Source organism: Chrysemys picta, chromosome 5 (genome assembly GCF_011386835.1).
Source record: "Chrysemys picta bellii isolate R12L10 chromosome 5, ASM1138683v2, whole genome shotgun sequence".
NCBI lineage: Eukaryota > Metazoa > Chordata > Testudines > Emydidae > Chrysemys > Chrysemys picta.
Window position 1 is genome coordinate 69,221,503 of NC_088795.1, and position 72,089 is coordinate 69,293,591.

Genomic DNA, 72,089 nt, shown 5'->3' on the forward strand with positions numbered 1-72,089 from the left:
TGCTGCCTTTCTGCTTTCCTCTCCTGGGCTTTCATGTCTACTTTGCCCACTTTTGGTGTTCACTCTCTTTGTCTATCTGTTCTTTCTTCAGCCTGGCCAGGTCTGGCTTTATAGATGCTTCACTAGTCCTCATATTTGTGCTTTACCATTTCTATTTCCTTTACCTGAAATAAGCAAACAAAAAACCAGTTACCCTTCTTTGAAAATTCCCATCCACCACACCTGAGACTCACTTAAAACTGTTGCCCCAGTATTTAAAGGGTAAATCTCATTTAAAACTGTGTATAAATCCTGCTGATTATGCCACAATGACATTTCAGGGTGTAATCCAGACCACTGAGGGGCCCTGTCACCCCTGCTCTGTAGTCTTGAGTGCCTCACAATGCTTCGCTGTTGTAGATCCCAACCTGGGTTCCTCACAAATAGCCAAACAGCATGCAGGTCAAACCCTGAGTGTCTGTAGATAGCAACAGTCCTGGTCCAGTAATTTTGACCCCAGCAGCCAGTCAGCCATACTCTGATGTCCAGCAGCCTTGGTTACCACATTCAGTGTGACCCAAACACAGTCCCAGTTCTGGATTCCCTACACCAAATGCATATTCTGTACTGCACTGTCCAACCCTCTCTTGGACAGTTCAGATAACAAAGGTTCATTGTCCTTGTAAGAGAACAATATACAACAACTTGCCACCTTAAATGGAGTTACCCACAGAGTTCATAACACTAGCTTAATTTTCATTAAAGAACAAAAAAAAAATTAACTACAAAGAGAGATTTTAAGTGAGCACTGTACAAAAATTAAGGCATTAAATTCAGAAATGATTATAAGAAAAATAAAGATAAAACAAATCTTAGTACTGAACTTAACAGACTAGACTTGGTTTAAGGTGAAGTTTTCACCATAGGTTGCTAGAATCATTTCTGACCAAGTTTCAGGTCAGGACCTGCCCCCAAAGTCCATAGGCTGTTTCTTTTGTCATCTTAGGGCTTGTCTACACAGGCAAGTTTTGTTGCCAAAAACTGCCTTTGGCAACAAAACAGCAAGAGCGTACATACTACAATGGGACTTTTGTCGTGCAAAACGCCCAGTTTTGGCGACAAAAAACTTCCACCCCTACGAGAGACTTTTGTCTTTTCTCCTCCCTTTATTGTCAACAAAGAGCCAGTGTAGACACTACTGATTGTTTTGTTGACAGAACTGGCTTCCGCCAGAATCCCACAATGCCTGCCCTGATTGCTCTGCTCAGTGTTTTGATCTCAGCTAACCTGCAGCATGCACCCCTCTCCTTTCAAAGCTCCAGGAAGTATCTGTGTGCTGCTTTGTTTGGGGAACAAACAAAAAGCAAATAATTGGAATGCTCCTGTTCTGCCCTGCGCTAGGAACACAGCAGCAGGCAGACTGCTGCTGCAGGGGGCGGGGGACAGACTGCTGTGCTGCTTTGCCATTCCTCAACATGGAGAGCTCACAGAGCTACTCATGATGCTGCTCTCGGCAGCTGAGGGGGCTGTGGAAGAACTCAGAGAGAATCCCAAGATGCTCAGCAATCAGCTCTTCCTTCCCACAACACTGCACTGTGGGATACATACCCACAGTGCATTGCTCACCCTGTCGATGTAGTGTCCCCAATGTGGACATGAGCTGTCGACAGAGAGGGCAAGTGTGAACACCCTTTGGCGATTTTTGTTTTGTCGACTTTTGGGTGTCGACATAAGTTTTGTCAACAAAACTTGGTAGTGTAGACAAGCCCTGAGATGGAAAAGAGAGATGGTTAGGGAGATCCCACTTAGAGTGTTTTTGCTCCTCACTTTTAAAGTTCAGTCACCCTTTAAAATGCATTTTCCTGAGAGTGAGCCCTAGATGAAGTTCTTTCCACTGAGAGCAGGGAGACATAGAGTCTGGTGGGGGAGAGGTTTCATACTGTTATTTGCTAAGATCAGATCTGTTTGTTCCTGTCCCCCTTCCTTGCCAAAGCATCTCCACTCAGCTTTGACTACATCGGCTGGGCATCAACTTGGACTTTGTCTTGGAGAAACAGGTTTATCCACTTCCCAGACTTGTCTGGTAAACACATTTCAGTCATGATTTCAGCTTATGTTTATAAGTTTAATTATAATATTGCTACATACATTTCACCCTGATATTATTGACCAATGAGTTATTAGTTTTCAAATGATGCCTTACAATGCATATCTTGTACAAAGATTATTACAATAGTGTGTAGGGAGTGAGTATAGCAGTGTATTCCGTCACACACCCCAACACTGACTATGATGCTTGCTAAAGGAAACTGCTATACTTCTCAGTTTTATATTTATGTATATATGACAGTAAGATAAATCATATTTGTATAATTAATTTGTTATTTGAACCACAAACACATTCCTAGTAATACTAGAAAGACATATGCAGACCAAATAATGTCTGGACATGCACCCATATTGTGTGCCAAAACACCTAGTGCTTACAGGATGCAATTTTGCTCTGTTATGTCAGTGTAAATCCACTAAATTTGGTGGAATTGACTGGTGTAACTAAGAACAGAATTTAGTCCTCTTCCTTCAAAGTGATTTAGAAACAATAACTAATTAATCCTCCCAACAATTCTGTGTGGCAGATAATTATATAGGCTGTTTCTGGCTACTGAATACTTCTATTCAAAACATTTCCAAAAATTTCCTTGGGGGATGGAGCAGTGGGATTATTAGGATGTTATCTTGATTAAATAATTCCAAAATGTATTCATTACTTGTGTTTTTTAATTTGGATGAGAGGACACAGGCACTCATATGTCACCAGCTTAGTTGATGGGATGAGGCTGTTTTAGCTATGCCTGTTGACCTGTTGGGTATTCAGAAAGATAGGAGTCAAGAACAGCTCTTCACCCTGGGGTCTTCTGCAGATTAATAGCAGCAGACTTGAATATTTGTTTCCTCGTGTGATATTTTGTGCAGTCATCTGAACTAGAATGTCATGAACATCAGACATTTAGTATTACCCATCCATATTCTGTAGTCATTGTAGAATGCTGGTATGACTACAGTAAAGGGTGCCCTCATTATTATACAGAATTGACCACAAAATCCATTATTCTAGATACACCGGAAGAAGGAAACTCAGTCTAAAGGTTAATGAAAGAGTAATTAAGTAACTACTTGATTATTCATGAATGCTCTCTTTGTCGGAGTTAATATAAAGCTCAAAGTGAACCTTTATACAAATAGAGAGGAAGGAGGACATTGCCTTCTTCTAAGAGTTCAATTTTGCAGCAGATTTCCTAGGAGGCTGCAGAAGTGGCTGAATCAAATCTGTAACAGACTTCGTTTGGCCTGTATCAGCTTTAGTAGTTTGCAGAATGGACTTCAGCTATTTCAATTTTTACTCGAGTCAGGAGAAACTAGGGGGGAACTAAACAGTTGTTTGTGTGGATATTTGCCAGCATATTTCCCTGAGATTAGAGGAAGTCCAATCCTATTGGTTGTGAAAGACTGAATGTTTGAATGTGCTTATAATCAAATCATGAAATGGCTCTTTGTGTTAGAATGTTTATAATAGGCTTGATAGCGATTTAATAAAAATCAAAATAGGACATTTTACTTCTGAAATAAGAAAATTCACACATTGACTTGAACAGAAATAACAAAAGATGTGAATTAAAACTGAATTAGTTATTCTAGTGCAAGCTTGTATATAGTCCAGCCCTTAGAGTGGGTGAAATTATTCACTGATCATCTGAGACCTCAGTAAGAGAAGATGCGTGATTCTTGGGAAAGCCCACGAGAAGTCTCTTCTAGCTGAATCACAATTAGGGTTTAAGACTAGGGCTGTGTGAGCCCTGCAGTTGGGTTAGCTGGGGCTACTAATAAACTAACCCCTGCAGGTTCAAATGCAAACTTAAACCTCTGAAGGTTTTCAAAGGGGCCTACCTCTTGCCCCAGCAATTCATTTTTACATTGGATGTCATTAAAGAGAGTATCCTGCAGCTTGCTGGACATAGTTGGGCAAGGGAGGCTGCTGCCCATCTGTGATAAAAAATACATTTTATGTTCACCAAACTTCCATTAATATGGCCTGTAATGCATGGATCCTTGATTGAGCCTAGGTCTGTGCTACTGTAATACAAATAATAAATAGCAATAATAATAATAATAATAGTAAGTTTGACTGGGTATTAGGTTGTTATGAATATTTTGCCCAAATCTACCTGTAATGCAAATCTGAAGAAGCCTGATATTCCACCCACTAGAGGGCAACAGTACACAAACATACCGACTAGTGCACAACACTTGGTTCACAGAGGAATACAGGTGGTGAAGACTTGCCTGTTACTCATGGTTTTTGTTACCATATAGTGGTTGCGTTCATGATCCTAAACACTGGGGGTTAGTGTTTAAGCAATATTCATAGAATTGTAGGACTGGAAGGAACCTTGAGAGGTCGTCTAGTCTAGTTCCCTACACTCATGGCAGGACTAAGTATTATCTAGACCAGTGCTTCTCAAAGTCGGTCTGCTGCTTGTTCAGGGAAAGCCCCTGGCGGTCCGGGCCGGTTTGTTTACTTGCCGCGTCCACAGGTTCGGCTGATCATGGCTCCCACTGGCCATGGTTTGCCACTCCAGGCTAATGGGGGCTGCGGGAAGGGCGGCCAGCACATCCCTCGGCCCGCGCTGCTTCCCGCAGCTCCCATTGGCTGGCAGTGGCAAACCGCGGCCAGTGGGAGCCGCGATCAGCCGAACCTGCGGACGCGGCAGGTAAACAAACTGGCCCGGACCACCAGGGGCTTTCCCTGAACAAGCAGCGGCCCAACTTTGAGAAGCACTGATCTAGACCATCCCTGACAGGTGTTTGTTCAAAATCTTAAAAATCTCCAACAATGTAGATTCCACAACCTCCCTAGACAATTTATTCCAGTGCTTAATCAGCCTGACAGGAAGTTTTTCCTAATGACAATCGAAACTGCCTTTTCTGCAATTTAAGCCTATTGCTTCTTGACCTATCTGCAGAGGTTAACAAGAAGAATTTTTCTGCCTCCTCCTTGTAACATTTTATATATGTGAAAGCTGTTATCATATCCCCTCTCAGCCTTCTCTTCTGCACACTAAATGAACCCAGTTTTTTCAATCTTCCCTCAAAAGTAATGTTTTCTAGATCTCTAATCATTTTGGTTGCTCTTTTCTGGACTTTCTCCAATTTGTCCACACCTTTCCTGAAATATGGCACCCAGAACTGGACACAACACTCCAGTTGAGGCCTAATCAGCAAGGAGTAGAACGGAAGAATTACTTCTTGTGTCTTGCTTATAACATTTCTGTTAATACATCCCAGAATGATGTTTGGTTTTTTTGCAACAGTGATACACTGTTGCCTCATATTTATCTTGGTGATCCACAATGATCCCTTTCTGCAGTACTTCTTCCTAAGCAGTCATTCCCCATTTTGTCAGTGTGCAACTGATTGTTCCTTCCTAAGTGGAGTACTTTGTCCTTATTGAATTTCATCCTGTTTACTTCAGACCATTGAATTTTAATCCTAACTTCCAAAGCATTTTTGTAGCCCTCCCAGCTTGGTATTGTCTGTAAACTTTATAAAAGTACTTTTTATGCCATTATGTAAATCATTGATGAAGATATGGAACAGAACTGATCCCGGTGGAACCCCACTCCAGCTTTACTGTTGTGCAAGAGGTCCTGCTAGAAATACTCATCACTGTTAAAAACAGTGTCCTTTGAGCAAAATGTTAAACTTTGGTCCCTTCTGTCTCTCCCTTGTGGCTGTCTCTGGGAGGAGAGGTCAGGAATTCCTGTGGCAGATCAGAAACAGATAACTCCTGAATCACAGTCAACATTCCCTCTCATTAAAATTATTAATGTCCAAGGCTATGTGATAGTACCTAACAGGGGTTGCATTTGCCTACATACGCCACTGTACTACCTTTACCTTCCACATTACTTGATACAGCAGAGTACTTTGAGATACTTTGCTATGAAAGGAGTTACAGTATATAAGGCATATTCCATTATTAATCGTTGGCCGTGCTGGATTCCTGAAAGCAGTTTTTGTTATGAATTAAACATTGTCATATTTTTTCAACATGGCTAGTGTCACTATTACACTCACTTACCAGTGTTCACTTTATAGTTTAGCTATTTTTTCCCCTAGAATATTTTTTCACCCTAGAATATTTTCCCACACACTGTTAAATACACACGATTATAATCGTTTGACGTCAAACGTCATGTCATATTATGAACTGAGATGAAGAGTTTCCTTTATTCTTGTTTTGAAATTAATATATTTTCTCTGCAATTATTGTAAATCTCTATCTCATCCCTCTGATGTGCATTTGAAGATAGTAATTTAATCTGGCCATTTAAAAAAAAAAGAATAAAAGGGGCATTTCTTAATGGATTCTCCCTAGCTCTAGGGTTAAACTACTTAATTAAAATTTGATAAATTCCTAGGATCATAGACTAAAACAGCTGAGGAATGATGAACAATGCATTCCTTTTCATGATTGATTTGTAATATGGGCTTAGAAGTGAAGTTTAATTCAGCTTTATAGGTCAGGACAGTGGGGGTGAGTTTATATAGTTTACAATTACTGTTTGCTTTTAGGGACAACTTAGTGATGAACAGCCCTGATGACTGCAATAAGATTATTAATTTCTGTTCATTTCTGCAAAGGTAGTTTTCTCCCCAGGAATAACTTCCCCAAAGATTGGGTAAAAGGAGAGAGAAAAATAGAAATAGTTTGACTCAAGAGTGAATTTCTATGGCTAGATGACCAGTTAGCTGTGCTTCTCTGTAAGTAAATTTGTCTCATCATGATTCGGTGTAGCGAGGGGCCCCAGAACAAAGAACCTTTACAAAGTGTAGAAAAATCCTTAAGAGTTTTTTGGGAAAACATTTGCAGGTCCCTCTAATAGAAAATACAAAGAATGAGAAATAAATTCTGATCTCAGACCAGTCGGACATCAGTGTCAATCTACAGACTTTGTGCAAATTACTCCTGATTTACATTTGTGTGAGATCAGAAACAGGATTTGAATTATTAAGTTGTTTGTTTATATTACTATTACGGTAGCAACCAAAGTATCTATTCAATATCAAAGACACCCTCCAGCCCCCAGGAGCTTACAATCTAAGGGCCTGATCCAGTTCTCTTGGTTGTCAATGTGAAGATTCATTTGTATTAGTGGGAGTTGAATCACTGCCTAGCTAGAGAAAAAATGCTACAGATAGCTGTTGAATTCAATGGAGGGAAGTAGCGGACAAGCAGAGGTGAAAACACAATAGGGGCACATTTTATCCACCTGTACAATTAGCCATTATCACTAAGCAGGTTATGGTGGAAGTGCAGTAGGGGCAAAAGGCAACATTCCAACAGTGTTATTTGAGCAATCAAATCTGGAAGTTAAAGTGTCCTCATCTGAAACTTGGACCCACAGTGTGTTCATGTTATAGAGAGATGTTCTTTTGCGGGTGAACAGGAATGTTCATATTTGCACTGACATCTGGTACCATGGGGTCTGTGTCACTCAGTAGTAGCTGCTGTTGTACTATGAACAAAAGAGATTCATGTAACAGAATGGATTTTTTTTCAACAATGTTTTGAATTTTAAGAACTTCTGCATGCTAGAATCTTTCTTTAGTTACCCTCACTGTGGATTTAAAGGTAGCTTCTCTGCTGCACTTAGTTGAGCATAGACCAGAGGGCGGAGGAGGAATATTAGGAAACTGTTTACACTGTTTATTCTCTACCTGTCCTAGAGAAGGCTTGAGAAGCTCCAAGTCTATTGTACCAGCAGACAGCAGTTCCTAAGGGACAGTCTACTAGCTGCCACATCCCTTCCCTCTCATCTCCTTTTGCTGTGGGAGGATGAAGTGGGCCAGAGGATGTCAAGGTCTGTCTTTCTTTTTTCAATTAACATTTGTGCAGGAATTTGGTTAGCATAATAATTATATTTGAAGTAGGGATCTGTATCTTGAAAGTACAACACATTATGGCTTAGATTAATGTCCCCCTTACATTTCACAATAACACTTCCTGCATATATGGTGAGGTGGGTATGATTACTCCCCTAATTATGTCTGATTGTGCCAATAGCATGCAGCAGGATGTAGGCCATACAATGATTAATTTTAGGATGATGAAACACTCTGCCTTCCTGAATCTGTTTTGCATATAAAAAAGTCTCCACAGTGCCTGTTTCATGATATGGCATCCTCCCATACAGCACTGTATGCCCAAGATTACCATCACTTTGCCAGAGGGGTTGGAATACTTGTAGTGTGGTAACAAATCATCAATGTTAATGATGGCACACTGGGAGTGCAGTAACAAATCATTTACATTAATGGATTACCCTGTGCTACATGAGCAAATCTTTACATTAAATGACTCCATTTTTCTTGAAAATGTTTTTTAAAAAATACAGACATAATGGAGCCAGGGTGCTTAATCATCCAGGATGGCTAAAGCAGCATGACAAATAAATTAGAGGGGCATGCTTTGATGTGGTAATCTAATCTGAACAATGGCTCTTCATGATGTGAAGTCTCCAGTTTAAAATTCTGCAGGGTAGCTTTATTGGGAGGTGGATGGTAGGGGATAGTTTCCAATTGTTAAGCGACTTGGCATTCATTGGACATTCTTCTGCCAGAGGAGAAACAAATGTCTGCTGTCAAATCATGCAGAAATGAAAGGAAACATAAGATACAAAGACTTTTTGGCATCTATCACTCTTTTTAAAAAATTCATCCCTTATTTTCTCTTTGCTATATAGTGCATATTTGTTTCATTATATGACCTAGAACTATTTTGGCCAGAGGTTTTCTTTATTAGGAACTTTTAGAAAAGTTGTTTCCTTGAATTGTCTATTCTTTTCAAATAGCTCTGAAAATTTCTTTCACATCTAGGTTATGACCAGTGAAAGAGTCACAGTGAATGGTTTCAAAAGGTATTTCTTTCCGTCTTTCTCCTGTGTCTTTACTCTATGCTGTAATAAAGCAATTTAAGCACACGCTGAAGTCCATCCCTATGAAGCAAAACACTTATGCAAGTGCTTAACTTCAGACATGTGTTTTCCTGAAAAGAATGTACTGCTGAAGTGTGTGTGGGTTGTGGAGTGGGGAGGGGGTTAGTAGCTAAGTATTTTTACATCTGAAGGCTAGAAATAGCACTAGGAAATATTCAGTAAGGACCATCATCCATGGTTTAGTAAGTGGATTAGATGACAGAGTGTATATGATGTAATACAATCTACATAAAATGGAAGTTTACATAGTACAGTTTTTTCCTTCTCAGAATGATGATGTGGGGAAGAAAACTACAGGAACACATGACAAATTGTATAGATCTGGTTGAATAATAAAAAGTGATTTAAAATATTTTCATAAATAGAAGCAAAATGTTTGCTTCACTCCTATTTGTGGGGTCATATTTTCCATATTTAGTTGCTGCTACATATATGTGTAAATGTCCAAAATTATCATGAGTTTTAGCACGCGTGAGAAATTCATACCAGAAATGCATTGTTTGCTATTTGGTAGGGAGCGGAAACAAATATTGTGTAATTTAGCTGACCAGTCACATATAATTAATTACAAATACCAGATAGCCTGTGCTTAATTTATGTCAGGTCTTGCCAGGCTAGGCATGGCAGTTCATAGCCCCAGCACCTCTGCACTTGCTGCATCAGTTATGAATGTAAAAAATAGCTTGAGCCCTGGCATCTAATTGCTTGAGCCCTGGCTCCTTTTTCATTACAAATTAAACACTGCAAATAGCTGAAGTGTATTGTTGGGGTATGTTCCTGCATCCTCACTGACTTCAATGGTAGTATTCCTATCAATTCAGAAGGTGCAGGATCAAATCCTTGGTGAACAAAGGAGAATCTGAAATTTGTTCACATAAACTAGTTGATGACTGCTTGGGGATAACAAACAAAATTTAATATTCACAGAAATTGGGATCTGTTTGTGAATGGAAAATAACTGAGGTTACAATAAATAGTATTCATGATTAATATTCTTTGCAAACAATAATTTGACCAGCTCTAATCACATCACAAACTGGCCTTTTCACCATACCATTCCCTTCTGTTCATATTTCAGTAAATGAACACCTTCAGCTTGATACTTTCTTCAGCTCCACTTTCACGACCTAATTAATATATATATTTAACTTTGTCCACAATATTGAATGCATGTGTGTTTGTGCATGAATTGTACCACATATACATGTGTATATATTGAGTAGCTGGGGCTAAAGGTGCTCACTCAGGATTCACATAGAAGTGGTAGTTTGCTTACACAAAACTGAAGTTTTGCATACACAATGAACTCAAACATTGCAGATACAATTAAGGAGGCTGACTGAAAATGTTTCTCTTATTGTAAGCACCAGCTAATGAGTAGAAATGATTTATTGTTTAAATAACAGAAGTGAGATTTTCACACGGTTTGATTCCCTGGTTTCAGTAGTAAAACATGACAAAGTCACAGTTATCCAGGAGTGAACAGTATTTCCAGTCCATGATTATTTCACAAATGATGACCATGACCAAGGACTAACTGACTCTGAAAATAATTTAGTGGGAAACCATTACCATAATTGTTCCGGACATAATGTAGCAGTTCCATATAATTAATACAGACAGATCCTTTCTCCATAATTTCTCAGCTTTAATACTGGAAGATTAAATACTGAAAGAAGTATAGATGTGGCACAAGTATATCTTTCTAACAAATGTTTCAGACTTGTAAGTCTTTTTATTACTTTGCCAAGCTTCTGCCAAGCATTTACTCACATCTCATCTGTGCAACTGTATGAAAATATGTACACTATTTCTTTCAATCTGTAGCAGTAAGCCAGGCAGTAGATATTGGGTAAGGTCCTAGGCTGAAGCCCCACCATGTGTGTGTGAGAATGTGTATGTGAAAGAGAGATGTTCTCAGGTTGCTTTTCTTATTCCAATAAACTTTACTGTTCTGTGTTAGAAGAAAGTGACTGTAATTCTTTACCATTGTCATATGACACATATCAGAACTGAAAAATGAAACATTGATAATGGCAAATGACTGCTGTTTTCGCTGGGATTCCCTGGGCAGCCCATCTGAACACAATGCCCAAGGATTCATGATTATTTATTGTTCATTTTAATACTGAGTTGCCTATTCCAGGCTCTAGGTTTCTTACAAACCTAATATTGACAACATTAAAAAGGTTTCTTCTCCCTACAGGAGGCTTCTTTACTTCTCTGAGGGAAGACATCAGGGTCCTGATACTGTATCGATTGAAATCAAGGCACACAGAATCAGCCACAGGTATTCAAGGCTCAGTCAGGTGCATGGTAAAAACTAGTTTATGGAAATTTGAGAGTAATGCTTTAGATAAGCACCATACATTACTGTCCATCTTAGAAAGACTGGGGTGACCTGCTGCCTCCCTGCAATTGTATTGTCCCTATTTCATCAAGAAGGATAGAATGCACTAAATACATGTAGCTAAAGGCTTGTTTTTGTTGTTATATAATGCGGCGGGAGTTCTACTGTAGGAGGTATCTATTGAAATGGCCCGGTTTGTAAAATCACTATGGATATTTATTCCATTTTAACAGGGATTTTTCAAATGATAATTAGACAAGGCAGCCAGAACTATAGTGTGTGACCCATTGGCAGCATGACCTACTCACATACCCATAACTTAGATTGTCAGTGAGTCAGCTATGTGCCATATCACGTCTGTAGCCTAATAATGAAAAAGTCAGCCAAACAATAAGAACACATGATTGATCATCTGTGATCTTTTCACTGTCACCTTGAACACAAATTAATCATGATTATTCATGGTACAATTGACCTAATGCAGGGCATAAATTGTCAGATTAAGTCATTACCATCCGATGTGACAGTAACTAACATTAAACTTCAGCTTTACAACAATAAGCAGAAATTACACAAATGAAATTTTACATCCATATATTTATTTGTTTGCATCCATGTCCTTATTAGTGGTGACTTACCTAGTACATTTTTATTTGTCATTCACCTGTTCAGATGGACAGGCTAGAAAACAGTACATATCCAGTTTCTTCAAGGCCTCATCATTATTCTGTCTATAATATCATGAAGCCATTGAATTCTGACACTTGCAAAGTTAACTATGTGAACAATGAAAATACAATTCCTAATATAGGAAAATAAATGATGACTCTTTATTTCAGTGTTTGTGCCAGACCATTGCACCTTACTGTAAAACAGACAAACTATAAAAGCTAGTGGATCATGTAATTAGAGCTGAAAAAATTGAACATACTTAAATGCCCTTGTTCAGTTGAATAGTTCAGCAATGAAGACAATATAGGTAGTAATTGTACAGAATGCAGTGAATTCTGAATTCTGTGTAGTGCTAAAACAAATGATTCAAATAACAAGGGTTGTGAGAGACATTTTAACACAGTATATGAGCTGCTAAATTCACAGAAAATAGCCTTAAGAACTAGTAGATTATAACGCTAATACAAAGCTTTAGAATCTGTTATGCAGAGCGATAGCTAAGTACAGTACCTATTGTTTCATCCTAAAAAAAGATCTTTGTAGCCAAGAATCACTGACTGTTGCCACAAAATCATCCTATGAGAAGAACTCTATATTAACCGGATGGAAATGCAGATATCCATGACAAATTATTAGAATACTTGAGGTGTTTAGTAGGATTCCATTATCAGTGATCCATGTTGGACATTTTACACAACAAATTGCAAATATGTTTCCTGGCCTTTACAAAAAAAATGCATCTAGTTATCTGCAGGAAAAAGGAAATATTCTTCTTTTCATGTTCTGTTTCTATGATCAAGATCTTACCAGGGAAATGCTAACATCCAATATTTATTCTCTCTGCACTACATATTATATTGAGATTTTAAATAATGAATACAACATATATAAATTACAAGCTTTAGAAAGCTTGAATGAAGTTGTGAGCAGCACAAACCACCTGCAGTTCTTCATTAACAATAGCTGATGGAAATATAAAAGCACCTTTTACTCTCCTTTAAGGGCAACTGAATGAAGCCATCCAAGATTGTTAGCTGTCACATACAGTAAAGTTCTCTCCTTCCCAAAATGACTATCTTCTAGAGATGAAACAAGATTGGGATCTTGAATCTGAGTTCCTCAGAATTTATGTGAGTTTCTGGATCTAAATGGGCCCCAATGGTTTTTGTTTCAAAACAGATCCCAAATGGGAGGAGGGCTATTTCCAAGTTCTAGTGTAGAGGTAGCCACCATTTCTTGAGAATGGCCATTATTACAAGAGGTCAGAACAATAGGTCAGAAATCTCACTTAAAACAGGTGATCTCATATGACTGCAATTTCCAGATTTTGTCTTCATCAAATATGAATGCAATCCTGGGTCCTGGTTTGGCATCAAACTTGAACCTTAGCCTAAACCCAATCCATATCCAATCTCCAACTCATTGGCCAATCCTGTCTTCCGTATATATATGTCTAACTGTTTTTAAAGGTTATATTTATCTGGCCTCTAGTTGCTACCACAATACAAATTATGAATAAAAATAATAAAAACAGGTCTGAGCCACAATCTGACATACTTTGAAATTATTTGAAGCTCCTGGAGAATGCTCTGGTGACTCAAGTATATCTTTTATGAGAAAAGAATCTATTGAACATTTTCATGGAAACTACAAACAAATTACATCTGGCAGCTGTTGTTTTCTGTGGCACTTAATATTGAACCACACTCAGCCTGAGTTGACACTAGTGCAGGGTTTACACTGGGTTTATTTTTCTTGGTGAATAACATTAGTGCAGGATCCTAGCAGGGAAAAGTCCACTGGAGGAAATTATAGGGTTAGAAAGCAACTGCAATCTTCTCTTCAGGTGAGCCAGGGGAAGCCAATCTATATCGGCCAGTAACGATTTATAGGCAGAGCAACTGGGGGATATACTGACTCAGTGCATTCCTTCATCAGCCTCTGTTATGGCAGACACAGCTACTTGAATTGGCTCATTAGCACTACAGAAAGTAATTTTCCCTCTGTTGATATTCACCCCTTCTTGTCTACTGTTGAGAATAGGCCACTTCCAGCTTGATTGACTTGGCCTCGTTAGCACTGACCCCCCCACTTGGTAAGGCAATGCCCATTTTTTCATGTGCTTGTAATATATATACTGCTTACTGTATTTTTCACTCCATGCATCTAATGAAGTGGGTCTTAGCCCACGAAAGCTTATGCCCAAATAAATTTGTTAGTCTCTAAGGTGCCACAAGCACTCCTTGTTGTTTTTACAACTACTAATGAAATAAATGGGAAAAAATCCCATTGTCTTAGAGGGAAGTGGATCAGGTTCCTAGTGGGGTTTCTGTTGGTCTCTGGAAGAAAATTAAAGCTACTTTTCTTTGGGATGAATCCTCCCTAGAGTGCAAAGGGTCATCCTGGGGCAGGAAGGTGTAATTAGCAATACTTTGTACTACCACTAGTGCATCCAATCCATTGCTTTATGCTTGCTGGAACAGGGCTAGGACTGTGAGAGGGAGTAGAAAACAAAGTCTGGATCTGTGCTTTGCTGCAGAAAGAAGGAAGCAAACAAGGGACCAGCACATTGACTTGTAATTCAGATAATAAGGAAAGTAACTGCTGTCTATTTCATAGAACAGAGAAAATTAGCATAACAAGAAAAGATTGGTTTCTAAGAATGGAGAGTAAATTATATATATAAAGCATTGACGTGAACCCTCTCCAACTTCATTGCGTTTAAGCCCAGAAGAAATAGCAATTGCAAAATGGGAGTTATCTTTTAAAATCTGTCCCTAAGACTCCTGCTTTGAAATCAGATTCTCACATAAAAAACGGTGGCATTTACTCCAACAAGTAGCTTCAGGCATGAAATTGCACCCACAAAACTGAACAAGACTTTTCATTATCATGACCTTTATGTTTCAAAGCTTCCGAGAGAGCATTAGAGTGGAGAATAGAAAATAATCAAAACTAAAAAGTACTTTAGTGTCAATTTGCATATGCATTTGATGAAGAACAGACCTTCTGAGAGATTTGCATGTTTTTGTTTTGATTACCTTACTTATGTGCTTTGTCTCATTTGTTGAGCCTTCTAGAACTGCTTTTGGAGCACAAGCAGGCAAAGTATATATTTTTTTCTAGTTTCCTGGTAATGGCCATGATTTAAGTAACTGGAATGAAACTGCTCACATTCAAAATATATAATGGACAGAATATAAAGCTAATAGCCAATATCATCTGCCAAAATTATTCCTTTGCAGGGCATACGTAAGTTGTCAAGTTGTTGAAGCACTGAAACTAGTAATAACAGTTGAAGCATAAAAATTATAACATCCAGCCTTTCATTTCCAATCTGATTTTATGAAAGAGGCATCTTTCACTGCCATTAAATCATGTTAGATCATAATCTTTAGGGCCAATTTAATTCAAATTTGAGTGCATTAAGACAGACAACTTCAGAAGTTGTACATGGCAAGTGTTGTTTAGTGAACTAACAAACAGAACATTAATAGAGAAGTTCATCTTCAGCAACACAACTAATGGGGAAGATTTCCATTTTATGATCCAGTGGCACTTAGACACATGATGATAGGCACCTCAGAAATACCTCAGCCAGCCAGCCAGATATAGGGGGCCAGATCCTGATTCAGCTACACTGGTGTAAATCCACAGTAATTTTATTTACATAAATACACTGTTGTCACTGAGATCCATAAAACCATCTTCTGGTAGGCTCACTGTCACCGTGCATCGGTGGGTCACAGCTAAGAATGCCAAATTCAGGACAAACTGATGAGAAATGGGACAGACTCACCCCCAAACTGATGGTTATTCTATCATTAGATTGTACCAAGCCAGTAACAAAAGTGAGCTTCTGTCTCACCACACTGGTCAACAAAAAGTGAAAACTGCAGTCTCCTTAGGCATTCCAGCCCTTGGCTCACCACCCAGCCATTGGACTTTATGATGAATGGTTACTGAAAACCAATTTCAGCAGATATAGGGTCCTTCCAATCCCAAGGGATCAGCCACTTATCTGGGTCATACATTGACCTGGCTCTTACCTAATAAATACGCTGATGACAATCCTTTAGTAACTAAAAACTAAAGGTTTAATAATAAAAGAAAAGAAGAAGAGAGATATTAATGATTAATAGCTCATACACATAGAAATGATTTTTCACTGTTCACAGATCAAGATCATATCAGTGATGGAATAAACTGCTCGCTTGCAAAAGTCACTCTGAAAATTACCCTAGCATATCGGGGGTCATGACTTCTTGTTCAAAGCTTCCTTGTTAGAAATACAGTCCAGAGAAACGAAGCAGGAAATGAAGAGCAGATGGAGATGTTTCAGGGGTCTTTTATATCCTCTGCCATGTGCATGAAATGTTACTGTCTCAAACAAAGCTCACAGCTTCTGTTTGTGGAAAGGTTTCAGAGTAGCAGCCGTGTTAGTCTGTATCCGCAAAAAGAAGAACAGGAGGACTTGTGGCACCTTAGAGACTAACAAATTTATTAGAGCATAAGCTTTCGTGGACTATTTCGGAAGAAGTGGGCTGTAGTCCACGGAAGCTTATGCTCTAATAAATTTGTTAGTCTCTAAGGTGCCACAAGTCCTCCTGTTCTTCTGTTTGTGGAAAGTTACTGGCCCAAGATGAATTCCAGGGTCACCTGAGCATATCACATATCCTTACATGCTTTGATGACTCACAGGGGGTGGCCAATGGCCCCTGGAATTCTGAGGGAGCCACAGGAACAGCTATCTAGGCAGGAGGAGTTTCTTCTATGGCCCATTGTGAGAGTTAAGTGTTCCTAATGGGCCATCAAGGACATGGGTAGCTATCGGGCTTTGATGTAAATCTTATCTGGTGGGTGTTACCCAGGAATACAACACATATATAAGATGCAAATCCATGGCCAATATTCATAACCTTAGATACAAAGATGATACATGCATATACACAGGATAATCATACTGAGCAAATCATAACTTTCCCATTAACACCTTACATGACATACTTTGTACAAGATTTGTTGCAATTGCATAGCAGTGGTAATAGCAATGCCATAAATAGCCATATTCAATCATACAGCATCACACTCATTCAACATGAAAACTAGTTGTATCATGTATCTATTGTATGTTTCTCCTGATAATCAGTTTCTAATGGAAGAATGACCTGCTGCTTATTCCAGTTTAGGTGAATATTGTCAAATAATCTGTCTGATTACATCAATTAGCTTCAGATAGCTAGAATGAAATACATAAATAGCTTTGCATCCAAAGAAGTGGGCTGTAGTCCACGAAAGCTTATGCTCTAATAAATTTGTTAGTCTCTAAGGTGCCACAAGTCCTCCTGTTCTTCTTTTTGCGGATACAGACTAACACGGCTGCTACTCTGAAACTTTGCAAACCTTGTTACTTGCTAGCAGGTGGTCATTCAGGTGGACAAGGCTATCAATTTGTGCCTGGAGTGCCTGTGCTCATTTTTGGCAAGCTCTAACTTTTAAATAAGGTGATATTATTTAGCCTTATTATTTTAACAGAGGAGAACAGTCTATGATCAATAAAGGGAGAGTTTAACCTTATTCATTTATTCTTTACTCATAAAATATAGTACAGTACAATTTTTCAGCCTTTTTGTAACACTGCTCCAAGGAATGGTGAAAATGGAAAGAAGTAAAACACTGTAAAACTAGTAGTGAGATTATTTATTGTCACAAGAATATATTATTGCCTGTAAAAAGAACAGGAGTACTTGTGGCACCTTAGAGACTAACAAATTTATTAGAGCATAAGCTTTCGTGGACTACAGCCCACTTCTTCTCCTGTTCTTTTTGCGGATACAGACTAACACGGCTGCTACTCTGAAACCTATTATTGCCTGTGCCTCTTTAAAAGTGGCTACAAATAGCAGTGTGTGGGAGGTGGTCATTCTCTTTATACAGATGTTATGCCACTAACAATCTATCATGACCCTATGATTGAACGCGCCTTAGTATAATGTACAGCTGCCCACATGCAAATATATCATCTCTGAAATGGCAGAAAATAACACTGAAATTAATGTTCCTTTTGTAATTACCTATCAGGTAAACATGTTTATGGAAAATTTCTTGGCAAAAATCCAGCATAGAATTGGAGACAGAGGGTTTAAGAAGTGCAGATTGCCTTCTGCAGGTTTTCTGCCCTGGGGAGAATTTCATCCCCAAATGATCAAAATAAAGAATGAGTGTGTGCGTGTGTGTATGTTTGTGTGTGTGTTTTTAAAAAACTAAAATGACTTGGTTCTAGAGGTTTTGATCAAATTATTGAATTAAGTGGAGGGAGCTGAATTACACAGGGCTATCTTTACAGAATGTTATGTACCTCCAAATATGCGTGTCTGCTGACTGCAAACAGACCAAAATACCACATCCCATATTATTTGTATGTGAGCATCAGCAATGTCATGTTTTCTGATGTCATTTCCAGAATTACAGTTTTCAGCAGATCTCGCTTTCCAGGCAAGAGGTTATATCCACAGAAACTGTAGCTTGATGGTGAGTAGAATGTCACTCAAAAGGCAGTGCTACTGTTAAATCATAGTTGGAATCATGTCAGGATCCACAAGAGGGGTTAATGTTGCATATCAATGCCCAACACTTTCTAATTGTTTGCTTTTTTCCTTTAATCTAGAATAATAGAATCATAGAATCATTTACTTCATTTACATTTATTTTCAGCTCAATGAACACAACACTTTTTCTCCCCTTCTTTTTGAAGGGTTATTGCTGAAAGACACTAACAAAAATCTGCTGCTGTCTATTGTTTGAGCTTTCTGGAATATAAGAGCAGAAGCAATTGATACTTGGGATTGTTGTGCTGGAAATCTAAGCTCTACAGCAGTTGTAGTGTTTATTTTAGCTAATGAAAGTTGACACAGTTTATGGGGAATTATTTAGCAGGGAATAAGATCTGTACAGCTCCTCTGTAACACCTACCCTTGTCAACTCTTCTTAGCAGGTCTCATTTCAAAACTTATTAAATATAATCAGAGTTTTCTGTACTAAGTAATTAAGGATGGATGAATCTGTTTCAGAAAGTAAGCAGCTCAAAGCTTTTCCCAACCTATGAACCAAACCTAAATATTTTTTTCCCAGTTCTGTTAAGTCTCTTCCCCTTTCTCCTAGTGTGGCTTTATATTTCTCTTTCCCTTCTCACTGCAGCCCTCCAATAGCCTTTTAACTGTCCTGGCTTCCCCACAAATCTCTAAAAGATCCTGGATAATTTTATTAAAGTGCCTACAGGCTGGTATACACATAGTTTTTGTACTGCTAACTACATGGTTTAGAAACTGATATAGTTAAAGCAGTACAACCATATAATGTGGAGGCAGTTATGCCAATATGAAGGTGTTATACCAATGTAGCTTCTTATGGAAATTAAGACCAGCTATAAATGACTTTCATTGCTTTTGAAAACTTTACCCTCTAGTTATTTCACTCCAACCAATAACTCTCTAATAAGCCCTTGTTCTTTTCCTCAGCCTTTTCCCTTCCAATATATTCCTATTTCCTCAAATCCCTAACCTTTTAAGTTATTATTGCAAGGCCCAAAAACTCCATTGGCCTCTTTGCTGGTCTCCAGTTGCTACTATATTAAAGTATTGCTGCTCACTGGGCACAGAATCATGACATGTGAAATCTGAAGTTAATGGCAACAGTATTTTCAGTGGTAAGGTTGCAAGGAGAAGGGCAGCCATTTTACAGCATGGAATGAGAGTTCTAGGATCACTAGAGAAGCCTACTGAAATGTTTTGAATTGAGGAAAGAGAAGTGGAGCCAAAAAGTTATTGGAAGATTTAAAGTAGAAAAGGATGGAGGATTTAAAAGGTTTTCATAAGCTTTAGATAAGCATCTGAGCTTGTGGATGTTTATCCAAACAAAATTTTAATTTTTTTCCAGCTTTTCTATCCCATATACATAAAGAATATAATATCATGCATTTCATTAGTATTTTCCATCTAAGAGTCTCAAAACACGTTATAAGCATTAATGAGTTAAGGATCACAAACCCCTGAGCGGTAGGAGGGTGTTGTTATCCTAATTTTACAGGGGGGAATCCAAGGCCATGCAATCATTCAGGAGCACAGCCAGAAAAATAACCCAGCTCCACTGACACCCCCTACTCCTGTAGCTTTTCCCTCTAGAACATGCTTCCTCTCCACATGATGGAGTGGCGTGCTCAGAAGATTTTACTTCAAAAAATTTTGGATGTTTTGTTTGCTCTTGACTGAGAGAACCTCAGGTGAGTTATGCAGATTTTCCTGAACCAGGGACAGAATAAATGGTTAGCAGAAGCATACCGTAATGGCCATATTTAGTTTATGCCACTTATTGTTTCAACGGTTGTCCTTTCTTTAGTTTCTCTTTGCTATTTTCCATCTGAAGTACATTAGTTACTATGGAAACCATGATGTCACTGGTATGGGATGAAGCTTAGCAATGTCCATAAGTGCAATAATAAGTCAATTTTTGGAATGGTTTGAAATGTGTAACATAGTATGGGAAATACAAGTGTTTATGTGGTGGAAGTTTTGGAACACAATGTAAAGATTGCTTGAAAATATGAAAATAAAGATCCTCATTTTCATCAAGAAAAGGAAAAACTGATCGTGGTCGCCTACTTTGTTCCATATGTTATAAAATGCTTACTCAGTATCAACTCAGAAAACAAGGGGCCAAATTCATTCCTGTTGCCAAAAGGAATTGCACCAGAAATGAATTTGGCCCAAGTTCCAATTTGCATAGTTCCCATTATATTAGGCCACAACACAGAGCAAAGCCTGAAGCTACATATCAGATTGGTTTGCCGTTGTGAGTGAGAAAACATTTGATTTTTATGGCCTCATGCCAAAGGATACTTTGGTCTTGAATATAGCCATGCTTCCACAACAATTGCTCTAGAAAATGTATTCCAATAGCTTCCTCTCTGGTGGCACAGCTGGTTGGTTTGAGAGTGAATGGAGCCTGCTGCCTTCCAGAAGCTATCCTCAATTTCAACACCAACAGTTGCACTGAAAATTATAAATGAAGAGAGAGTGATTTCCTAGATCTCCATGGCTCATTAAATGGACAGGATTGAACAGGGTGAGTTCCCAGAGGAAAGACTTCCACGTGACATTTGCTACTGAACAAGTGGCATGTCAGTTGTCACTGGAAGACTTTTAGGTTTGAAAATCTGGCAGTGAATTTGCTAGCTTGTCAGCAGCAGCTGCATATGCACTCATGTTTCGGAAAACAGACGTCTCTGAAGAAGGAAAAAGAGAAGAGGCAGACCAGTAGGAGAAGTGATGAAACAGAGAAAATGTTATGACTGGAAATGGGTCCATGCCTCAAAATGTTGAACTAGAGTTTTTGGGGGAGAAAAAATATCTTCCATAATTTGAGGGGAAGGTCTGTGTATCTAGGATTGTAGTTGGCCCATTATAGAGATGGGGATGGACCTGGTTCTGGGTTCCAGTGCTAGGTTCCATTGCTGTCATACCTCAAGATCTGGAGGTGTTCAGATCCAGGGTTTGGGCCACGAAATTGTCCAATAAACAAGTTTAGAGTGTGGTTGATATTCTACTTCAATAAAATTTACTTTCTGTATTTTTACAATATTTGAGAAAATAATTATAGCTACATTGTGACTTTTTGGTGAAATTCCTAAATGGGAAGATCCAAACAATGGTGATGATGATTTGATGAGGAAAGTCCCACCTATTTGATTGTACTTGGGTGGAGTTTAGCTGCAGTTTTTCTGGGGTTGTGGTGGTGGTTGCTATATGTTTTGTTTTGGTTGAATTGTCATTTTAAATCATTTTAAAGGTGTAAAGCATAGCAGATGAGTGCCTTTTTAAAATCTCATCATTCACAATAAATAAATAAAGGTTTCAAAGATGTGCCCTGGTAAAAATAGGGGTTTGGAATATGTTCAGCCAGCAAATGATAAGGCAAACCACTGGAAAACAAAGTGACGTAGAAGGAGAGGGACAAGACTTTGGGAGGTTAATGAATGGGTCATTTTGAAGAGAAAATTTCCCTAGCTTTTTTCCATTTCCTACCCCATTCTCTACTGCCATCTAAGCCAAAACCCCTTTGAGGAAAAAAAAGGCCTGATCCAAAGCCAATGGAAAGTCCTCCTTTGTTTCCCTGGCTGAATTGTCTGTTTAACAGACTATTCAGAGACATGAAAAGCCTGATTTGGGTCCTGTTACACTCCCACATAGATATCCTTTCACCCTTTGCACATAGATTGGCACATGGTCAATATTTGAAATGTGCTTTGGGTCTTCTTCAGTAAATTATTATAACCACCATTTAGTTGCATTCTTCTGTTGCCATAGCACAGATGCATGCAATAAATGCATATACTTTGATTATGTGTTTTACCTTTCTCTCAGGCCCTTCCTATGATGATTGTGAACTCTTTGGGGCAGGACGCTGCTTGCACATTGTGTATGTGAGCAGCACCTAGCACATCACGGGCACTGCCAGAATGCAAATAATAGTGAGAAATACAGAAAAATTTCAGATCACAATATTTGGTCATATCCTTCATTTTCTTGAAAGGTCAAATTCTGCTTGCTGATATGCACGTATAATTGACATTGAAGTAGATAGTGTGTTCCAGAGAGAATTTAGTCCAGGGTTCTCAGAACAGCCATAACAGTCATATTGCACATACTGTATCTATAAACATTACAATTAGCGCTGTATACAAAATACTACATATAATCAAGAGGCTATGTTACAGTTGCTACTGGGAGCCATAATGTGATTTTCCTTTATTTTGTGCATATGAAATTTTGACCTTAATAGTGCATGTAATTTTTGATTGTCTTCGTTTTTTTCATATAAGAAAAATATACATGCATATAAGTACACACACACACACACACACAAATACTTTTAGTAATCTCATGTTTATTAGTGGTGACATGTGAGTGATTCCTAATGAATAACCATTTCAATGAATGTAGGCCAAAAATCTTACTGCGGATAGGTAGACGTATTTCAAAGGTTCATCCTCTTCTCTTCTAGAAGTCAAATATGGGCTTAGGTGCCTAACTTTAGCCCCTGCATTTGTAGACCATAGGATTATTTTTGCTAGCTATTATATCCTACTAATCCAGCCAGCAATATCAATTAATGTTTCTTTTTCTGAAATTAATCCATTTTATTCTTATATTTTATTAGTATTAATTCCTTGGAATTTAGGATGTGTTGAGGCATGTGTTTCCTAATAATAAGTTTTGCTGAAATGCTGAAATTCAAGAAGTTTACCGGGCCTGTAAGATCTGGTAAGATCTGCTATATAGCAAAAAGTATAATCAGTTATGAATATGTCACCATAAAAGCTGGCAACCTTTGGCACAGATAAGAATGGTCCCTGAACTTTGGGGAACCGAAGGGAGGAACTATCCACATCACATCACAGGTTTATCCGGCATCTACAACCAGGGCTGGCGCAACCCATTAGGCGACTTAGGCCTAGGGCGCTGTAATTTGGGGGACGGCGACCGCGGCGGTATTTCCAAGCCGGGACCTTATGCCACCTCTGTGGGGGGGAGCGACATTTTGGGGTGGGATCCTCGGCGGAAAAGCTGGCGGCACTCCTGTCTACAACTGGTTGGTAACCGCAGAGTACACCACAACTTGGAGGTCATCGAGAGCCTAGGTTGGCAGTTTTGGAGTGAGATAATACTTATTAATATATTTAGAAAGTAAGTGTCATAATCCACTAACCTATATGAGAAGGGTAAATTTCTTAGGGTACGGAAATAAAATTTGGGTATGGTAGGTTAGGCGTGAATTACATAGGTCAGGATCCTATAAAATACCTTGTAAGAGAGCTCTTCTGGGTTCTAGGCTCTTCTAACTCCTGAAGCTTTGGTTTCTTGGAGTGTTTTTATACTCTAGAGCAGGGCCGGCTCTGGCTTTTTTGCCGCCCCAGGCAAAAAAGCCTCCGGCCGCCCCCCCCCAGCGCGGCAGGGGAGGGCGGCCAGAGCGCCGGGGGGAGGGCGGCGAGTCCCGGTCGGGGCTCCGCTCTCCCCGGCGACCAGAGCACCGGGGGGATGGCGGCGAGTCCCGGCCGGGGCTCCGCTCTCCCCGGCGGCCGGAGCCGGAGCACTGCACCACGCTGCCCCCCTCCAGGTGCCGCCCCAAGCACAAGCTTGGTGGGCTGGTGCCTGGAGCCGGCCCTGCTGTAGAGACTATCCTATCTTCTATCATGCTATTAGCTTAGCTTGTGCAGTATAGTATAACTACTCAACATTCCTAACCATTGGGGAAGCCAGCACCATTGCGTAATCGGGCATGCCAGGAGTGAGGCTGGTCCTTCACTTCCTATTACTGGGTCCTCAAGGAAGAGTGAGTATGTCAGGGTAAGGTACTTATAATAGAAATGTTATCACCAGGAGTTTTGGAATTCTTTTACTGTTTTACAGTTATAAGTTTCATTGCATTTCTTATTTTTATGTTAATTTCAATAAAAGTTTTATCCATTTGGTATTGTCCTCAGTGTACGTGTTCTTGCCAAGCACCCCGAGAGTCCTCTCCTGATATAGAACTCTCTGAGTTCTTGAACTCTGTAGTCTGAATTGGACAAGAACCTATAAATCTTCTGGTTGGATGCAATCAGTGGCGATCCATAACAACTAACCCATCAAATTCAGGTCAACACATTTGCAAAGTTATACCATCATTTCTTTTTCTGCCTGTGGATATTCTGTAAGATTTCATCATGATTTGTTATTCTAAAGTATATGACAAACTTTTTAAACACTGTGGATTAATCATGAAGAGGTTTCTCTCAGTAGTCAGTATTCGAACTGTGTTGGATAGCTGTGATTTGTCTGATATTATTTCATTCTACAATTTGATGAATGTGCGAACATGTCCAGTGAAAAACTCATTTTTTATGAATACCCATGTATGCAGCTTTGAACTTTGCTTTCCAGTTATGCAAGGAAAAGAAAAGGAACCAAGTATTGGTATACAGTCAAAAGTTCACTTTTGGGGGAAGTGGCTGGGGATTCATCAGATGTAAAATACCAGACTTAATTCACAAACAGAATGAATTTTCTATTCCCAGAGGAAATTCCAAATATAAACTCATTATGTCTTGTTAAAGAGAAATTGCAGGACTTGTCATTTATATGACGAACTTTGTCCTGATAGCTGTTTCCAGGCTTTTAACAATTAACACTCTGAACTTGAGTCTTTGCTTCATTTGTATAAAATGCATTTATAATAATAGTTTATTTGCATTTAATTTGGGAGGTTACTATTTGATGTCCTGGAAGGTGACACAGTTCTGTTTTCCATGCTGTTTATCACTTTCAAGTATATTAGCTTCAGATGTTCATCTGTCTGTGGGTTATATTCAGTTTGTTCTTTTTGTAGACATATACACAATGCAACCCCATTAAGCACCAGAGTGCAGAGGTTTTATTTGTTTTTTGTTTTTGTTTTGTTTTTATGACACACTGTATGTATTAGGGAAATGTTAAAAATAAAACTGATGTGAAATGAGTATTAACCACAGCCACAAAAGTGGGACATTAATAACACGTTTATAGATTATGTCTTAGATTCCAGATTTGACACAACACATATCCAGCCAACATTAAAATGAATCTGAAAATAAGTGACCTCAGGGAATTTCTCACTTTCACCCCTTCTTCTCAGTTCAGCTGTTGCTTCTTCCTATACAATATTACCAACAATTTTCCTCTGTTCCTATAACTAAAACCTGGTCTGTGCTTTTGTCATCTCACCTAAGGCTTTACTATAACTTCCCTCACTGACTTTCTACTCCCTATTCTACTCTGCCCTAAATGCTACTGCCACAATCATCCTGTCCTACCATATTCTGTTCTATCTTGTCACACGTGATCAAGATCTAAGATCTGCTATCCCCTTCTGTCTAGAAGAATATATTCTTACAGAAAGGTCAGGGTCTATAATGACCTTTCTATCCACATCACCTATGAATGCATTCTTCAGAACATACTTTAAACTCCCTATAATCAGGGCCGGCTCCAGGTACCAGTGCAGGAAGCAGGTGCTTGGGGCAGCCAATGGAAAGGGGCGGCACGTCTGGGTCTTCGGCAGCAATTCAGCGGCGGGTCCCTCAGTCCCTCTCGGAGCGAAGGACCTGCCGCCGAATTGCTGCCGAAGAGTGAAGTGGTGCGGTAAAGCTGCTGCCGAAGTGCTGCTGATCACGGCTTTCTCTTTTCTTTTTTTTCCCCACTTCGCTGCTTGGGGCGGCAAAAAAGCTGGAGCCAGCCCTGCCTATAATGGCTGCAGGTCCCTGGAAGCCTGTCACGTCCAGGACAGTTTTCGTGTTTTGTCTTGTACAGTAATGAGCACAGTCAGTGCTTAATGTCACACATAAACACTGCAGTTTTGGATGTATCCCATATGGGGCCCACTTACCATGAATGGCAGCCATGTAACAGTCTGTAAGGGATGTGACATCTGCATGGTGCTACCCATAGCTCACTTGACTGCTGACAGAACTTTTGACAAACATTGCTGCAAACCTTTGGATGTGGATGTGTGCAACTTAGCAGCTGCAAGTCTCAATACATAGAAAACTGTCATTCCCATCTGTAAAAAACAATAATACATTTATCCAGGTGAAGGTAAGTGGAAACCTTTCCTTTTCTCTTCTAGCAAGAACCCAGGTCCCAGATCAGAAACCGAAAGATAAGGGAAATGTCCTTTGTACTTCTAGTGAACCAACCAAATGTCTCTTCTGTGGATTTGTTTAACATGATACTTTCTTGGAACATTCACATTTGCTTCTATATTATCTAATTTCCCAAGTTCCTGGGAAATATGTAATTTTATTGGTTATACTTTAATACTACAGAAGACTTGTTTTCTTCCTTCACAATTTCTGGTTCTATTATTGCATATTCTGTTTATTGCCTTTTACCATATTTCTTTAAAAATTTACTCCCCTGTAGGGGGTATGTTTTACTGGTGTCTTAGTCTTATTTTATGTTTAAGTATGTTTCAAAAACTGGGAAGCTGTATTTGTAAGCAGACAGCCCACAATTGCTTATGTGTGGAAATGGTAAGCCTTCGCTTGATGTCCTTACTTAGAGGGACAAGTGAACAGCCATTTGTGAAAAAGTGCCATCATTTCCTTGAAATAAACAGAATTACCTAATCATAAAATCTGAAGTAATCAGATTATGTTGTTGCCCTTTTCTGAGGCAGAAGCAGAGTTTGGGGCTTTAGCAGCATTTCATTTCCCATGGGAAGAGAAATGTCAAGGTATTTGCTAGTGTAATTTGGTTCTGTACAGAATCTGCACAAGTGGTGAACAGAGGTGGTAACAAACTGCATTCAGGCCACCGTGTTTTGCAGAAACCTCTGCTAAAGTATCACTGGTCTCTCAGGAAGAAGCATCTCTCTTTTTTAGTTTGTCTCTTCTGGACTTTCTTGATTAACACACTATTCCCTTTTTCCACTTAAGCAGCTATTTACCTAGGGGATGCCTCAGTACAAGGTTGCTTGCCTTATTCTTCATGGTATCAAAAACTTTGCCTGAGAACTTACTCTGCAGTACATAAGAACCTCAGAAAAGGTTTGAGTCCTCATGCAGAGAAAGGTGAATGTTTTAACCCACTCAATCCCCTTATGATTAGGTGTGGCTACTGCATTTGGTAACTTTAACTCTTTTTGTAGTGACTTACATACATCCTGAGCGTTGAAACATTAGTGCTATGTATGACATTAGCACTTTTTGCCACAACAATTAAAAAAGACAGTAGCAGAAACAAAGATAATTGAAGGGTCTGGAGAGAGATTAAGACACTGGGACTTCATGGTTGTTAAATAGCATTTTATGCTGAAAATTAAATCTCTTCTTGTCCTGTTGTTAATTTTTTGTATTCCAATTCTATTATGTTAAGTATTTTGCAAAATCCCAGAAGGAGATCTATGACTTCTGTCCCTGGGAGAGTGCTGCTAAAATTGCAGCTGTAACCAAAATCTCTTCATAAAAGCAAACCAGAGCCTCCGGTGAAAGTTGCTGTACTCCACTGATATCAGTCAGGATTCGGCCTAAGGCAAAGAATCTCTTTGACTAATATGGTTGAAGCCACAGGATTCACATCTATTAGAGAACTTTGCACTATCTACAACAGGGATTCTCAAACTGGGGGTCAGGACTGCTCAGGGGGTCGCGAGGTTATTACATGGGGGGTCGCAAACTGTCAGCCTCCACCCTAAGCCCCGCTTTGCCTCCATCATTTATAATTGTGTTAAATACGTAAAAATGTGTTTTAATGTGTGTGTGTGTGGGGGGGGGGTTGCACATAGAGGCTTGCTATGTGAAAAGGGTCATTGTACTAAAGTTTGAGAACCACTGGTCTACAACATACATGCTTAAGAAACATCCACAAGTACAAACACGGTACTGTTCTCTATATGGCTAACAATGTAATACTATCACAATTAATATGATTTGTAATTCACATTTATTGTGTGGTTCAGCAATGGATTACTACACTGAGCACATTATTTATTTATTTATTTAAAGCCTAATCTTTTGGGAAACCCACGTGTTCAACTCTAAAATCTGGCTTGATATTTTTTATATATCATTTTTCACTATGATATACTGTAACATGCATTTAGGGGCATTATACTGCTTGCTCATTTGCAAACACTCAGATTCTGTATGCACCTTTTATTTTTAGAACCACAAAGTATGTTATGCTAATCTGAGCCCTCCATACTTGGTTGTGTTTGCCTATGTAATTCCCTACTCTTTCTCCAGTCACACAGCACAAAGAGTTAATAGTGCTATGATTACTGAAGGGCAACCTTTTCTGAACGCGTACTCCCTGTATCCAACCCGTGACCCCCATATTGTGTTTTCATATGTGAGTGTAGGCTGAGGGCTGGTCTATGCTGGGAATTTACATTGGCATAGCAACATCTCTCAAAGATGTGAAAATCCACACCCCTGAGAGACTTAACTATACAGATATAACCCTTGGTGCAGACAGCATTAGATTGATGGAAGAATTCTTCTGTCAACCTAGCTACCATCTCCTGGGGAGGTGACTTACCTACACTGATGGGAGAACCCTATTGTTGGCATAGTGTCTATACTGAAGCACTACAGGAGTTCAGATGCAGTAGCAATGTAAATGTAGACATCGCCTATGGCAGACAGCAGCGTGTTGCAGAACATGGGCAACTCCACTAATGAGAATGCTAGTCATATAAAATAGTAATAATAATATAAATAAAATAGGTGCTCAGCACCCCTAACAAAAATGTTAAGGCACTACTAAGAACTTCTCAGCATTCAGTCTTCCTATTTTATTAGATTCCTCCCAAGAGAGATTATAGGCTCAAATTTTCAGGCAGAGGCATCTCAAGTTAGGATCCTAAATCCATATTTAGTCAGCTAAAGACATTGCCGGATATTCAAAGGTGATGAGCATCCACAGCTCCTACTGAGGTCAAGGCCCAGTCTGGCTTTCTCCCCACAAATCCCTATGCCCCTGCTGCAGCTACTCTGGCAGCTCCCAGACATTCCCAGTGCACAGTGCAGTGCTGCGGAAGCAGGGTGGGTGGAGCCAGCTCTGTAGAATGTTCATGTTCAGTTTCTATTTTGCCGGACTACCAACATTTTCCCGAGAAATGCAACTGAGTGAAAGGAAAGAGTGATTTTCAACACTTTATAGGTCCAGGAAGACCTGAACAGAATTTCATGGAACAATAACAGAAAATATATATATATATTTCTTTAGCCTGAAGGTTTTCCAGTGTTGATTTTCAAAATCTTACTGTAAACGATGGAGGCTTTATGGTTTCTCATAAAAATTTACAAGAATCTTTTGTAATAATAGAATGTTACTCATCCTAAAGTATAGGGGTTTCTACCACCAATCCCTATAATAATATGTACAGTCTTACACCACAATACTAGAATGACCAAGATATTACCAACTTATTATTAAATATGTCTTTGTTTTTTGAATGAAGATATATCTTTTCTATATTTGTAGACAACCTGCCTTTAAATTGGAAAGATACAGTAAATATTACAAAAGCAATTTAAAAGCTCAGGCTTGTATATTGTGTTTAATATTCAATTCTGAACACAGTGTATCCCAAAGATAGGAATATCAAAAAGACAACTATCAAAAGTGATAAAAATGTAAATAATTGTACAGTATTATCAACTTTTTCAGTTAAGTGGTTTGTAAGTTATTCAGTCTACTCTTGATTAGCTTAACTAGTTGAAATCTTCAGATCTTTCATTTCAAGTTCCCTCCATCATGGGAAAACAAATGTATTGAGGTAATTCTGGTTTCTCTTTGATAGTACTCAACGTTGTTTTCTCAGTAAAAATAAATCAGAGTATTAACAAAATGCATTATATACAAAGCCTCAACAATAATGCATTTTCCACTTTGGTTCTACTTGAACAGATTGAAAAGTTTCACATATTTACCAAAATCTACAATTTGCCTGAGTTATGAAAGTATGTAGTTACACCTGAATGCAATGCTATATCATATGCATTTTTCTGCATTTTGCTGGGATAAATAGACCTTTGGTCTGACCCAGTACGTCCGTTCTTATGTTCTTATGCTGGCTTTGGTCTGGGCAGAGCTCAGGCAGCCAGCAAACAAACAGTCTATAAAGGTGAGTGGTGAGGGAGCTCCTGTCCTGGGCTAGAGCTTCCTTGCACTGTGTAGGGGGTCAGCCACCTGGGGTGGAGTGCCAGGAGGATGCAGGCCCACCCTACTCCACCGCATCCCAGCCCAGGGCCCTGGCAGGGGCAGGCCCCAGGACTGACTGCCCCTGTGATGGCGGGGATCCAGCCGCAATGCACCAACTGAGTCACGCCAGAATCTGCAGCCCGCTGCTCCATGGCTGCCCCTGGGCTACTTCCTGCCTACCCGGTATTTGGTATCTGTGGGCTCCAGGCCTCTTTCTGCTCTTCAGGGTAAACTGCAGCGGGTACTCTGGGCCAGTCGTTGTCCACGTCTGGGGATCGGGAACAGCCCGGCGCCTGCTCCTCTCGGGGCCTCTGGAGAACGGGCCGAGCGTCCTCCTCCATTGCAGGCTCTCTCCCAACTGTGCTGCAGGGCCGGCCTCTTATACTTCCGGCCACACCCCGGTACTTCTGGCGAGGGGGGCGGGCTGATCTGGACCCCAGGTAATTCGATCCAAGATACTTCGACTTCAGCTACGCTATTCGTGTAGCTGAAGTTGCGTATCTTGGATCGATCCCCCCGCAGTGTAGATCAGCCCTCAGAGATTATAAGTCATAGATTCTATCTATCTATGTATCATGTTCTGTCTGGAATATGAACAATAAGTGATTGATTTTTTTGTCCATACTCCTACAGCCACAATACCTGCACCAGCCAGACCACCAAGAACAGGGTCTCTACATACAGCACTACTGAGAGACTGGCCAACCTGAAGGAGTGAAAAAGGAAGACTCTGGATGAGCTGTTTTCAGAATTCATGGCAAAATCCCAGGGGGAAACTAGACTGGCTGAGAAGAGGAGAATGTACCTCAGGTCCCAGAGGGGGAAAGAAATGCATATATCCCAGAATATCATGGCAGTCATCAAACAAAGTGTTGCAGTGGCCAGAGACAGTGTGGCTGTGGCCAAGGACAGCATCACCATGGCAAAGGAGAGCAGGAAAAAAGACAGTGAGATGCAGAGGCAACTCACGGATGCCAACCTGAGCCAGAATGCTTTCCTCCAAAACATGCTTCTGCTCTGTCAGTAGGCCCTCACATCCTGTAATATGGGATCCAGCTATGTCCTTCAGCCTCTGGACTATACTGGGTACTGGGGCCAGCAGCAACTTCTCCCTGCTATACCTTTGCAACTGCTACCAGCAGACATTCCTGTATCAGAACCAATCACTGGGCACCAAAAACACTAGCATCTGGGAACCCATCTCTTTTGAGCCCTGCAATGCCCCTGACAACACCAGAGCTTGTGGACAAGAAGAGCCAGAAGGAAGTTGCATACACGTCTGTTAATTTAACATTGCCCTTTCACCCCTCCATAAAAAGTTGTTTATTTGCAGTGTACTTACTGTTGCACTTTCAGTTTTGTTTGCACTGTTGCATTCATTAAAGGTTTGTTTATGGTTGGTTAGTTAATAGATTGCTTAGTTAAACTTATTTGCAAATACAAAAATATTATTTTTGCATTGGTTCCATAATTTTTTTGTTTTTTTTATTGTTCTTTCAAAATAAAAACCATTTACAAAGCATACAGTATAGTTCATTTCATTTCACTCATAAATTTCTTTAAATAAAGATGAAATGAGACTCAAGATTTTCAGAATTACACAGGGAATGTTCCCCTTCCAACACCATACACAATGCTCCAGTGCTAAAAATAATAGAAATAGAATAGAAACTGGTAGGGACCTTGACAGGTCATCTAGTCCAGTTTCCTGCACTGACAGGTGTTTGTCTAACCTGTTCTTAAAAACCTCCAGTGACGGAGATTCCACAACCTCTCTAGGTAACTTGTTCTAGTGCTTAACTATCCCTACAATTAGGAAGTTTTTCTTAAGGTCTAACCTAAATCTCCCTTGTTGCAATTTAAGCCCATTACTTCTTGTTCTGTCCTCAGCGTATAAGAAGAACAATTTATCAGTCACCCACCCCTCTTTATGAAAACCTTTTCATACTTGAAGACCTCTATTATGTCCCCAATCAGTCTTCTCTTCTCCAGACTAAACAGATCGATTTTTTTCAAACTTTCCTCATCGGTCATGTTTTCTAGACCTTTAATCATTTTTGTTGCTCTCCTCTGGACTTTCTCCAATTTGTTCACATCTTTCCTAAAGTGTGGTGCACAGAACTGAAACAGCTTTATCAGTGCTGAGTAACATGGAAGAATTATTTCTGGGGTCTTTCTTACAATGCTCCAGTGAATACATCCCAGAATGATGTTTGGGTTTTTTTGCAACAGTATTACATTGTTGACTCATATTTAATTTGTGATCCGCTAGACCTCCAAGATCATTTTTTGCAGTACTCCTTCCTACGCAATCATTTCTCATCCTGCATTTGTGCAGTTCATTATTGCTTCCCAAGTGGAGTACTTTGCATTTCTCCTCATTGAATTTCAGACCGTTTCTCCAGTTTGTCAAGATCATTTTGAATTCTAATCCTGTCTTCCAAAGTGCTTGCAACTCCTCTCAGTTTGGTATCATCTTTTATATATTTCAGCTTGGAAAAGAGAGAACTAAGGGGGATATAATAGAGGTCTATACAATCATGACTGGTGTGGAGAAAGTAAATAAGGAAGTGTTGTTTACTTCTTCTCATAACACAAGAACTAGGGGGGGTCACCAAATGAAATTAGTAGGCAGCAGATTTAAAACAAACAAAAGGAAGTATTTCTTCATACAACACACAGTCAACCCGTGGAACTCTTTGCCAGAGGATGTTATGAAGGCCAAGACTATAACAGGGTTCAAAAAAGAACTAGCTAAATTCCTGGAGGATAGGTCCATCAATGGCTATTAGCCAGTGTGGGCAGGGATGGTGTCCCTAGCCTCTGTTTGCCAGAAACTGGGAATGAGCAACAGGAAATGGATCACTTGATGATTACCTGTTCTGTTCATTCCCTCTAGGGCACCTGGCATTGTCCACTGTCTGAAGACAGGATACTGGGTTAGATGGACCTTTGGTCTGACCCACTATAGCCGATTTTATGTTCTTAACACTCCTCCACACAGACTAACATTCAGGCATGAGCCTCAAAATATGAACAATAGGCATCCCTGACCACATTCCCCTGAGTGTTAGCATTTCCTACAGAATGCCTAGCTGGCTGCTTGAATTGCTGAGCAAGTCTCAGCACCTCTGCCTCCCACCCGTCATTAAGGCTTTCTCCTTTGTGCTCACAAATATAATGCAGAACACAACATGCAGTTATAATGGTTGGGACATTTTTTCTGTTCCAAAAATAGCACAATTTGCCTTTCAAATGGCCAAATGCACACTTGACCGCCATTCTGCAGCTATTCAGGCAATGGACAAAGGGAAGGAACATTTTAACTAAGTGGCTTGTGTATAGCTTCATTAGCCAGGGCATCAGGGAATATGCAGGTCTCCCAGAATAACCATACCAACCTCCACCCCATTAGTGTCCAGGGTGCTCCTGTAAGGCAAGCAGTCCTTTCTCCATTCATCTAAATAGTACCAAATTTAAAAAGATCCTAGCATCGTGAATCCTGCCAGACCACCCTGCATTTATGTCTCTAAATCTGCCATGGTGACCAACCAGCCCTTGCAACATCATGGAGAAATACCCCATTCTGTGGATAAAATCAGTGCTCTGGTGGCAGGGAGCAAGGGTGTCAAAAGAGAGGCACAGGGGTTCCATCAGTTGCCCCATTACAGCTTTATGATTCAGCTAGACAGCACCTTATCAATGGTACAGCACACCTGCATGAGAATTGTCCCAGCAGTTGATCTCCTCACACTAAATTGGTTGGCTAACATTATGGGGTTGCCAGTTTCCACATGGTGACCCACTTATCCACAGGTATGGGGCACCGCATTTAGTATGTTGCTGCAGCTCTGTTCTGCACAGCCTTAAAAAAAGGTAGCTCCCCCTCTCCTGAAGTTCTCTTGCCACTGCTGGTCATCCCAGGTTTGCAGAACAATCCTTTCCCACCAACCCACGCTGGTTTCCTCATCTTGCTCCCACTGCTGCAGAGTGTTTTCCTGCTGCCAGAGGAGCTGCTGCTGCTTGGCGGTGTGACGAGAGAAGTCCAGTGCTGAATTCATCCAGGTTTAACTGCTGTAATACAGCCTAAGAAGCGTCTGCGTATTTGCACTTGCCACCATAGCAGCACAGACTTTGTTGATCTATGTTGGCAGACAAGCTGAAAATGACGTGCACCTGCCCAGAAAGGAAGTATAGGGCAGACACAGCTGAACTATGGGATTTAAAAAAAAAAATTTGAACCCACCTACCTTCCCAAAATTCACAGTGACACAATTCCAGAATGCATGCTGCTCATCAGTGATGCAAAAGTCCCATGGAGAACACTATGTCCTCAGTTTACAGCAAACCAAAACAATGTGTTATAATGATGCAAACTAAAAATAGAACAGGCAAGTTAGTGGAGCAAGTTGTGCACTGCAAGTTACCTGCTGAGCATCGAAATCTTTGGGTTAGCCCTATCTCACCCCTCTTCAATGCCTTTTGTTATACCAGTAGAATAAAAACCAGCAGGATCTTATTAAGTGGGATAAGGCAAAGATGCCACATTTATTGTAAATATAATGGTAAAGCAAAAGATAAAAGTAAACAACGTTGTTTGACTACTTATTCCTATCATTACTTATTCCTTACACACACACACACACACACACACACACACACACACACACACACACACACACACACACACACATATATAGATATAGATATAGATTCATTCACACAATCATTCATTCAAGTTCTGTATAGGCGTTATAGTTACCAGCCTAGAAGTTGCTCATGCCAAGTTACTGGCCAGGTATCTTGGTCATGAGGATGGAGCCGAGTTTATGTCAGATGCACCTGATGCTCCTGGAGGTTGGCAGCAGAACCAGAAACTCAAAGTCATCAGTCTTGAGAGTCCATTCTTGTAGGAATTAATTCCTATGTTAGTCCATGGGAGCTGTTTCATCCTGCTGTTGCTGACTCAATCAGCAGATGGCACATTCCTGGGCACATTCCTGGTGGCTCCAAACTGTCCAAAGTTTGTGTTTCTCATCCTTCCAGGTGATGGGGTGGATCCCAGTTTACCCTCCGGGGGGGGTTTTCTGGTCATCCACTTGACACATTCTTCGGCCGATGGATACTCCCTTTCTAGGCTGGCACCTCCCTAACCATTCATGTACATCAAGCATTCATCAACATACATTCCATATCTTAACCATATTTTAATTTACTGTCTCCACCACTTTCAGGGTGTGTGCTAATTCATTTGAGACTCCCGGCCCTTTAATCACAGAGGGTGGGGGTCTGTCCTAGGAGCCCTTGAATGAAGTGAAAGTCACTTAACGGCTTATAGTGTTGTTTACATTGTATCAATTACTTCAAGAACAAAGTCAATTAACTCGTTTGTAAGTTTTACATAGTAATAAAGTATCTTTCACAGGACAGATATAATCAATGGTTTCTACAGACAGTAGCTTACAAGTTTTAACAGAAGACCCAAGAGATTTTTGTACTTGGTGAAACTGTTGGATTTTAAAGTGTGGGGGACAAATTATGAGGGGGTCACTGTCACTTGGGGGAATCACCGTTAGTACCTTCTTTAATATCCCTACACTTTGAATTTGAAGAGGAGCCTGTTGGAGACAATAGTTGCAAGTGCACGAGATCATTACAGATTTGTAAAGTTAATGGAGTTGAAGATACAAAGTGTGGATTCATTCTGAGAAACTGAAAGCTGGTAAAGGTAAATAAGGTGGACTAGTCAGGAAAATACTCTTTAAGGGGAAAAAAAGATAATGAATAGGGTTTCCAAGAGCAATCAGTATTGGCCTAACTGTTCCTGTTGAAGTCAGTTTGAGTTTTACTGTTGACGTCAATGAGAATATAACTAGTCCAATGCTGAGTTGCTCTTGAAAAAAATCAAAGCTCCTCTGCTTTTTGAGCCTTTTGCCTCAGTAAGGAGTGCAGGTACAATTTCCTTGTCTTTTCATGAAAAGCATCTTGTGACCACTGGAGGCAACAGCAAATAAACGAGGAGCTGAAGGAACAATTGAAGAGAAACTGTCCTAAAATGTATTAGCTAAAACTTTTTGTTTGATAATAATACTGCTCCATCTATCAGGTACATACTGTACTCTACATCCACTTAGTATCTGCTAACTTATTTAAAAAGCTGATTCCTGGCCAGTTTTCTATTACCACCCAAAACTGCTTTAAAATTACCTATTAAATCTTAGGTTATTTGATCTTTGCTGTGCATGAATGGAGTTGCAAACACAAAATTTGTGTTGGAAAGCAATCCACTTCTGCTTGTCCTTCTGTGAGGACATTCTTGAAAATCCCCTGCTTTACCCATATCCCACTTCAATATTAAAGCAACAGTTCCTGAGGAATGTGCTGGTAATTACTGGTTTATTATCTGATGGCCTGAGGCAAGAATGAGAGTAGAGAACATTCTTATAAAGCAGGCAGGAACTGCAGTAATGGTAAATCTCTCTGGTATTATTGCTGTTATGAACCATTTTCAGAAGTTTATGATGCAGATGTGCAAGCTTGAAAGCACCCACATTCACATTAAAGTAGTCACAGATATTTTAGAATTAACAGCTTTTTGTAATGTCATAGCCCTTTCCACCCTACATTTCAAAACAATTGCTGTACTATTTCATACTCTGTCTGCCCTGAGGCTGCTAATGTTCTGTAGATCGCCTCTCTTCTCACCTTTTATGAGAAAGTGGGAGTGTCACATTAGCTAGATGTGCTTTCCAGAACCCTGTCCTTGGTAGAGTTAGAAATCCTAAAGCAAATTACAGTGATCTAATACTAAACAACAGAGTTCACTTTCCAGTCCTGCCATGACAACTATTTAATAATGAAGTACTCCATTTCCCAGGAAATGACTTCTTGGAGAATTTACTTTGAATGTTCCCTACCCCAAAGGATTTGCCCACATCAGGTGTTGGGAGGTACGCAATGTTATATTTTGTAGAAGTTATTTCTTTACAGAAAGGTCGCTCCTGGAAGCAAGGAAGCTGTTTAAACACAACCCCAAGTTTCTCTGTGTTTGCATTCCCATAACTGAAAGCCTCTGAACAATCTTTGCCTAGCCCTATCACCAACTTTGAGCTGCCAAATCTGAAATTGGATGGTTTCACATTAATGAAGGAGGAGTGCCTAGAGCTATGTGACTAACAGATTTTTCAGTTCACTGGCAAATTAAAGAAAAAGGAAAAAATCATTTTGGGTCAAACTAAAATGGAAATGGTTCAAATTATTTTGCAAACTGAAAAGGTGGAAAAATGTTCATTTTGGATTGAGTTACATGACATGTTTTGTTAACTTTCAAGTGTTTTTTTTTTACTGGTGTAGAATTGTTTTATATTAAAAAATCAAAGGAATTTTGAAACAAAAGTTTCAAAATGAAAAAAAAACATTTTGTTCAGAAAATGTCTAAATGAACTGCTTTGGCTTGATTTTTGTTTATTTGTTTGTTTGTTTTGGGAGGGAGGATGCATTGACACAAACAGAATTTGGCAAAAAAATCCAAATTTGTGAAATGTTTGTATCAATAAATCTGCATTAATTACCACATAAAGAAATTTTCATCCAAAAAATTTCTTCCAACTCTAGGGGTGCCACTTTAAGACCCTGTTTTTCCCCCTTGGTCATTAGGCATTCTCATTGATCTGGAAGCCTTGTGGCAGAAGATTCATTTTTGACTGGGGATCCTGAGTAGGGTAGAGTAGTTCCTAGACAGTTCTATCCCTTCCAAAAAGATTAATGTTTTACTTCTTCCTGTGACCGTGTGTGTTGAATGCCTTAGGAACAGTCTAATATCACAGCAGTTGTAGTAAAACAAGATTTATTCAGAACACAAAGAGAAAAACTCAGATTAAACAAAATAAAATGTGTGCATAACGTATCTAGTTTTAAATGCTGCATAAACTAATTCAGATAGGTCTGGTCTGCATCTTTTCCAGAAACTAAATTAAATTAATGGAGATATCCTATCTCCTAGAACTGGAAGGGACCTTGAAAGGTCATCAAGTCCAGCCCCCTGCCTTCACTAGCAGGACCAAGTACTGATTTTGCCCCAGATCCCTAAGCAGCCCCTTCAAGGATTAAACTCACAATGCTGGGTTTAGCAGGCCAATGCTCAAACCACTGAGCTATCCCTCCCCCTGCCCCCAATTGTTTTTCCTATTTTGTTCCTGTATCCTCTGTCCCTGTGGCCATTCTGCCTGTCAGAAAGACAGCCCTCAGTTTCAAGACAGGTATTTTCTCTCTTCCTTCCTCTCCCAATCACTGGTGTTTGTCCCAGTTATAGTCTGTAAACCTTTAGATCTCAAAGGTGTTAGTTTGTTCATTACAATCCCAGGCATACTCCACAAAGGTATTTAGACAAGTGTTCTCTCTAATAGCTTCTTATGAAGCCTCTATTGAACATTTCTCAAATCCATTAAAGGTTATAATCACTCCTTTGTAAAAACAATTTGGACATGTCTAGACTAGAAAAATAAATTGTGTGTAAAGATGTGTAAGATAACACATGTTAATGACCATATCTTGAAACACTAGCCTAGACCAGGGCTCGCACCTTTAAAACTTGTGAGTCTTTAAGCAGGAGTCTAACCAGTAATCATAACCAATCCACAAGTTTTAAGATGCTAAACCCTGTCTATACTAGTTTTTAGAAGCATGTTTGTTAAAATACGCTAGCTACTGTGTTTTTAAATACAACCTATTTTCCTGTTCTGGATATTGCTTTTGTGATTTTCCTGTTCCCTTTTCATAATAATGTTTTTTTGATGTTGTAACCTCACAGCAGTTGTTCCTCACTCCAAGAGCTCTTTTCTTGCTGTTTAAGCCTCATGGTTTGAAAATTTCAGTCCTGGTGAAAGTGTAAGCCTGAATCCAACTCACTCTCTGCCTCTTTCTCTTATTTTTATCCAATCTGAATTATTGATAGATTAAAGATGATCTGTCACTGTAAAGAGCACAATTAAGATTGCCTCTTATTCCCTAAACCTCTGGGAAATCACACACAGCAGGGGTACATTTACCATAGCCTGTAACTGGGAAGGTATTTGCTATGAGGCTGCACTAAGGAAACATGCGGTAGGAAGGCTGGTTTCTATTACTGATATGTGTTTGTGAAATTATCCACATACGTATGACTGTGTACTCCTGCTAGTTGTTTTCATATCTGGCTGGTTCATTTTAGCTTGTGATTTTTAATTTGCAATATGCAAATCAAACTGACAATACGTTGCTTTCTAATGTGTGTGTGTTTCCAGCCATCAAGAGTCCAAAACTATCACTCCTGTTGCATAGAGAATCTTCAGCTACATTCTCTCTTCTGCTTGATCTTTCCACATTCCCTGTTCTGTGCCTAAGAGAAGCAAGTTTATTGAGCTGTTTCACAAATTATTACAGAGAAAATGAACAAATCTAAAAGTGAAATAGTATACCTGAAAACCAAACTGTTTTTATCAGAGCTACTATCACCAAAAATTGCACCCATTCCTCATTGGGCTGTGATGTGATCAGACATGCTAACAGAGGCAGGTTGGAATATGGTCAGTATTTGATCAGTCTAGGGTCAAGCCAGTTTCATATTTGGATGGGAAATCGCCAAGAAAAATACACAGTGCTGACTCGCCTCGTGGGAAGTACCTTGAGTTCTCTGTGATTTTGATGCCCTTAGTATACAACGCCTCAGATTGCCTTTTACATTTTAAAACAAAGGGATCATAGGGAAAGATCCCACTGGTGTGGACATTTTGTTCACCCCTAAGGAGAGAGGCAAATTGAGGCAGTATTTCAGGGGAAGCTGACTACTGTGTGACTGTCCCTGAAAAAGACTGAGATTGAGGTCCACCAAATTATCTGTGTCATGGAGAGAAGAGCTACTGCCAGAATGTGAAGCCACCCGTTAACCAAAGGAAGGCCTGTCACTGCATGTAAAGAGACAAATTCTGACATCAGTTATAACAGTGTAAATCCAAAGTACCTAAAACTGAAGTTGTGGTGAGATATTTATTTCAAATAAAAGTAAGTTAGTAAAAGCTTTGATCAACACTTAAAATAAATACCTGGCTTTTTTAGGGCCAAATTATACCCAGTCATCAAGGGGATACATAAAATAGTGAGCAGAAGGTGCAAGGAGCAATCTGTGAATGGGAGCCAGGCACAGATGCTGTTCCTGCAATGTCATGAGCATAAGGATGGCTTCCTGCTAGCATTCTGAGAGGCAACTGCCACCCCCAAAAGTTGTGGGAAGGAGGCATGGTATAGCACCTCTGAGCCAGGCACCAAAACTGGCTGCTTGGGCCTATTGGTTCTCCACCTGAGTTGGCACATGGTGCTTCAGTTCATAATCTGGCCTTTAGTTTATAGTTTAGGCTGGCCTTGGAAGTTCCTAATCAATTATTAAGCTACACACAATATAAACTATATTGCAGGGAACAATCCTGCACTAGATGATCTATGTAATACATCTGACTCTGTGATTCCATAAAACAGCTCAGACACTGTTCCCAGCTTGATATCTTCTTTATAAGTCATTAAAACAATTTTAAAACCAGTTCAATATTAACAGGATGCTGGAGTTTAATATTCTCAGGATGGAAGAATCTATTGAATCAGTTTTATGTGAGTTACAATTCTATCAGTATCTAACTAGTACAAGTTGGAATGTACTGTGGGTTATTTTTCCAGGGACCATCATAAAACACTGTATTTTAATCACCCTCTGCATCAGGTGTAATGACATTAGTCAGATGCTGGCAGTATTCAATAGTGATAAAAGAAAGTGCTAACCGAGGAGCTGATTTTTTAATGCAGGGAGAAAGATCAATCAATTTCAGCACAAAGTGATAAGAAAGAGGAAATGATGGAAGGGTCTTAAGCAATAATATTTTACTGTTAACTATGTTCATTTCCTTGGCTATAATTTGTGGTACATCTCTATAAACAAAGTTCACTGCAGCAGGATAACAGCACACAATAGAGAATGAGCAGAAATAAGTCAGAAGCATGAAATGTGGCTGAGGGCTTGTCTACACTACATAGCTGTCTAAGGCCTTGGCTACACTCGTGGCGGCAGCGCGCGGCAGCGCTGTGAAGCGTGAGTGTAGTCGCGCCGCCAGCGCTGCGAGAGCTCTCTCGCAGTGCTGCAAGTACTCCACCTCTCTGAGGGGAATAGCAGTTTAACAAACTAAAACACACCCCTGAGCGCAGCAAGTGCAGCACTGTGAATTGCCAGTGTAGCCAAGGCCTGAATGTTACAGCAGCACAGCTGTGGTGCTTCATTGTAGCCACTACCTTCGGCATAGGTAATAGGTAATCCACCTACTCAAAAAGTAGTAGCTAGATTGAAAGAAGAATTCTTCTGTCGATTTAGTACTGTCTATACAGGGACAGAGGCTGGCTTAACTCTGCCACACAAAGGTGTGGATTTTTCACACGCCTGACCTAATTTTCTATTTTAGACCAAGCCTGACTCATCCACTCAGAGATAAAAGATTTTAAACGTTAGTGGCTGAAAGCCTGTACCCATTAGAAAGCAACATTGTCAGTTAAGTTTGCATACTGCAGATTTAAAAAAAAAAAGCTAAAATGAGGCAGCTTGATATGAAATCAAATAGCAGGACCATGTCAAAAAGACTCATTTAGACATCCCACAAAATCCATTCATTCACAGTGTCAGAAAGTGATCCTGAAATGAAAGGATTAGAAAATTGATAAAAGGAGGTCATGGCAGACAGGGCCGGTGCAACCATTTAGGCGACCTAGGCGGTTGCCTAGTGTGCTAGGATTTGGGGGGCGCCATTTTCTTCAGCAGCGACCGCGGCGGCCGGATCTTCGGCTGCCCCAGTCACCGCCAGCATTTAGGCGGAGGGAGCTGGGGCAGTGGAGCGCAAGGAGGGCCGCCTGCAGCAAGAGGGGGTGGGGGCGGCACGCAGGGGAACTCCCCGCCCCAGTTCACCCCTGCACCGCCTCCTCCCCGAGCACGCCGTGGCTGCTTCACTTCTCCCGCCTCCCAGGCTTGTGGCGCCTAAGCTGATTGGTGCCGCAAGCCTGGGAGGTGGGAGAAGTGAAGCAGCCACGGCGTGCTCGGGGAGGAGGCAGGGCAGGGGTGAGCTGGGGTGGGGGGTGCCTCAGGGTGGGGGGTGGGGAGCTGCCTCAGGGGGGCACCTCAGGGCAGAGGGGGGGAGCTGCCACGGGGGGGGCGGCACCTCAGGGCGGGGGCTCAGGGATGGGGGGGCGCAAGGTGGAAGTTTCACCTAGGGCGCGAAACATCCTTCCACCGGCCCTGATGGCAGAGCATACTTGTCTAATTTCTGTGGTCTGACACATAACATTTAGTACGTCATGGGTCATTGTGTTACACTGCTACAGATTCTACAAAATTTTAACAAAGGATCTCACAAAAGGCAATGATAACATAAGCAGTCATTGAAAGTTAATTTGGCTGTAAGAGTGAAATTCACTCTGATACAGAGTATACATGCAAGACCCTCTGCATCACTTAATTGGAACATGGAGTTTAAAGTCCTGTAGGGGGTCCTCTGGGTTTCCTATATACTATCTTTTGTCTTTCCTGAGTCAGGTACTAATCAATAGTCTCATGAATGACTTGGATAATGGATTGGAGAGTGTGAGTATAAAATATGTATATGACACCAAGCTGGGAGGGGTTGCAAGCATTTAGGATTAGAAATCAAAATCATATGGTAAATTGGAGAATTGATCTGAATTCAGCAAGATGAAATTCAATAAAGACAAGTGCAAAGTACTTCACATAAAAAGTTAAAAATCAAATGCACAACTACAAAATGGAGAATAACTGCCTAGGTGGTAGTACTTCTGAAAGGATCTGGGGGTTATAGTGGATCACAAATTGAACATGAGACAAAAATGTGATGCAGTTGCGAAAAAGGCTATAATTCGGGGGTGTATTAACAAAAGTGCCACATGTAAGACATGGGAGATAATTGTCCTACTGTACTCACCACTGGTGAGGCCTCCACTGGAGTACTGTGGCCTGTTTTGGGAGCCACACTTCAAGAAAGATGTGGATTAGTTGGAAAGAGTCCAGAAGAAAGCAACAAAAATGATCAAAGGTTTAGAAAACCTGACCTATGAGTAAAGGTTAAAAAAACTGGGCATATTTAGTCTTGAGAACCCAAGTGTAGGGGCGACGTGATAAGTCTTCAAACATGTTAAGAGCTGCTGTAAAGACAATGTGATCAATTGTTCTCCATGTCCACTGAAGGTAGGACAAGAAGTAATAGACTTAATCTGCAGCAAGAGAAATTTAGATTAGATAGTATGAAAACCTTTCTAACTATAAGGATAGTTAAGCAATGGAATAGGCTACCCACGGAGGTAGTTGAATCCCCGTCACTGGAGATTTTTAAGAACAGGTTGGAAAAACACCTGTCAGGTATGGTCTAGGTATACTTGGTCCTGCTTCAGCACAAAAGGCTGGATTAAGATGACCTCTCGAGGTCCCTTTCAGTTCTACGTTTCTATGATTCTGTGAAACCAAATTTCAAAACCTTTTACATTGCCATGAAACACAATTATCAACCTCCACTCAGTTCTATTGCTGGATCCATACATAAGCAGATTCAGTAAACTAGAATTTCTACACAGACAGTGCAAAAGGTCTGTGTGTTAGTTGAATTCTGCACACCCACACCAATCTCAGCAAAATTCTGTATGCCTGATTACTCCAGGGAGTCAGTTTCACCAGAAAGACATAATTACTCAAGGGGGGGGGGGAGAGGAAGGAGGCATAATCTAGTCTGTAAAAAGAGAAACTTTCATTATGTCATGAAGAACGGAGGTCTCCAAGCACATAAAGAGGAGAGCAAAGGTTCTGACCTCCAAGAAGTAGGACTCAAGTACAGAATTTATTTCACATCCAGTGATATAACAGGGCTAAAACATTCAAAACCATTACCATGTATCTCAGATTACAGATCTGGGAAATATTCTGAGATGATTGATGCTAGATGATTTACAACTGCAACAGAGGCTAGGACTTTTCAGCTTGGAAAAGAGGAGACTAAGGGGGGATATGATAGAGGTATATAAAATCTTGAGTGGTGTGGAGAAAGTGAATAAGGCAAAGTTATTTACTTGTTCCCATAATATAAGAACTAGGGGCCACCAAATGAAATTAATGGGAAGCAGGTTTAAAACAAATAAAAGGAAGTTCTTTTTCGCACAGCGCACAGCAACCTGTGGAACTCCTTGCTTGAAGAGGTTGTGAAGGCTAGGACTATAACAGAGTTTAAAAGAGAACTAGATAAATTCATGGAGGTTAAGTCCATTAATTGCTATTAGCCAGGATGGGTAAGGAATGTTGTCAGAGGGTGGAGATGGATGGCAGGAGAGAGATCATTTGATCATTCCCTGTTAGGTTCACTCCGTCTGGGGCACTTGGCATTGGCCACTGTCGGCAGACGGGATACTGAGCTGGATGGACCTCTGGTCTGACCCAGTATGGCCATCCTTATATTCTTATGTTCTTAACACAATAGACAACATATAGGAAAACATTTATAACAATGAGCTTTTGTGAAATATACAGTAATAGGCTTAATGCAATACCGTACATAATATGGGCTTTTTTATTAATATGGTCAAGATACTATTAGAATAACAGAAGTCCTGCCATAGTAGAATGGCAACAGTATTGCTGCAATTTCTCCATTGGACTAATTCTTTAAAATAGGCCATGCATCAAAAAACACCATTTCCTTAAGCTTATAATTTCAATATTTATGAGTTAATTTGAATCCCAAATCAAAAAAGAGTTTCAGTGTGCAGCTGTAGAAAACAACTTATCCTTATCTTATGCATAACTAATTACTTGGAAAGGTTTGTCTGATTTCCCCCTCCTTCTCCCCACATTTCCAATATGCATACAAGTCAGTAGCTAAATGTCTAAAAGATAAGCAATCCTCATAAAGCCTTCTAAATACCCAGAAGCCAATTCAATTTTTAAGCAACAATATAACATGGGAAATGGCAAACAATGGGTTATAAATGTGAATTCTTCTCACATTATAATGCTTATCAGTTTTATAAAAGTTTCGCCGCAAGTAGCCTCTGGCGTTACTGTTTGGTATGTGCTCTTTTCCTTCTTAATTCTGAAGGGACAATGTTGTTTTTTTCACATACTTAGTCATTCAAGGCTGCCCGTTTTCCTTCACCATCTCTCTCTTCCTTTTCTTCATCTCCCTAGGTTCACAGCTCAACTTTTTTAAATGTTTTTTTAAAAATGCCCCCATGCGAAATATAGGTGCTGTTTTAGTTTGTTAAACTGATACAATGCTTTCTGAAAGTGGCAGGAAGGAGAAAAGGCCTGACTTAAACCGCTGTGGAAGTGGAAAAAGGGATAAAGGGAATTTGGACGCAGACATCTTAGTTTTCAACAGAACAGCAAGAGTCAAGCTAACTCTAACTCTAATAACGCGAGACTTTAAGGCCGGGCCTGGGCGAGTGGGAAGCAAGTGGGAAAACTGTAAGAGATGCTGTTTGACCTTGTGTTAGATAAGAATGGAATGCAGCCTGTAGCAGGAACTGTTGAGAAAAGTAAGATATCAGAAGGAATATGTAAGATGAGGCTGTTGATCATTATTGTATTAAAAAAAAGGTATAAATGCTTGCCCTAATTGTGTATTGATGGAGACCTGCCTTAGGAGGGAGAATCCCTGTCTGTGCGCACTCTCCCCCTGGCAATTGCTTGAGAATAAACACTGCCTCTGACTTGCTGCAAACAACCTAAGAGTGAAGACTGCGTTTTCTTCCACACCACTGATGTCAATCCGTTGACTTCAACAGGCTTTGGAAAGGGCTGCTAAAAGATAAAATTTTAAAAGACAGCCGTGATAAGAGTCAGTGTATGTGCTACAAGTTAGTAGGGCAAGGACACAGACTAAATGTACATATACCTTATAGAAATTAGAATAATTTAGTTTAAAAATGTCCTGTTGAAATGTGGTCAGTATTAATGGACTTTGAATCAAATTCTGGTCCTGGTTACATAGATATAAATTCTTAGGCACTCAGAAAGGACAGTGATGAACACATTGTAAATTCCTACCTAGACAGGCAGATTGGATGATTGACAGATTGGGGTAGAATCTGAGTCTACAGTTTTTTAGCTTTGCAAGACTAGTTAGAGTTAGCCAACCTTATTTTCAAGCAATTTTAAACCCAATTATTCCCCCAAGGGTGATTTTATGTTTAAATAAATGCTTTTCTAGTTAAAGAGAAACCTGTGATTGTTTTTCTATCCCTATCTCTAAAAGTTAGGCTGGCACAAATGGTCTGGCTGTAAACTATACATTGTGATGGGTGTACTAGGCCCTTTGAAGTTCCCTGCTAGAGGCCTTGTGTTCTTACCACACCCCGCCCTAGAAAAAGAGCAGTGAAGGTGGGTCTTCCAAGCCAGCCTAGAGAGGCTGCAGGGAAGCAGCCAACCAGAGTGCAGCAGTCCCCAGTTAAAAGGAGTTTCAGGGCCTGAGCACCTCAGTTGCTGGCTGGGACCAGAAGGGTGAGGAAGGAGAGGAGTTGAGATAATCAGCTCTGAGGTAAGACTGAAGTGGAAGGGGCTATGTGGGAAGTGGGCCAGGGAAGAGCAGCAGCAACGATTATAGGAAGCAGCATGTGCTTGGGTCACTTCAATCAAGGTAGGCTAGCACAGTTCTACTGCCCTTTGCTCATACTATAAGGATGATAACATTTCATTACCACTGCATTCAATACTAAAGTGATTGTAACCCAGTGTCTGGTCACACAGCTCTGTCTACTCATACCTAGGAAGAGTGGGTGTGATCATGTAAATACAGTCTGATCCTGAAGCCTTTTCCCTGCCCCATCTCATCACTAGCTGTCAGGGGAGAGCTCCTTCAGACTCTGCTTACACATTCTTCCTGTCTCCTCTGCTTTATATACATTGTTTTTCATTCCACCTGCTTCATATTTTATTCTCTCCCCTGCCTAAGTGTCAATCAATATTTCAGTTTTAGTTAAACTTTCAAACTAAAAATGTTTCAGGGTTTGAAACTACACAAAACAAGTTTGTCAATTTCTAGCCATATTTATTAGCAGTGTTTGATATTGAGGGATTATTCTCTGTATCTTCACTGGAGCAGGAATGTTCCAGTGATTAATGGACTGACATATAGAAGAGGATTAAGAAAGACATTAGCACTGAATGTAGGGAACAAAATATCTTTTGGGCCATGCCTAGCAGATTTGTTTGAGAGATTTGAACTGATGGAGGATAAAATTATTTGATAGTCATACATAATATATATTCAAAACCCTGATACATTTGTTTTGGACATTTAAGGAATTTTTAATGTACTTTAATGTCTCTTTACTATCAATTTGTGCTTGTTAGAGGCAAAGGAAATAATTGAAAACACAACCAGTAACACAGTCTTCACTCTATCTAGGGGATCAGACTTCTGGTAGCATACTGACTACTACAGTATGTGGACCTATTTTCACTCTGTTTAATTTTGGAGGGGTGTGTTGAGATTGAGGGGAATGGATTCAGAGTTGTTGAGGTCCTGCCACCTTGCCTCAGAACATGCTTTAATAGCACTGAACCTTTCCAGTGGAGATGTGCCAGATACCAGTGCTGGAGGTTGTTGGTGGGGAGGGTATTTGCAGTAGTTTTTCAAGGACAGTGGGATTGGATTAGGTGGGGACAGAGGGGCATGGTGGTTGCTTTGAACCTCTATAGCAGTAGTCTCCCACCTCTTTATGCCCAAAATCACTTTTTGAATTTAAGGGCAACCCAGGATCTACCCTGCCCCTTCCACAAAGCCCCACTCCATTCACTGCACCCTCCCCCTCCCTCATTCACACTCCCCCATCCACACTCACTTTCACCAGGCTGGGGCAGGGCACTGGGGTTTGGAAGGGGATGTGGGTTCCATGCTGACCCTGGGCAGGGGGTTAGGGTGCAGGAGGGGATGAGGGGTGCAGGCTCTGGGAGGCTGCAGGTTGGGTGGTGGAAGAGAAATGCTGGTCCAGCATAGCTGGGCCTGCTCTACTGGTCTTAATGCTGCCTGTTGAAGGGGCTGGCACTTACCTTGGGTGCCCCTGGCCCCACACTGCTCCTGGAAGGGGCCAATGTACCTCTGCAGGGACATGTGGCTTTGCGCGCTGCCCCCCTCTCTGCAGGCACTGCCCCCACAGTTCCCATTAGCCACAGTTCCTCATTCCCAGACAATGGGCGCTGCAGGGGCAGTGCTTGCAGGCAGGAGTAGTGCGCAGAGACCCCTTCCCCCGATCCCCAGGCCATTAGGGGTGTGCTGGCTGCTTCCGGGAGTGGCATAGGGCTGGGGCAGGCAGGGAGCCTGCCTTAGCGGCAGCCCCAATACACCACTGGAGATCGCAATCGACTGGGAGAGTCTCCAGGATCGACCGGTCGATCACGATTGATCAGTTGATGACCACTGCTCTGTAGGTTGGGATAAACATCTGAACTGTGGGACATTATGGAAAACAAACTCCAAACATTCCAAGATTTCCCCCATTTTTGTTGAATGTGGTAGCTCCTGCTTTCTGGAAGAACTGACTTAATCCCAGTATTTTCTGAGTGGATCACTTGACCTGAGGTGATGTAACCACTTTTGACCACGCCCCTTGCATTCACTTTCAGGTCTGCTTTTTCCTTACAGTAAAAGGCAAAATTACCTTCTTCAAAGTGTTTCTGACTTTCTGTGGACACCTGTTACCTACCCATTTCTCTTACTACTTATTCATACACGTCTTGACATGTGCTTGATCCTTCATGTGGGTATTCAAGTACTAAAGGATCTAATTCAGTGCTATGCTGCCATCTGTCTAAAAGTGCCCATGTCTGCTAGTGTGCCAGAAGTCAGGAAATCCCATCACATAAGCTCACAAACTCTGGTTTGAATTTCCTTTTATAAAGATGAAAGTTAGTTTTAAAATTCAGTCAATAACAAAACTCCCAGTGACTTCAATGAGACAGGATCAGCCGTTGATTTTTAGCTCCAATATGGCTTTTCAATTAAGAACACAGCTTTTAAAGCTCTAAAGTTAGCCTTTGGGATTCATTTATGTGAGGTTGTCTTTGTATTTAGTTCCATGCAGATGCAGCATTTTTAAAGTGTTACCACTCTATTTAAATCTACTAATCCCTGTTTAATTCTGTAGGGAAATCTCAAACAATGCTCAATTTCTGGCAGTACAATGATTTCCACAGCAACATTCTCTGATGTATCAAACATAGCATAGGGCTTTGGAAATTAAGAGGAAGATGAGGGAGAAAGTTATCCTTTCTTTGAATAAAGCTAATGTTTCTAATGGTGGAAGAAGCCCAGAAAACACAATGTACATGTCTTTAAGTAATTCTTATTCATTTTCCTGTTATCCCATGTCTGCAAATCCTTCTTTAAGGCATATGATGCAAAACTCAGCCTCTCAACACTCTTCTGAGGTAGATAAGTGTGTGGTGTGTTTTTTTTTTTTGTTGTTGTTTATATTCATTTTACAGATAATACCTATATAGCACTTTTCATCAGCAGATCTCAGAACTTTGCAAAGAAGGTCAGCATCATTATCCCTTTACAGATGGGGAAAATGAAGCTCAGAGGGGAAGAAATGTTCTGAAAGTCTCTCAGTAGCAAAGTTTGAAATAGAACCCACGTCTCTCAACTCCTAGTCCACTGCTCTATCCATTAGGCCATACTACCTTGGGTGATTCATTTATGAGGCTCTTAAATGACTTGCCCATAGTCACACTAGAGAAGACCTGCTCATGTTTGTACAAACAAATTGGTACATCAAAATAAATATCAATGCAATCTGTCAGCAGCATTAACAACATTCTTGATACCATGTTTGGTTTAAAGGTATTTGGACACAATGTTATTTAGAACTGTTTATACCCAAACCTTAGCAAATTAACAATCAGTTCCCTGACAGATCTCAGTTCTTTCTGTTGCCTTTCATTGTAAAGAGGGGATTTGTGGGTACTCAGCAATACTGAACACCAGATCCCGTGTACTGAAGTGCATACACATGGATTTCTAAGTCCACATTTTAGCCACACCAGTTTTGAAAATTTTGGCCAAAATAGTCAATTGTTCCACTATTAATATATGATTAGCCATATCCTATTTCTATGAAAATGAAGTTTATAGTTCAGGAAAAGTATACTTAAGGGAGCATATAGTTCAGCACCATTTATAGCCACAATTCAGGGGAAATTGAAGGAAGGGAGTCTTCCTTCAAATAAATGAACTGGTTTAACAGATATAAAACATATCCCTTTATAAAACATTAATCATCACAGCCCTCAGTCTCAATCATGGTTTCATCTAAACAAATGTTAGTTTCCACTTTCTGGCATTTAATTATCAGACCTTACAAATAGTGCAGTTTGTTTAGTTTGGAAGGAAGACTCATCCCATTGAGGTATTTAAAAAACATAAAAAAAAATTCCGGAGCCTTATTCTTAACAACACTGATTCAGGAGGGCTTTTATACTCTTGTTTCTTTTTAAAAGAGCAAATATGTACAATCTTAGATTGATAAGAATGTGCCCATGTGCAAACCAAAGGAGAATGAATCCATTTGAAATCATAGGCACTACCTCAGTCTAATAATTCCTCGTTTGGTGCATTAGGATTCTTTGCATGCCCCTGGTTCAAGCACTTAGGCTGGAAATGATAATGTATGACTGTGAAGAAGCAATATCTAAATCTATTTAAAACATGTCTGAACTAAAGCTGTCTCTAACTCTGAAATCTCCAAAAACACAAACCAAACACACACTGGCAGAAGAATGATGAACTTTGTTACTAGTATTGTATTAAATATACCATCCTTCAAGCTTAAACATTTATTTTAGTTATATTGGCAGTGAGTGCAGATGAAGAACGGTGGGTGTTCTTGCTATGCTGCAATAATAGTTACAAAGCATCCCCCTCAATTTCATATTTCAATAAAATCTTCTGGAGCTTTGTTTTTGTCCTTTGTGTTTTCCTTGGAATTCATGCATCAGTATGAAAAAATTCCTTTTGTTCAACTCAGGGGGCTCATTATTATTAATTATTATTATTATTTTTTGTCCTCAGGCTTTTGAATATGATTCCTCTGTTTGTTAGGCACCGGAAAGCTATACTTCACTTGACTACCTCTTTCAGAAAGAGGTGAATATAAGTGTTGAGTAGAATCAGCTGAACGAATGTAAGGTGTGTGTGTGTGGTGTGTGCTGTGGTATCTCTCAGTGCATATGGCATCTACCAAAGAACATTCTACAGATGCTTGTAGGTCCATAAGCCATTTCAAAGCGGCCTCATTGTTGTGGATATCACCCATTTCACTGCTGAATACATAGTTGGGATACTGTGTTATAATGTTCTCACAGTAGTTGCCTGAAGGGGAGTCTTTGATACTCCTCTTGTGCCTCAAGTAGCCACATCTTCCATGGTTTGTTCTGATATGGTTCAGTGTGTTTCAAAGTCTGTGTAGCAGATCAATACTGGGAATGTGGCTTTTTGGATCAGTGATGATGTGCATGTTAGGAATGGTGGATGAGGTCCAGACACATTGTTATTCCCTGGCCAGAGACATGAGATTGCTGTAAGTGGTCCATAGTGGTTTTCATGACTTCAGGCATTGTTGGGGTATGTTGTACGTAACCTGCTGGATGAGAAATTCTGTTAAAGAACAATTTTACATTTTCTTTTCATTTCTCTTGAATAACTATCTTTGATTTACACTAACCACCTGTATATGCAGAATAAGTACCAGGCTAAGTAATCCCCACTAATGTTAAATCTAGAAATGTCAAACCTAATTGGAAGGCACATGCAATTAAGGTGTCTGTCTTTTCCTGTTTTTTTTAGGATCCTTTTCAAAATCAAAAAGCTGACAACTTAAACCTAAACTTCAACTTCGGAAGCTAGTGAATCATCACTCAAAGAAAAGAAAGGAAAGAGAATTTGCTATTCTTTTTCACCAAAGGATTCGGATAAATTTATCAGCTTCTTATTCACAAACTATGCTGTGCAATGTGAGGTAGGGGCTAAAGCAGAAGATTGGGAGTCAGGACAGCTGGATTTGATTCTTGAATCAAGTTACTGAGAGAACCAAGACTTTAACTTCTGTGGTCCTCAGTTACCCATAATTAAAATGGGTATTATTATAACATTTACCTATGTCATAGAAAGGCTGTGAGGCTTAATAGACATGAGAAGAAATTAAAGGGCCAAAAAAGGGCAAGATATTGCTGAGCATTATTCTAAACTGTTAAACACTGAGCTATCAAGTGTAGACAGTGTTACAAGTGTGACATTCTAAACTATTCATTCAGTGTCTGTTTTTTTTTTTTTTTTTCCTTGATGCCTTTTGGATCCAGTTCTTGTTCCATGTGTCACCATTGCACAGTACCACCTTGAAAAGAGAACACTGAGTTTTGCATGGATACGCTGACACTATCCCAGCCCTCAGGCCTTATTGTTAGCTATGAAGGGAAGCAGGTGAGTATTTAGCTTGTTGGATGAAAGCTTCCATACAACTACCATTGAGAAGAAATAGGAGGCTTTCATAACTACAAAGCACCAAAGATAGGAGAGTTGTAAAGAGGAAGTTGAAAAAGTGGCTGAGTACATGAGGATACTAGATCCAACAATGCCAAGGACAATCCCTGGAATGTCACTTTTTTAAATTTTTGGCTATCCTAATTCATTTGTGCCCTTGAGAGTAATGGTACTGGGCAGATTAGTTACACTTGGAAAGCAAAGCAGAAAACCGTTGGTGTGGATCAATTTCTACTGTAGGTGGAGTGTAACGATGAAGAATGGAAATCTACTAGAATGGTCTGGTCTCTCTCACCATCTGGTCACTTGGCTCCCTAATGAGCTGACTCTCCAGCATTCCAGTGAACCAGCTGGTGGGGGATGCCATCCTTCCACCTGGGAGCAGAATCTGTCAGTTTACAACAATAGAAAATACTGATCTACCCATAAAATGTACTAAGATTTGTTAAGACAATTCAGTTCCCCATGACTGGCCTATGTAAGGGTTCATAATCACTGACATAATGAATCCCATATTTTCCATGAATATATTCAAAAATCCTTTAATACAGAGCAATGGAATAAGCAAGAAGATATTTTTTTATACTGGTTAGAGCACTGGGCTGAGTGTCCTGGGTTCTTCTCTCAGCTTTGCCACTGACTCACTCTGTGATGCTTTGGCACCAATATCCATGGTGAACGAGCCCCTGATGGTATGGCTGATGTGATTAGGTCCTTTGATGTCACTTGAATAGATATGTGGACAGAGTTGGCATCGGGGTTTGTTACAAGGATAGGTTCCTGGGTTAGTGGTTTTGTTCAGTGATGTGTGGTTGCTGGTGAGTATTTGCTTTAGGTTGGGGGGTTGTTTGTAAGCGAGGACAGGTCTGTCTCCCAAGATCTGTGAGAGTAAAGACTCCTCCGGACGGTCGAAACAGACTGGATTTCTACATAGATTGCTTCAGTCGACGTGCAAAGGCTGAAATTGTGGAAAAGCAACATCACTTGCCACATAACCTCAGCCATGCAGAACACAACGCCATCTACAGCCTCAGAAACAACCCTGACAAAGAAAATAACAGAACACCACTAGCTGTCACCTTCAGCCCCCAATTAAAACCTCTCCAGCGCATCATCAGAGATCTACAACCTATCCTGAAAGATGATCCTTTACCTGCACATCTACCAATGTGATATATGCCATCATGTGCCAGCAATGCCCCTCTGCCATGTACATTGGCCAAACCAGACAGTCTCTACACAAAAGAATTAATGGACACAAATCTGACATCAGGAATCAAAATACTCAAAAACCAGTGGGAGAACACTTTAACCTGTCTGGTCATTCAGTGACAGACCTGCGGGTGGCTATATTACAACAGAAAAACTTCAAAAACAGACTCCGAGAGACTGCTGAGCTAGAATTGATATGCAAACTAGACACAATCCACTCCGGTTTGAATAAGGACTGGGAATGGCTGAGCCATTACAAACATTGAATCTATCTCCCCTTGTAAGTATTCTCACACTTCTTATCAAACTGTCTGTACCGGGCTAGCTTGATTATCACTTCAAAAGTTTTTTTTCTCTTAATTAATTGGCCTCTCAGAGTTGGTAAGACAACTCCCACCTGTTTATGCTCTCTGTATGTGTGTGTGTGTGTATATATATATCTCCTCAATATATGTTCCATTCTATATGCATCCGAAGAAGTGGGCTGTAGTCCACGAAAGCTTATGCTCTAATAAATTTGTTAGTCTCTAAGGTGCCACAAGTACTCCTGTTCTTCTTTTTGCGGATACAGACTAACACGGCTGCTACTCTGAAACCTGATCCAGAATGGCATCGTTGGAGACTAATGTAATAAAACCGTGCCAAAGAGATAGATCTTAACTTTGCAGCCCTCTACTGGACTGACTAGCTTTTGTTGACTAAGTTATTGTCCATAGGAAGAGTTGCAAATAACCTTTCTTCTGGGCCTCTTAAATAAACCTGCCATCTGAGCTGTCCCTCTGCACGATTGAGGACTCTGCTACAAAGCCTAGTGGCTGAAGTACCTGTTGAAGGGGGTGAATTGTGATATACTTGGCATGCTACCAAGCTTCTAAAAAGGCTGATGTATCATAGCACTCCATTTACTCCATTGAGTAGGGACTATTACAATATATAATGATGACCTCTTGGTGTCGGCAACATGATCAACAGTTTTAACAGTATCCCATGCCTTACAGCCTTGTGGGGGTGGCATTTTGGAAAAGATAATACTAAAAAAGATAAACTTTTACCATAGTCATCTAAGGTGGATAGCAAGAATGTGAAAGCATTTATTAGGATATGGACATGACTTCCTACTTACATTTTTCATACTCAGGTGGGCTGCTGTATATTTGCTGGTGCACATCCCAATCACGGTCTGAAATTGCTTGACTAATTGTACTAAAACTGATCAGGAGTCTTTTAAAGGAAGAGATTAGAGCTTCATATATTCTGACTATGCAACTTGATGTTTATTACTTGAGGGTGCTTTTTAAAAAAAATTGAGATGTGGAAAAAATACAAAATAAGCAGCACAATGACAGAGAACATGAAGTCCTAAAGGTACAAAAACAAGGCTCTGGCAGCACTGGAGGAATGAATGGAACAAAGGAGACAGATGCAAACACACTACAGCTATACAAATAACTAATATTCACAATGGTTGCTGTGACTGATACCTACAACTCTTTCAGTTGTAATATTAATATGTTGGGTATTTTAGAAATTTCTAATATAGACTCAATGGTCAGTCATATCAGTCGGTGTACTGAGGCAAGGATACTTACCTACTCAATATGAAACTAAGCACTGCCTGACTGAATTAAGACACCTTATATGATTTTGAAACTGAAGGTTGTTCTTCCGGATCTCCTACAGATGGCTTTTTCTTTGCAGAGTCCAGAGTCATGTGTCTAGCTGCCTTAAGGAATTTCCATCCCTGGCATAGGGACTCTGATAATTCACAGGTACATTCTGTTTACTTACAGTATTATCTGACAGTTAATGGTTGTAATATTAGAGTCCAATTTTGGTCCATTATGGATTTTTCCTTTTTTTCTTCCAGTTTACTACTTTGTGCCAGAGAAGAATTCCTCTAAATAGCCTTCATTTTTAGAATTTTATTTTTCTATCTTTATATTTGTATTTAGTGCAGTTTTTCTACACACTTTCTTTAAAAAAGACATTGTGTTATGCCATTTTTGCCTTTTAGTATTACTATCATGTGATTAAATAGAATATATTCCATGTAACTAGTGGAGGTACTTTGTATATACTATTTAAAGAAACTCAGGCCTTTACAAAATTTAAAAAAAACTATCAGTTTTTATACAAACAAATTCTCTTTATTTCCTTCTGTAGCCTATTCATACACTTGTTTCTCTGCATTTCCTAAACCCACCATGCTTAGTAGGTTGACTAATTATGACAATACTAAAACTTCACAAGAAGATTTGCTGACACTTAGGTTTTTTCTGTGTTATGCCTGGCAAGACACTACCTATAGCTCATTAATGTTGCTTAGCTGTGGAAATGTTACTGGAAACAACATTGTGTTACTACTTTTTCTATTAAAACAAAGAATGAAAAATAAAAACATGACTCTTTTTTGCAAAAAAGATATAATAAATTATGTTGCAAAACAGTCCACCGTAGTACACTCTAAGGCCCTGAGCCTGCCATGCAATCTGTTAGCACAGATCCCACTGGAACTGCACGTGGATGAATGGATGTATGGTAATAAATTATATTACAAGCGGAGTCCAAATATCAGCAGCAGGCACCATACTAAAAAGCTGATGTCATTCACAGTGATGAGCTGTTGGCAGCAGAGTTCTATCCAATGTCAGCTCAGATGAGAATATTTAAAATAAATGTATACATTGACGGATTGCTAGATTGAAGAGAAATGGTCAGCCTACAGATGAGTGTAAACACTATATATTTCTTGTAATATGCAATGCTTTTCACCTTTTTTCCATTCAGAGCTGGAGAGTCCCTTGGCATAGAGGGAGATCACAGCAGAAGTAGAACCAGCACAGCCTAGGGGTCTTTGAGGCAACAGGATGAGAAGGAGGTATGGTTAGAGTAGTACTGCCCTTAGGTTGCTCTAAATTACACTGTGGCCAGGGTTGATTTAATACTGGCCTCAGGATTGAGCAATTGCAGCTGGATCCCATTTGTCCTGCTGCAGTCTGGCCCAGTTCATAAGTGAACTGAATGTCATATGTTTTTTAATACAGTATATTTGGAATGATCATAGAATATCAGGGTTGGAAGGGACCTCAGGAGGTCATTTAGTCTAACTCCTTGTTCAAAGCAGGACCAATCCCCAGACAGATTTTTGTCCTAGATCCCTAAATAGCCTCCTCAAGGATTGAACTCACAATGCTGGGTTTAGCAGGCCAATGCTCGAGCTAGCCCTCCCGCCCCTGTTTTGATGGTGATTTGACTTAGTTTAAAAATCAGCTAAAATTAATATTCTCTCATTGAAATACTTTATTTTCCACTTATAATTTATGTTGAACACATTTTCAAATGTAATATAAAAGTGCAGTTAATATGACTACATATATACAAAGTTATATGGAATATAATTAACCACAGACATTTGATAAGTCTACCCCAAACTGATTTTTATATTAGGAGACTGTCTTCCCTTCATTAAAGTGAACAATAAAACTAGTCATAAGGATGATAATATACACAAGAGGACAATAACAGACTGTAAATAACTCACTTCTACTTAGTAATATAAACCTCACACTTCAGGTTTAAAATATTCCTTCTTACTTAGAGACTAAGATGATACCTTCACTGGGTGGGGCAGGCGTAGATTACTCCATAAATTTCTATTATGCAGTTTTTTGCATCTTACTCTGAAGCATCTGGCCTGGGTTGTTGTTGGAGACAGAATATTGAACTAGGGCTTGATTTACAGTGCAGTTAATTCAATGGGAGCCTTTCTATTGACTTCATTGGCCTCTGGATCAAGCCCCTAGCTGGACCATGGGTTTGATGCCATATGGCAATTCCTATACTTACTATAATATACATAGTGGGGGTACTTGCAACTTGGCTTTTATCCTCAGGAAAGTCAATGTTTTTCCCAACTTAAGAGAGTCATATTGTTACTAGTTCAGAGAAATGCAGTAAAGACCCCCTGAGAGCTCTGACATGAAAAGGCGGTTAGTCCAAGATATTGGTCCTTTTTTACTTGCATCTAAGATGTACTCTGAAAGTCATTCCTGTTGTTCAATAGACTGCAGTTTTCACTAGGCCAACAGACTTGAAATAATGATTTAACTGAGATTACAAACTTGCTGAGCCAACACAGTGTAAAAGAAATTAATAAAGATACCAACTGCAAACTTCTTTTCAAGCCCTCTGCAGAAGAATAGTTACATAACTGCTTATTGAGGATGCTATACAACTCACACAAGTTAATTGGAAGTTGATGGAAAATAATACAAGACTATTAATGAACATATTAAAGTTGGGAAGATTCTAAATGACTAATGTAAAATGCTTGTTGCCCAACTCACTTTTTCTACCTCACTTTTGTGCATGAGTAATTCAGCTTCTGGATAGTTGCTTATCTTAATTTCTCCCTTTGTCTCATTTTAGCATTCTGCAGTAGGGGTGAAATGATCTTGTGTTGAAAATACTGACAAAACAAATCTCTGTATATGAACCAGTGTGTACACTAACACTACCACCCTCTATTGGTTAGAATCTGTCACTCCTGCCCAAGGGTTTGTAATGGTCATGCGGTCTGTGACTAAAGGCTTGAAAAGAGGGTAAACAATAGGACACAGTTCAACAACTGAAGGAAATTTTCTTTAGGAAGTCATAAATGTGGTGGGCTGATAACTAGAGTTAATTATACAAACATGAAAATGGGTTGTTATACTACTTCAAGACAATATCTAATCTCCAAGGATGCATCTTCTGACTATTTAGGAAATGTACTGATAAATCTTAGAAATCATAATCTAAAATGTTTCTTTTTGAAGTACAAAACCTAGAGAGATTTTCAAAGCCAATGGCTCATCCTAAAGGGGAATAGCCAAGCAGAGATCTTTATGATATTAAACTGAGAAGTCGAAGGTCAAGCCATTTCTGTTTGTTTTGGGATTTTAGAGAGACGATAGCATGATGTTACTTTGTTCTGTTGTAAACAGAAAAAGGAAACACACTCTCAAGAGACACAAATACAGACCATGGATAACTTAAGGCAGGATTGTGATGCCCTTTTTCACATTGAATTGTGCTTTATACCATGAGTAGTCCCACTGAAATCAATTGGACTGCTTGTGGAGTATGGTACTACACAGTGAGTAAAAGGTATCACAACCTGGCATTTAAGTTTTGCCTAGTATGTAGGACACTGAGGTCCACATGATTAGGGTTATTAGGTGCTACAGAAATACAAATAATAAATGCTAACAATGTGTGAAATTCAGTTGAGTGGCCTGTTTTATTTGTATGCACTTTTTTTTCATTATCTGTAAATACTTATAGTTTTCTAAATGTTTAAACATATTTCTGATTTTGCATAAAACTTCATCTTGAAATAATTTCACAAATCATAGGTCAATCAGCCATTTTAATACATCTGCTCGTTGTGCATTAGCATTGCTAGATGGCAATATATTAACATCCACCATTACATCTCTAAAATGAATATGCATACACAAATTCTGGATTTTGGGGGAAGATTCATTGTAAAATATAGTAGTTACATTACAATTTGAAAATTATGCTTTTTTCACTCTATTTAACACTACTATTTGCTTCCAAGTGCTTTAAGTATTTAGAATAGTTGCCATGAACAATCACTTATGTGGGGGTCTGGATGGCTCAAAGGCCTCTCAGTTCTGTAGGACCAATCCCACAAGGTGCCGAGTGCTCTGAAGTCCCAGTGAAGATGGTGGGAATTGAGGGTACTTAGTATCTCTCAGGACTGAGGCCCTAAATGTCCACTTCAGTCACTACTGATGCGGGCTCAGTTTGAAGGTAGTTTCTATCTATTGGCTGCTCATTATCTATGGATTTCTTGGAAAAACTTAAGTTCTTCCTAGTGCACAACTGTCCACAACACAGTTGGTGCTCACTGCCAGTCTCAGCAGAGATGCCAAGCACTGTACCACTCCAGGTCAAGATTGTGAAATGTTGGGAGGACAGTGAGGAGAGGCTTGAATTGTCACAGCTTGGGTTTTCTACTGTTAAGCCCAGGGTGGGTGCAAGGATGTTTCGTGCCCCAGGCAAAACTTCCCCCCCACGAGCCCTGTGGCAACTCTCCACCACCCCCCGTCCTAAGGCACCCCCCCCCCCCACAGCAGCTTCCCCCCTCCGCCCTGAGGCACCCTCACACACCCCGCACCAGCTCCCCCCGGCCCGGGAGCCGTGCGGCAGCTCCCCACCCCAGCTCACCTCTGCTCCACCTCCTCCCCGAGCATGCTGTTGCCGCTCCACTTCTTCCGCATCCCAGGCTTATGGCGCCAATCAGCTGTTTGGCGCCGCAAGCCTGGGAGGGAGAGAAGCAGAGCAGGGCGGCGTGCTCAGGGGAGGAGGCGGAGCAGAGGTTAGCTGGGGTGGGTTTTGGCTCCAGGGTTTTGGCCGCCCCAAGCAGCCAAAAAAAAAAAAAAAGCTGTGATCGTGATCGCAATCTGCGGCGGCACTTCAGCAGGAGGTCCTTCGCTCCGAGCGGGAGTGAGGGACCATGCGCCGAATTGCCGCCGAATACCTGGACCTGCCGCCCCTCTCCGGAGTGGCTGCCCCAAGCACCTGCTTACCAAGCTGGTGTCTGGAGCCGGCCCTGGTGCCGCCCCCCCCCCCCCTTACTTTCTGCAGGCGGCCCTCCCTGCGCCCCCTGCCCCAGCTCCCTTCGCCTAAATGCTGATGACGACCGGGGTGGCCAAAGATCCGGCCACCGCGGTCGCCGCCGAAGGACCCAAAATACCACCCCCCAAATGCTAGCGCCCTAGGCAACTGCCTAGGTCGCCAAATGGGTTGCACTGGCCCTGGTTAGGCCACTGATTTTGAATGACACTCTATGCAGCAGCTGATTTGGGAAGAGGTGGGCTGGAGCCCAGAGCTCTCCCATCTGAAACCCATGGACAGAAAGGGAGACAGATTTTGAAAGAGGGGTGCTTCTCTAATCAAGGGGCACAGGCAAGAACAGGCTAAGAAAGTTTGCCTAGCTTAAGGGAGCCAACCTAACCCAGGATTCACAAAAGGGGTGAGCTCAGAGTGGGGATCGATAGGGGCATGCATTCAGGAGTTTGTTTTCAAAGATCTGTAACTCTCAAGTATGCTTTAAGAGTAAAGTGTCTGGGGTTAAGAAATTATTTTGCTAAGCCTATGTTAATTGCTTGCCTGACACAGTGTCCATGAAGGGGACAATCAAGAAGCTCAGAGAGCCCACAGCAAAGTGTAACTCTAAGGCAGTGTGAATACACAGTGGGCTTGGGAGGGCTGTGGAACTGGTTCTATGGTACAAGGTGGCCAGCTGTAGAGTCCCACTGCCCAAGCAGGTGTCAGACAGGGAGTCTGCACCTGAGAGAGCCAGGTCTAGGAACAGTGACTAGTTCTATCCAGATGCAGGGGGTTTAGAAGCATGTGGGTTTCATTCATAATAGACTGGTGCCTGTTCAGAGAGGGGATCCTGGCCAGCTTGTGACAGCCACTTCTGCCTGAAATTCATGTATTTTCCTGATAAAGCAAGTTTCAGACTGTTTACAACAAAACTCTGCTCATATTTGCAAACAAAATAAATAAGTTACACAAATATAGTCAGCCAAATTATTTGTGAATATTTTATCAATATTTGTCTACCTCTATCATCATGAATGAAAAAAAATGCACGCTATAACCCAGTATCATCAAATGCATCCCTGGGACACCAAATTTCACTTTGTCCATTTCATCACCCATTTAAAGATATTTTCTACTCTAAAGCTTATTTTTAACCATTTTGAATACACTGGCATTGTGTATCATATGTTCTGTTACATGCTGTGTAGTTGGCACTGTGCTGGTCCCAGGATGTTTGAGAGACAACGTGGGTGAGGTAATGTCTTTTAGTGGACCAACTTCTATTGATGAAAGAGACAAGCTTTCAAGTAAAAAAAAAATTTTTTTTCAAAAAGTTGTCTATCATCAACAGAAGTGAGCTGGGGGTGTGATTCCCAGCTTGCATAGGCATACTCACGCTATCTCTCATTGAGCTAGCATGTGAAAAACTGCCATGTAGTTGGGGTATCATGGGTGGTGGCTCAGGCTAGTCACCTCAAGTATGTACCTACTCAGACCTCTTTGGAACATACTTGGGTGGCTAACCCAAGCCCCCACCTGTTCTAGCCTGAGCAGAGTTAGCACAGTTACATCTCTGCAAGCTGCAAATCACATTCCCAGCTCTAAGGGCAAACACAGCCTTAGTGTTTGCTAGATAAGTTAATTAATCTTCCAGTAGCAGTAAACATAGTTTTAAATACAGGCTATTCTGATGTATTTGTAGTTTGTGGCAAGAAAATATTGTGGGATTGATTTTTGTATTTATTTTTGGTTGGTGCTATGGTTAGTTATGTCATCTTTAGCTTTAGGTCTGTTTGCCTAATTCTCTTTATGGTAAAGACTTTTTATATCACTGGCACTGTAAAACAGCCTTAAAATAAAAATAAATGTAATTTACACCGACTGTCATATTGATGTAAAATGGTCTTAGTGTAAAGAGAATCAGATTGTTTTGTCCAGTGAAGTTTTTTAGTTAATAATTTCAAATAACAAATTCATTTGAGAAAATCTCCACCTATTTCACAAGCAGCAAAAAAACACAGCCACCCAGCCCAACCACATTATTTTTAATGAACTACTCACATCTCTTTATTCCAGACTTTTTCCAGTCCCAGGACATGAAACACTTGGTACAAAGGGATTTAAATAAAGATGTTGAACTTACAAAGGATTTGTGATATGGATGCAAAATTCTGGTACTTTGTACTAATTGCACCTGACTTGTTTGTATGTTTATTTCGTTGGCTTTTGAAGGACTGCAATTATGCCATGGTAAGCCTAAACCTTCAAAATTTCATTTTTTCTGTGAATTAGCTAACTTGTTAAGACGAGAAACACCCTCAAAAAGAGCTGCAGCTGTGCTCAACATTATGCCAGTAAATCTGACAAAAGATCTGATTGGACTTTTGAAAATGTTACTAGATGGTCCAAGAATTCCTGGAACAGCATGAATGTATAAGTACATTGCTAGTAAGTCTTAATGTTGCTATTATCCTGAGATGAGACACTATTAAACACATTGTTGCACCACATTCTACATCAGAACAATAATTTCCAGTAAAAAAAAAAAAAAAGCCATATGGCACCACAGGAGCTGTGGAATTTTTATTACTGGAACAATAGTTATATATGCCACTGCCGTACTTATGTTGCAAGGAAAACAGATTATGTTCCCATAATCCATAGTTGCTGGAAACCAGAAAATAGCTCTGATGTCTCTCTCTGCCCTGAATAGATGGTTTTCTTGATATTCCCACAATGCCGTTTAGTGCCAGAAAAAAGGATTTCTCTATATCTTCTTGGAAAAAAGTCTTCAGTTTAAAAATCAAAGAATGTAGCACTATAGAAGTCACTGTAAGAGGTTAGGTCCATTGCTGATATTGACAGAACTCAGGATTGCTAGTATTTTGTTGTTGTAAGATGTGCTTTTTAAAGAAAGTGTATTTTCTCATGGTCCAGAGATAAGTCACTGAAAATAGATCTTCTACATCTGATATGTTTTCTACATTTTTTTTTTCATCCTGGAGTAGACCAACAAAAAGCTATACATCAGGAGAATGACAAGTCCTGACCAACTCAGGACTCCGAGCAAAGAACTTACTGGACAAAGTTATGTGAGTGGAAAAATGGGTTTGAAGATTTCAGTAATAATCGTCCTATTCCTGGTTTCAGATGCCCTCTTTCTTAAAGCTATAAAGTTGGGAGAGTCCTTCCATGTGGCCTTCAAGTTCCCTTTTTAATTGTCATGGTAACTTTTGATTATGGTACTTCATATTTTATGGTTGCTAGCTTTGGAAAGTGAAGTTCTCTGTTTAGAAATGATATAGTATAGGCAGTGGTAATGCAAGTTCTCTCATATTGCTCCTACTTCATCAATATACTTCTACTAAGACATAAAAAAATGATCGCTAGGGAGAGGTTAGTTCAGTTTCCATGCTGATTCACTCCCTGAGCTTTCAGATGAAACTTCTAGCAACTACCTTTTGGCAATTGTTCACAAAAATCTTTTAAAAAGTGACATCAAACTCACTTTACCAAAGTTATCAAATGGATGCCAGACCGATTGGGCTTCTAGTGCTAAATTTTCAGTGACTTGCAACCCCCATTCAAACACCAAATAAAAAAAAGTCATTGTAAGTACTAAACAACACTTCTGGTACTTTACTTTCCTGCTCTGCTTCAATGCAAACCACAGTCGCCAGGCAAATTTTGTTGAACAAGTAATATCAAATCTCAGTCAGGCAAAAGCCAGGAGTATTTAGCAATGCTGAGAAGAACATATTAAAAAGGCTTTAGCAACTAAGTGCAGCTGATATGCTTTATGAAGAGAGGACAGTACATAGTTACATCGCTCATATGCTTCTATCAGATTTTTTTCTTCGACTGAATGATACTGTACAAAATCCAATTTGAAATGTGATTCAAAAATGACACTACAGTACACCCTTCCCAATTTGCAAAGGCAATCTATTTAAATATAGAGAATCTAACTGAATAAGACCGGTACATGCAGTTATAGATACATCTCTTACAGATAGGTGGGGGAACACTTCATTGCCCACACATCTCTGAAAGTTTCCAATAAGTCTTTGAAGTTCAATCAAACAAACTTTTCTGGATTTATTAAAGATCATAAGAAAACTCCAAGTCTAGTGTAATGGAGTTATGAAGCTCGTCCAAAATCTTCATCTTCCGATAGGTGGGTCTACATGGTGCTATTGTATTGAATTCGAATCAAAACATTTCCACCAGACCACCATCATCTTGAGAGGAGTGGTTGTTGCTTTCCCACCTGTAGCTTTTTTTTCTACAAAGCTACTAAGTATTGGCTTGTTCAATGCTGCTGACACGTTGGTCATTTGGTGGTTTCTCTTCTCAAGAGAAACACTAATAAAAGCAAAGTATAACTATGTTGTTAGGAATTACCAAGAAACAGCCAGAACAGAACATCGTAAGAGTAACAATGTGAATATGCACTGGATAATAGTTGATCAAAATGAAAAGAAAAAGCTCAGTGGATTTTATAGAAGATTGCAAATGAACATCTGCCATCTTGACCAACCATTTTTATTTGTATCTAGATTTTGTTGCAATAAATTTTCACTGATTATCCCTCAGAGAAAAGCTTTCAAAACTATCCATATAAAAGCACTTCTGCTGAGACATTGGTGTCTATGAACTATTGAATGGGAATGTTAATGTGCTAATGTGGAAACAGATAAGCATAGAAACGTATGGTCAGAGAGGCCGGAGTTCTTTATAAAGACTCCTTGGGGACTGAGACAATATATTCACTAATATAAATCATGATTTGTTAAAGTAAAAAATAAAATCTTTCACTCGAATAAAGTCGTCAGAAGACATTACTTGAATTACATTTGGTGCAGTTATGTATTATTCAGTAGACTATAGGGAATTCAGTAATTGATTTTGAGAAGATGAGATTCATCTAGATGAATATTTAAGATAGCTATTTTTCCCATCCTGTTAATCCTCTTAGCTTAGTATCAGAGGGGCAGCGGTGTTAGTTTGTGTCCACAAAGACAATGAGGAGTCTGGTGGCACCTTAAAGACTAACAGATTTATTTGGGCATAAGCTTTCGTGGGTAAAAAACCCACTTCTTCAGATGCAACATAAAATTATGCCCAACTAAATCTGTTAGTCTTTAAGTGCCACTGGACTCCTTGTTGTTCATATTTAGCTTGTGATTCATTATAACCCCCAGCTCCCTTTCCACGGTAATCCTTCCTAGGCAGTCATTTCCCATTTTGTGCGTGTGCAATTGATTGTTCCTTCCTAAGTGGAGTACTTTGCATTTGTCCGTATTGAGTTTCATCATATTTACTTCAGACCAGGACAAACTGAATTTTGATCCTATGCTCCAAAGCACTCGCAATCCCTCCTAGCTTAGTATCATCTGCAAACTTTTTAAGTGTACTCTCTGACATTATCTAGATCAGAGGTTCCCAAACTTATTTGGCCTACCGCCCCCTTTTCAGAAAAAAAATTACTCAGCGCCCCCCTTTTCAGAAAAAAAATTACTCAGCGCCCCCCTGGAAATCTACCTTCTTTAAGCGAACAAACAGAAAGATGCAGTGACAAATTTGTGTTCTTTTATGTATCTATATTTCTACCTACGTCCTACAATATAGTAAAGAAAGATGTGTTATTAGAATATCGCCCACGACATCAGGTATACAGTGTTTTTTGCGTAAGATGGCAAAAGACAACCAAACTAAAATACTAATGAAACTAATAAACTGGGTTTTGTTCTTTGCTCAGCATTAGATATATGTATTTGATATTAAACTGTCAAATATCAAACTAAATTTATCAAGAAATAATTAATTAAAAATAATCAATATGCAATTAAAAATCAGTTAATAGTTTTAATTTAGTTTGCCCTTATTTAAATAATTGTTCCTTATTAACACACGCCTTATTTACCAATTAACACAGATGATTCAATAGATATAAATAAATGTTAACAGTTAACAGTTTTTTTACTATTTCATTCCCGTTTTCGTTACTATTGTAATCAAAAATGACAAATATATTGACTGTACACTTCAAATAGTACTGTACCGCCAGAAGCCTGCTACGATTTTATTAGTAAGCACTAGAGACACAGAAAAGTACGGTAGATATGTAAGAAAATGTATAAAAATACTCACGTGTAAATTGCTGTTTTATTGAAACAACAATAATACAATTTGCTTTGTATGTGATCCGTAATCCGTAAAGATTGAAGGTATTGAATATGAATAAAAAATTTTAAATACTTATTGCACTATTGTTAACTGCTTTTTACACAATTAAGAAACAATCTAAATTAGATTTCATACATGTCACCTATTTATAGTATCGTATTGTAAACAAGTCATTACACGCACATATTCCTGCCAATGCATGCTGGACTTTCCGACAATGCGCGACACGCTCGCCTGCCAACACTTGCTTGTTAAGAGCTGTTGGCGGACTTGACACCTGATCGGTTATAATTTGTGAATTTATTTGGAAAATAAAGTAATCACTACAACTTTAACTCTATGTTACACAACAGATGAAACATGTACGAACGGTTTTTCAAAATTTTCTTATATTCTTTCTTTATGCTTCCACCGCCCCCTTATTTTTATTCAACGTCCCCCAATTGCACCCGAGGCTACTACTGCCCCCCTGGATCGTTCCAGCGCCCCCCAGGGGGCTGTATCACCCACTTTGGGAACCTCTGATCTAGATCATTGATGAGCTATTGAACAGAACCAGACCCAGGACCAATCTCTGTGGGACCCCAGTCAATGTGTCCTTCCAGGTTGATTGTGCAGCACTGATAACTACTCTCTGGGAATGGTTTTCCAACTAGTTATGCACCCACCTATCTCCACCAAGGCTATATTTCTCTAGTTGGTTTATGAGAAAGTCATATGAGACAGTATCAGAAACCTTACTGAAGCCAAGATCTACCATATGTATCGCTTTCCCCCTATCCACAAGGCTTGTTACTCTATGAAAGAAAGCAATTAAGTTGGTTTGACACTATTTGTTCTTGACAAATCCATATTGACTGTTACTTATCACCTTATCTTCTAAATGTTTGCAAACTGATTGCTTGAATATTTACTTCATTATCTTTCCCGGTACAGAAGTTAAATTGACTGGTCTTGAATTCCCTAGGTTATCCTTGTTCCCCTTTTTATAGATTGGCACTATATTTGCCCTCTTCCAGTCTTCTGGAATCTTTCCCCTCTTCCATGAGTTTTTGAAAATAATAGCTGATGGCTCAGATATCTCCTCAGTCAGCTCCTTGAGTATTCTAGGATGTATTTCATCAGGCCTGCCGACTTGAAGACACCTAACTTGTCTAAGTAGTTTTTAGTTTGTTCATTCCTTTTTTAGCCTCAGATTCTACCCCATTTTCACTGGCATTCAGTTTGTTAGATGTTTGATTGAGACTAACCTTTTTGGGGAAAACTGGGGGAAAAGAGTAATTTAGCACATCTTTCCACATTATGTTATTTTCTCCCCCACCCCATTGAGTAAAAGACCTACTCTATTCTTCATCTTCCTCTTGTTTCCAATGTATTTGTAGAATGTTGTTTTTTTCTTCCCTTTACATCTCTTGCTAGTTTAATCTCATTTTGTGCTGTGGCCTTTATAATTTTGTTCCTACATACTTATGTTGTTTATATTCATCCTTCATAATTTTACCTAGTTTCCACTTTTTGTAGGACTTTATTTTCAGTTTCAGACCATTGAAGATCTTCTAATTATGCCTCTCCCCTTAACAGCTGGGTGGTCTTTTCTGCTTTTCTATCTGAAACAAAATCTTCTCCCCGTTAAAGGGGAAATTAACCTTTCCATACCCAGAGTACATATTAGATGGGACAGTCAAATAGTACCTAGTATCAATTTGAATTAAAAAAACAACTTCTAGTCAGATTTAACAAATCTTATATTTTGCAGCTGTAATGAACCATGATGCAATATTAGATCCATATATGGAAGAAAAATGTACAAAACCCATTAGACCATAGATTTTTATGCATGATATCTTAAAATAAAGATTGACAGATAAAGTATTGCGAGATATTTGTGCTACTTTATGTGCCAGATGATCCCTGAGATTCACGTTTGTCATGGGATCCTATTTTTTCCCCCGTCACCCAACATTTATTTCTCAGCTCAAGTACTGTTTGCTGGGAAAAACACCTTTCCTGCCCCACATCTGGCAATGAGCAGAAAAATGGGCTCCTCTTTCCCCCGTGGCAAAGAAAGAGCCATTCTTCAGTTAAGCACAATGTGCTGCAGGACTATACAGGAACTTCTCGTAACCTGGCCTCTCTGCTCTGTATGGGAGGAGCCCACAATTCTACCTTTTTATACCATCTTGTTACCTGTGTTTGTTGTAGATGCCAAAGTCATCAGCTGTGCAGCATAAAATCAGTTTTGTATTCCACCCTGAACTTGCTTTCAACCCAGCTCTTGTGCTGATTGGCTGAATCTTCTGGCAGGCAGACTTCCTTATTTTCAAAGCTTCCTTCTTTTAAGCCATAGGGTTCCCCCTACATACAGTTTTTTCTCCACAAACTCTTGCCTCTGCAAATGAGGCGGTGGATGTATTTAAGGTTTTGAACACATAGCCCTTAATTTGTTTTTCTATGCTTTAAGTCCATTAGAGAGACAAGCAGTTTTCTATATTTTTTTGGCTTCATCTTCTAGCTCGTTACAGGACTTTATAACATAAAACTGTGCTTTGATCAACCTTTGTGTGCTGAACCACTAACTAAGATAAGGAATTCCCTTGCTCCATAACATACCAGTTTGTAAAACCGCATAAGGAAGTTATGAATGCATTGTTTACATTGTTCCCTCAAGTAGAGGAGATTCATTGCACTCTTGTTGAAATTTGGAAATCCTTTTAGGGGATATTTAAGTCCTTTAGCAACTTACTGTTCCTATGGCCTCTTGTCTCTACCTTAGTTATGATTTACACACCAGAATTTTCAAACTTGGCTGTCTAAAACTAGGCAATTAAATCTAAGCCTAATCCATATTTAGATATCTTCATAACTAGTCTAATATTCCAGGGTCCTGAGCATACACAACTCCCATTAAACTCAAGTCTTGCTAGTTTTAAAAATTTGTCCCATAAGTTGTAAAGTCAAATGATAACGTCTTAATGTTTTAAAGTACATAACATATAAAAACTGTGCTTCCAAAAAAAAAAAAAAAAAAACACACACCTTTCCCACAGAAGGAATGTTAAAAACCACATGGAAAAAAAAATCTATGAAAGATTTCAGGATTACCACTGTCACTCTGAAGCCTAAATGTCTGCATCAGTGTGAAACAATGAAAACAGCTACAAGCATGCTTGAGAGCTCTTTGAAACTGGTGATAATTTGAAAAATCACTGGGATTCAGTCTGTTGCCATCCAAATTTTAAGATCTCAGCCACTTTGACTTGACAGGTCATACCCATGCAATATTTGTAGACCATTGTGATATCAGAGGTAACTCAAACTACCACCCTTACTCTACAGCTAGTCTGCATGTAAGAATTGTATTAGGACTACTTAGCCCAACTGCCACAGATCTTCACAACCAGCACACACAATACTGTCAAATGAATATAACTCTTCACCACAAACACATCCCTCATTTGCCACCTGAACAAGCCCACACAACTTTTCCAGCCCAACACAACCTCCCCCCAACATCATTCTGAAGCTTAGACTCTCTCAAGTAAATGTGAAATGATGGAAACAAGCACAGCGGAGATCCCTTTTTATTTAGAAGATCACCAGATTCAATCATCACTGGGATTTGTAGACTGCTACTATCCAGTTTTAAGTTCTCAGCCATTTTTGGCTTTATGCATTACACCCATGTGACAACCTTTCAGGTACTAGTAATTATTTTAAAACTTTTGGCATTTTGGAGCATAAACACCCAGCCACTTATCATATAATCCAATGAAAGCTTTTATTTAAAAAACCAAAACATTAGTTACCGTTAAGCTATTGACATCTATTTGGCGTTTGATTAGCATTACCATGATATTTTAGGTATTCTATACACTACATATTCCTAATGTACTACAGAGGGAATGGGCAATAGCATGTAATGTTAGTTACTTTAGAAGTAAATACCCATATTTAAGTTTGAGTACCTTGAAAAAATGTGGATGTCATTTCTTAAGTAGCATGATGAGCTCTCTCTCACTGACATGTAAGTCAAGTAGTTCTACCCAGTGATAAATAGCTGAAAAACAGCATACAAATAATGCTATCTGCCATATAAATAATTTTCCACAAATTCCTACCCTATGGTCCATCTTTCTTACACAGTCAACCAGTTTGTCAACTAGCATGGAACTGTAATTTCTAACTGGAACAGATTACCTATTATGAAGCAAGAAATATCAAATGAGTACCAACTATAATAAAAGGAAGATTTAGCCTCAGATTAAACATATAACGATTATGGGTTTAACCCACAGTTGCACATACTGACACTTTCTTCTCTAATCATCCCAGTAAGTCTATGGTGCCGACTGTGTGTGTGCTTCCCCAGTAGTGCTAACGTACCAAGCACTTAAAGTTATGAATAACAAGGAAAGGGGGAAGAATGTGAAGGAGAACTATTTCACCACGTAAGTGCTGCTTTTTTTAAGTGACCTGCAAATTATTTTGAAACTATTGTGCTCTATTTTTTTCTTTATGGTGTATAAAGATAACCTAAAAGGTTGGAGTGTGCATGTATGCTTAATGCAAATGTGGTGTGGCTGAAGAACTTCTTGGGGGACACAGGTTAAGTGTATTGTGAAGTCTCATATCC

General features: G+C 39.8%; 1 long non-coding RNA gene across 1 annotated transcript; it reads left to right on the forward strand.

Annotated features, from left to right (window-relative positions):
• Positions 1-11,240: 11,240 nt before the first annotated feature.
• On the forward strand, positions 11,241-32,358 carry LOC135983671 (uncharacterized). The gene is made up of 3 exons (XR_010601393.1): positions 11,241-11,325; positions 18,521-18,588; positions 31,470-32,358. It is a non-coding gene; the product is annotated as an uncharacterized LOC135983671 (long non-coding RNA).
• Positions 32,359-72,089: the final 39,731 nt, after the last annotated feature.